Raw genomic sequence first — 72,089 nt, 5'->3', positions numbered from 1 at the left:
ATTTCCTTAGGAATAAAGGCTATGCAGTTCTTTGTTTGGATGAGTCTACCAGCAACTGGTGCTGGATGTGCTCTCAAAATCTGTAAATCAGCCCTTCAAATTTTAGAAAGAGCTCTTGGTTGACTGAATGTTCCACAATTTTATTTTATGCTCTTTTCTGATGCCTCATCCCCCACTATTCCATTTTCCAATCTTTTTTCTTTCAGTTTATTTTGAGTTGGCTTTTTGCCTTCCATTCTCCTCAGTGCTCACTCAGCACTCCATAAACTACATTTACAAAGTGATGGAGACACCATCTGGGAAGCAGCCAATGTAGCTCAGCCGAGCAGCAGAAGGGATGTCGCATTTGTGTGGACACTCTCCTACATCATTAAAACAGTGACAGTAAAAAAAAAAAATCATACTCCCACTAAGTCACATCAAACTCCCAAAATATGCCAGAATGTTTTGGAACCATCAATTTCTATCCTTTTATTTGTTTACCACTCACTTAATTGATTATACCATTTTTGGTGCTTAGGGAAAGGAGATTTAGCATTACAATTTGATAATATTTATTAATTTACTGCATTTTACCCCACTCTATTTCAACCCCATAGGGGACTCAGATAATATCAGCATCATATGGAAAAGAATGGGATTCTGAAAGGAACTTCCTTCTCCTGTAATTCTGGGAGAAATTAGAAGATCAGTCCTGTTGAATCAAGAACCCAGCTTCATTTATTGAAAGAAATTTATTTCTGTTGCCCATCCTGACAAACGAGAATGTGACCAGAATGGAAACCCTGAGTCATGAGCTTGTGCATTCTAATGTAGTTTGCCAAGGTTATAGTCATTGCTGCACAGTGCTTGAGCTGGGAAATTCCATGAAGCTAACAAATTTGACAGATATATTGACTTCTAGACATCGGTTTGTCATATACAATTTCTTGTAAGGTAAACAACCTTTACACAGTCATTGCTGTATAACTGATTTCCCCATTTACTTTCCGTCATAGGAACAAAGTATACCATATAATCTGACAGCTGTTAGGAAGAATTTCCCATACACCATGATATAAAAATAGAATAGTTGCAAAGATACCAGTATTTTGGGTTTGCAGAGAGATAAAGCCATGCTAGTTTCTCTGTCAACTGATATTTACAATATATATCTGGGTGTGCTTGTCTACAATAGGCAAAATGAACAGCAGCTGCTTCCAGAATCCTTTGCTGAACATATGTGTAGAGCCATACAGATCAGCCTGCCTCACCAACTACCCCAGAATAATTTCAAAAAGCACGGGTCTATATTTTGGGCACCAACATGAAAGTACAGTAGAGTCTCGCTTATCCAACGTAAACAGGTCGGCAGAATGTTGGATAAGCAAATATGTTGGATAATAAGGAGAAATTAAGAAAAAGCCTATTAAAAATAAATTAGGTTATGATTTTACAAATTAAGCACCAAAACATCATGTTATACAACAAATTTTAAAGAAAAAGTAGTTCAATACACAGTAATGCTATGTAGTAATTACTGTATTTACGAATTTAGCACCAAAATATCACGATGTATTGAAAACATTGACTACAAAAATGCGTTGGATAATCCAGAATGTTGGATAAGCGAGTGTTGGATAAGTGAGACTCTACTGTAGTAAGAAAGGTGGAGGCTGGTAAAAGAGGAGGTTATTCCTGAATCCAATTTAGAAGAAATTTTCAAGCAATTCTAAATGTTTAATTTCTGTAAGTTTAATTGTCCGGGTGTTTTCATTTCATGTTATTAGAAAATTCTGTACTTGAACTGTACTTTTTTGTGTGGTATAGGAAGCTTTCCATATTCTTTCCATGTCCTTTCTGCCTCTGGCACCACATTTTCTGTTAAAGAAGTAATGCCATGACTATATCTACTTCATCAGCTTTGGTCACCTTGGTGGATGACGTATTAGACATGGGGAGTGTATCCTTGTTGATTCCCCTGGATCTTTCATTGGTCATGGTATTCTTCTGTATCACCTTTCTGGGATGGGGCTTGGAGGTACTGTTCTTCAATGGCTCAAATCCTTCCTGGAAGGACAATCTCAGAAGGTGGTGCTGGGGGACTTCTGTTCGACTCCTTGGCCATTGACCTATGGGGTCCCCCAGGGCTCTGTGCTGCCCCCATGCAGTTCAGCATATAGATGAAACCACTGGGAGAGGTCATCTGGAGTTTTGGAGTGTGTTGCCATCTATGCACAGATGACACCCAACTCTATCACTCCTTTTCACCTAATTCCAAGGAAATCGATATGCTAAATTTGGTGCCTGGCAGCTGTAATAGACTGGATGAGGGCAAACAAATTGAAGCTTAATTCAGACAAGACAGAGGTGCTCCTAGTCAGTCAGGAGACAGATCTGGGAATAGGGTGTCAGCATGTGTTAGATGGGATTACTCTCCCCCTGAAAACACAGGTTCGCAGTTTGAGAGTACTCCTGGATTTGGCTCTGAACCAAATGACCAGGAGTGCTGTTGCACAGTTAAAGCTAGTGTGCCAACTGTGCCCATTCCTGGAGAAGTCTGATCTGGTCATGGTGAAAAATGCCTTGGTTACATCCTGGCTGGATTACTGTAATGTGCTTTACATGGGGTTGCCTTTGAAAAGTGCAGGATATAAAAAAGATGATGATGATGATGATGATGATGATTATTATTATTATTATATTGTATGACACAGCAAACAAGAGAGATATGCTGGATTTTGTATCACAAAATCACAAGTCGAACACTCCCCAAGCATTTAGGACTGTGTGATGTATTTTTGGATGATGTGCACAGATCCCAGTAGGGTAGCCTTTTGCAGTTGGCAGATCGTAATTTTGTCAATGTCTATTGTTTCCAAATGCCAGCTGAGATCTTTTGGCACGGCACCCAGTGTTCCGATTACCACCGGGACCACCTGTACTGGTTTCTGCCAGTTGTCTTATTATTATTATTATTATTATTATTATTATTATTATTATTATTATTATTATTATCTGAGATATACCTAGTGAAGAATATTGTTCAATTGAGCAGCAGTAAAAAGTAGCATTCTTTACAAAGTATGCACAGTAGAGAAATCAGTAGTTAAAGGATTAAGATAGCAGAGTGTGAAGACGGACAAAGTAGGTCCATTTCTGGTCAGAAGTTTGATGTAACTTTCTTGTGGGTTGTCCTAACTGATAAATGACAAGTGACCAACACATTTGTGCATCACCATGTTAACTCTGCTACTTCTGCCTGTTGCATACTGGGACTGTTTGTGAGTTTTTGTACAAAATGTAAACAAAGGAGAAAAAGCTGTTTTTTGCCAAACTGATAAACAGAGACTGGCCTGATTAATTACCGTGTGCTTTTAAACAGAAGTATACTGTGCCGTGGAGCTGCTGTAAAACTTCACAAACATTTTAGAGATAGTTATTTTGGTATCGTATTAATGTTATCCAATGGGATTCGCACCCTGCTCCCCCTAGTGACACCGCTGGTCCCTATCAAATCATGACAGTTGGAGCATGTCCATTTAAGATGTAGTAAAGGGGGATATGATACAGTTAAAAGTCATACAATGTGTGGACCCTGGGACATTTGGGACACAAAAGTAAATCAAAGCATTACATGTTTTTCCCATTGTTAGATCAAAGGCAGATCTAGCCTTTGAGATCTAGCGTGTATCTGTCATGAGTGCGCTACAAGCCCCTTTGCAGGCATTATTTAGTGAGTCTCTCAAGAAGCCTCTGTACAGACATCTGGGGACAAATCCAGGTGCTTTAAATAGTAAAGTGTACCAATTATAGCCATTTTCAATGGTTTTACCTCAGCTGGAGGTGAAAACCTCTGAGAGTGAGTCCCAGTCCATATGCTCCTTCTAATTCAGGATTCCACTGAGGCTGCTGAATCCAGTATTTTATATCCAAATGTATCCAGTGGCAATTGTGTTAAGATAAAGGAGAGATTAGCTAGATCAGCTTCTTCTGATACCAAGATTGAGGTAGATGGGTTTTTCTGGTTGGGGTAGCTGATCTACATTGATTGGAAATATATCTCAATTAAAATACCATATCTACTAGAGTACAAACTGACCTGAATATAATCCGAGGTGCCTACTTTTACCACAAAAAACTGGGAAAACTTATTAACTCAATAACTTATAAGACGAGGGTGGGAAATGCAGCAGCTGATAAAAAAAATAAAAAATAGATAGCATTAAAATTACATTAATTGAGGCATCAGTAGGTTAAATGTTTTTGAATATTTACATAAAACTGTAATTTAAGATAATACAGTAGAGTCTCACTTATCCAACATAAACGGGCCGGCAGAATGTTGGATAAGCGAATATGTTGGATAATAAGGAGGGATTAAGGAAAAGCCTATTAAACATCAAATTCGGTTATGATTTTACAAATTAAGCACCAAAACATGTTATACAACAAATTTGACAGAAAAAGTAGTTCAATACGCAGTAATGCTATGTAGTAATTACTGCATTTACAAATTTAGCACCAAAATATCACGATGTATTGAAAACATTGACTACAAAAATGCGTTGGATAATCCAGAATGTTGGATAAGCAAGTATTGGATAAGTGAGACTCTACTGTAATAAGATTTTAATACCTATAGACTCGAGTATAAGCCAACCTGAATATAAGCCAGCCAGGACCCTCACTCAAGTATAAGTCAAAGGGGGCTTTTTCAGCCCTAAAAAAGGGCTGAAAAACTCAGCTTATACTCGAATATATGCAGTATGTCAAAGATGGAGGCCCATCTTATGACTTCAATAATGAGAAGTGTTTATGGCCTGCTCCAGCCGTTTTGCCATGGCTGTGGCTATTCCTGGACCTGCAACAATACTTCATACCCTAATAAATTGTGGATTTTAGTGTTTCCATACTCTCTACATGGGAGTTACCTTGAAGGCTGTCAACAGCTGGCACCAATGTGTCATTTGATTGTTTGTTAACTAAACAAGACAGTTTACTAAATAAAAACTAGTACAAATGAAATTCCATATCATTGAGACATACAGATGTTAAAGAATCTGTATCATTCAACTCTAAATAAAATTTGAAAAATTAAAAAATACCCACAAAAAATAACAACAAATACACAAAATATAGCACCTGACCTTTCCCATTTGCAGTTGGTTTCAAAAGTCGAGTTGCTAGCAGAACAACAAAGGTTTTGTCTTCATCTAGATGGACACTACAGTCAGTGTAATCTGCAAACAAAATAATTCCAGACAATGGGAGCAGCCAGTAAAAGGCAATCAATCTCCATTATTCCCACCTGTGGTGGAATAGAAAGAAGGACCTCCCTTGAAAATCTCAAGATGCAGACATTGATCTCAGATGCAGTTCATTTGGCATGCTCTCCTATATTTAATGAATAAAAGCAAGGACACATGTGACCAAACAAGATAGCCTGGATTTGAGTTGTAGATAACTTTATAGATTATAACCAGCACTTTGAATTATACCTGGAAAGTAGCCAGTGGAGTTGTTTCAATGAGGGAATTGTGTATAGACATGAACAGTGAAACATGAGCATATCACACCAGTTTTGAATCTTTTGTATTGAATGCCAGTATGCTACAAATCAAATTCAGAGTGTAAAAGTATTAATGTACAAAGTCTAAATGGCCCTGGATGCAAATGCTGACATCCCAAAGACAAACTAATCTAGGGTTTAAGATTGCCCTCTGAGACTTTTGTTTATAGCACACATGGCAAAACTTTCTCCAACTCTTGACATACAATTATGCTGGGCTTCATGTGAAAATATATTTAAGCTATCTTTTACTAGTTCAATGTCTATTTCTGATAATCATTTTTTTTATTTTATTACTCATTTTGAATTGTGATTGCAATGCTACCTGCATGCAGTATGGCGTTTATGAAGCTGTTAGCTGTCCTAACATTTTGTAAAGAATTATTGGATATATATCCAGTCATTACTTTACATATTCTCCAGCTGTCTTGATTTGGCAAGGACAGTCCTGATAAATTCTCTGTCATCTCACTTTTTCAGCTGCTTTCAGCTGTCTCAGGTTCTTTCTCATCCTTCCATCTCCTCCTTTTTTTATCAGTTTACATTTATTGATGCCAGTTGAGGTGAATGTGTAAAAAGGGTTTTTAAGTGGTAAAAGTATTTTACATTCAATTAACTCAGCTGAAGGAGACGAGAAGATGAATTTTGCTCTTCCTATAAGCCAGGGGTCCCCAAACTAAGGCCCGGGGGCCGGATGCGGCCCTCCAAGGTCATTTACCTGGCCCCCACCCTCAGTTTTATAATATAATATTTTATATCATTTTAAATAATGTAATATATTGTATATACATATAATATTGATAATAATATTATAATGTTATATGATATAATACTAATAATACCATATAATAATATTAATTATATGATGTATATTACATATAATATTACAGTATAGTGGTATAGTTCAATATAGTAATATATAATGCTAATATTTTGCTATGCTAATAATATAATATATTGTATGTACATACAGCTGCTCTGAGTCCCCTTCGGGGTGAGAAGGGCGGGATATAAATGTAATAAATAAATGTAGTAAATGAATAAATAAATAATTTTAGACAATCCTAATTAACTTGACCATCTCATTGGCCAGAAGCAGGCCCACACTTCCCATTGAAATCCTGATAGGTTTATGTTGGTTACAATTATTTTCATTTTTAAATATTGTATTGTATTGTTCTTTCATTGTTGTTGTTGTTTTGCACTACAAATAAGACATGTGCAGTGTGCATAGGAATTTGTTCGGGTTTTTTTTTCTCCAAATGATAATTCGGCCCCTCCACAGTCTGAAGGATTGTGGACCGGCCCTCTGCTTTAAAAGTTTGAGGACCCCTGCTATAAGCAAAAGAAAATTGTTCACCATCTCCTAGTTTGTGTGAAATTCCTTTCCATCTTGTTTCCATAACATTTTGTTATTACTTGGTCACATATTTTTCAATAGGCATTTGTGAAATGTTGGATGGTATGATTCAGGAATATAGTTAACAATATCACCAATCTGATTTGGATATAAATCTCTGACTCTTATCATATTCTCTCAACTTTTAGCCATACTGGCATTGTTCAATGGCAGCAGCAGTGATCAACCATGATTTGTAATTAGACCGCATTGGATCAAACAAATGCAAAGATAAGGGCAATAGCAACATGTGGATATTGGATAACAAATTTTATTTGGCAGCAACCTTCGTGGCGTATAGCTCACTTCATCAGAAAGTGCAGTCCACAAAAGCTTATGCCAAGTATAGTTTTTAACTCTTCACGTGCAACAAAAGATTTTATCGATTTTGTTGCAACAGTGTAAACACAGTTAATGTCCACTTTGCAAACTGATTGCGATAAATAATGTAACCTCTCCTTACAAATGAATTGAGAAAATCATTTTTCTGGAAAGGAGCTTGGGTTGTTAAAATACCTTTATTTCTCTCTCTTTTAAATGTAACTATAAAATCTGTTCATCCTCCTTTTTCAAAATTGCCTACATTATGGACAAAAATACACGAGCCTTCTTTTTCCAGAGAATAGATAAGGTGTATAATGTGGTTATTAACCTTGCTGCTAAAATAATAAATCAGAACAAATGAATATATTAACCTTACAACCAAGAAAGCCACCACAGAACAGATAATTTCAAACTGATGAACCCGATTTCAAAGCAATATAATTAACGATGGCAGCATGTAACACAAAAAAGTTACAAACCATATAATGAGCTTTCAAGTTTATTAACCATTTTGAGCCAGAAACAAATCTTTAAAAAAAAACCTCAGCAAATGTTGAATATTTCATTGGGTCTTATAGTGTGGGGTTGCCATCATTTGAATGACTGGAGCTTGGAGTTGTTTGTGTTCTGGGAGAGGCATCTAGCAACAATCCTTTGAAACTCTATGCCCCATCCTTTAAAGTAGTAAGAGTTTTATTCATGGGTGGTTCGTGGTTGCAGAGATATAGCAATTTCAAATTGAGTCCATATTTTTTAAACCCTCTGTATAGTAGTATGAGTATTTGACTATCAACCTCGTCGTGGCAAATCCAGTAACCCTCATTGTGTGTGGATATCTAATATGCACATACGGTATGGGGAAACAGCAGGACAGTGGTAAAGCAGATGCTGGCATAGCTTCTGTAGTGGTTTTTGGATGGAAGGAGTCTCTGTTCTGAACAGTTCATACTTTGGTTACCTATTCAGGGTCCCTAAAGTACAGACTTAGAAGTAAATTCTTTTGAGTTAGGGCTTACTGTCAGGTAAGCAGATATAGAATAACAGCCTAAAATGAAGAACTTGGCAAGACATGTCATGGAAATCACCCCAGGCAAAACTTTTAAGTGCCAGAGGAACTGACTTCAGATTCTAATCTTCAGGATCTTTTAAGAAACACTTTTAGCCAGGAGGGTATTGCTTGTTTTTGGCACCCTAAATCCTGTTAGCACACAAGCAAGAAATGAAAAGTTGGAAACAACTCTTGTAGGGGTGAGTTCACAGCTCTTTGGCATAGCTTCTTTCCCGCCATGAAATAAATAGCAAGTCACTTCCATTTATTAGTGACAATTTAGAAATCAGTTCTGAATAAATGCAACAGTTCCATTTGACTATACAATGGCAAATTTCAGTATTAGAATGTGTGTGTGTGTAGATGTAGACAGAAATTATATGTATGTATGTATGCATGTATGTATGTATGTATGTATGTATGTATGTACAGGCTGTCCCCAAGTTACAAACATGGTAGGTTTTGTAGGTTTGTTGTTAAGTTGAATGTACAGTAGAGTCTCACTTATCCAAGACCCGCTTATCCAAGCTTCTAGATTATCCAAGCCATTTTTGTAGTCAATGTTTTCAATATATCATGATATTTTGGTGCTAAATTCGTAAATACAGTAATTACAACATAACATTACTGCATATTGAACTACTTTTTCTGTCAAATTTGTTGTATGATGTTTTGGTGCTTAATTTGTAAAATCATAACCTAATTTGATGTTTAAAAGGCTTTTCCTTAATCCCTCATTATCCCACATATTCGCTTATCCAAGCTTCTGCTGGCCCGTTTAGCTTGGATAAGTGAGACTCTACTGTATATGTAAGTCAGAACATGTATATTTTGTGTGTGTGTGTGTGTGTGTGTATCCCTGTAGTGTTTCTTTTGCTGTCTGTACCCCTATTTAGAAGATTTCACCTCACTGTCTGTCCCTATGATAATTACATTTTGGCTCCTTCCACACAGCTGTATAAAATCCACGTTGAACTGGATTATATGGCAGTGTGGACTCAGACAATCCAGTTCAAAGCAGATATTGTGGAATATCTGCCTTGATATTCTGGGTTATATGGCTGTGTGGAAGGGCCCTTTTGAAAAAAAACTGGCTTGCTGTGGAAACAAGAATTGGTGACAAAGCTTCAGTTGGGACACCTTTTCACCATGATAACTATATCAGGGGTGATTTTCCCTTCTGAGAGATAGATTTCTCTCACTTCCTGTTGTCCCACCCCTGTTCCTAACTATGAGTGATTTGTAAGTCAGATGTTTGTAAAGCGGGGACTGCCTGTATTATATAGTACCAGTGGTGTAGAATTTTGTGTGATGAATTAGGATCCTGGAGATCAGGATTTGAATCCTCATTCAGCCATGGAAATCTTCCTCCTCAGAGGAAGGCAAAGACAAAACCCCTGCTGAACAAATCTTGCCAAGAAGTCCCCATGATAGATTCATCTTAAGGTCTAAAGCACAGTAGCATTATAAAAGAGCATCCTGTAGAGCAGTGGTTTCCAACCTTTTTTTGGCCAGGGACCACTTGACCAGGGAACACTCTCCAAATTAGTACCAAAAGGGTTACGAATCAGTTTTGGTCAACTTTAGATTCAATTTGGGGTGTTGATTCAGAAAATTGCATTGGATAGACCACATTAGCTCTCGTTTCTGATACAGAACATATGCCATCCAGTAGTCACCATCTGCTCACCCACAGAAAACCATATTTAATAAGCCTCAACACTATAAGAGGGTTTCACGAGACCAGTCACTTTTGTTGCAACAGTGTAGTAACAGTGAGGCTGTGGACCATATTTCTGTTCTTGAGGACCACTGGTGGTGGTCCATGGACCACAAGTTGGGAACCACTACTGTAGAGCGATAGTCATTTTACAAAGTAAAATGCTTAGAAGGCTATTCTTCATATTATTACCAATGAAGGTTTCATGTCCAGCTATAATGAAAATATCATCTTAAAAAATTCTCACTAAATTGGATGATCAAAAAATCAACGTGGCCAACATTTTTCTGTATATGGACAACATAGACCTTACTTTGAAAGAAAGGTGGGATATTAATTCAATAAATGAACAAACAAACAATCAGGCATGGATTGACCAGGACAATCCTGGAGGAATTATATGAATCCAACTGTACTTCACTGAAGATGTATTCACAATTCTACTAAATTCTAGAGAGCTCAAAATATTATGATTGATGGGAACTGCCTGCCAAGTTCACACTACATCATTACAGCACCATGACTTCACTTTAATGCCATGGCAACATCCTCTTGAATCCTATAGTTTGCAGTTTGGTGAGGCACTATAGCAATCTGAGAATTCTTCATTATTTTCTCTAATTTGCAAACCCCAGCATTTTATACAATATTGCTATATCAATTAAAGTGGCATCATCGCAGTATAACTGCTTAGTGAGAGAGATCCTAAAATGGCAGCATTCCCCATGGTATGCTGAGCTTGTTTCCATAGTGATGCTGAATAATATTAAAGACAGGCTTTTCATTTTAACTCCAGCCTACAGGAGAAGATATGTGAAGGGCACATGTTTGCCTTTGAGAAGTTAATCTAAATACATGGCACATATAACACAAAGAAATCCTCACAAAATATTGAGCAGGAAGTCTGTATGTATTCTCTGCAGTGTCTGATATGTCTGTTGTCTTGTATGTAATCAGTATCAGCTAAGCCAATTCAGTCATTTCTGCCATATGCTATTAATAAGTCGGCAATAAAGATGACAAATCAGGAAACAGAAGAGTCCACAAAACAGAAACAGAATGCCAGGTGCCATCTTCATAATCCTGTGATTTAATAATGTTCCTTGCATCACCAAGCAACACAATATAAATAAAAGGCAAACTGAAAAACATTAACCCTCATGAGAAAACGGTAGTTTCAAGGTTATTATTAGAACATGACAACAATAGCAGTGAATAAAATTACATTGGGTACAGTAATGGCTGATAGTGAAACTGAATGTTAATGCCATTGACTATTGAGTATTGATTTGTTCTGTGCTGGCATATCTAAAAGAGCATTAGGTAGACATCTAAGGGCCACTAAGAGATTATACCCTCTGGCTTTGGAAAACTTAGTTTGGCCTCAAAAATTGGGTTGAAGTGCTTGGTCTCCTTTTCCTTGCCAGAAAGAACACCTCTCTCACCATAAAGATCAGTATGAGCAACTGACCATTGCCGTTGCATGTATTGATATTATAATGGGGCACCAACACGACCAGAAAGGAGGGGAAAAGTCAACCCCTTCCTTCTTGATGGTCACATTGTGCCCCATTCTGACACCAAGAGATACAACTGCAGTAGCCAGGCATTTGCACACAGCTCCATGGCTGGCAGGGAACACCAACATAGGAGCAAGCCATCCCGTTTCTCTGCACAACTGCTCAGACTGCTGCAAAACTTTGGGACACTCCAAAGTTTTCTGTAAACTGCAGAATATCTCCAAACTTTGCCTGAAGTTGGATCAAAGAAAATTTAGGATATTCATCAGAAATTGCCATATGTAATGTTTATAACTATTAGTTGGGATTAGTTTAGATCAGAGCTTTCCAAGCTGTGTGTAATGACATGTTAGTATGTTGGTGTCAGTGTGTAGATGTGTCATGCGAATTTAATGAGAAACTGAATTATCATGTCACAAAATTTTGCATGTTTAAAAAGTGTGCCATCAACATGAAATGTTTGAAAAGCTCTGATTTAGATGCTAGTTGGTCTGAATGGAAGAAACTATCAAATAGGGAGTGACAGGCATTCAATTATTGGTTGCATCTTACCTCCGGTGTCCCTGTGGACTGGGAAGTCATACATAAAGACCTTAAATAACAAAATAAAAATAAATGTGAAGTTCTTTTTGTGGAGAGAGTTATTGGAACTATCTATAAGGTGCCTTAAGAATCATTTGCATGAAAAAGTGGGAGAGTGAATGAATGACTGACTTCTTTTACAACTTGGTACTGCATCTGAAGAAGTGGGTTTATATTAACAGAAGTTCATGCTAAAACTAAAACAAAAAAAGTTCTAAAAGTGCTGCAATATTTCATTTTATTATTTTTCTTTTTCCACTCCCTTCTTCCCGTATAGCAGTGGTTCTCAACATGTGGGTGCCCAGGTGTTTTGGTCTACAGCTCCCAGACATGATAGCGATGTATATATATGTGAGGGGAAGTCATAGGGAGGAGGAAGCAAGCTTGTGTTTTCTGCTGCTCTGGAGACTAGGACATGGAACAAAGGCTTCAAACTACAGGAAAGGAGATTCCACCTGAACATTAGGAAGAAATTCCTCACTGTCAGAGCTGTTCAGCAGTGGAACTCTCTGCCCCGGAGTGTGGTTGAGGCTCCTTCTTTGGAGGCTTTTAAGCAGAGGCTGGATGGCCATCTGTCGGGGGTGCTTTGAATGCAATTTTCCTGGTTCTTGGCAGGAGGTTGGACTGGATGGCCTGTGAGGTCTCTTCCAACTCTATGATTCTATGATTCTATGATGCTATCCCAGTTTACCAGCTGATAGGATTTCTGGAAGTTGAAGGCCAAAACATCTGGGGAACCACAGGTTGAGAACTACTGCCTTATAGCCTTACCATGAGTATGTGAGAAGAGACTGGGGGAAGGGGGGAGGTAAATCAATGCAATCCTTTACATCTACTCATGAATTAATCCCACTTCTAGCAAATTAATCCATATAGATTATAGCCTGAGGGGAACGGCTTTTATCATCAAAACCTGTGCACCGTTCTAGTTGTCACAGGCCAACATGTTCCTTGACAGAGCTCTCTCTTGAGACAAAGCAATTGGGTGCAGAGGTCTTCCTTTCAGATGGTTTTATAACTTTATTTGAGGCGCTTTGTCTTAGAAAAGCGAAAAATAGTCACAGAAAGATTCTTCCTTTTAAAAAAGCAATTGTACCACAGTTTATTGTGATTCTTCACTTGAGGGACCTGCTGGTCTGAGATGATAAGTCATTAAACAATTCTACACAGGTATTGGGGAGGGGGGGGGGATTAATTACTCAGTTTCAAACAACATATCCAGAAATGTCACTCAGCATCCTAGGATAATTTTAAAAAACACGGAAAGCTATTGGCAAAAATGAGGATGGCAAACTAACTCTGAAATCAGATTTTCAAAGCCTCGTATATTGCATATAAACATCACATTTGCAAAATGAAGACCAAGGGTACTATAGAATTAATGCAGTTTGACACTGCTTTCACTGCCAAACTACTATACCACACTGGATCTCCTTCTGATACAGAAATCATCCAAAGAGTTATTAATAAACAAACAATATTTAGCAATGGGTTTGCCTTGCAATGGTATGTGCTACATGTATAAGACACTGTAGAATGGCTATTAGGACCTCATCACACTAAAGCATGGATCCACTTTAAATCCAGTTTCTGCTTCCTGTAGAAATCTGGGGTTTGTAGTTTAGGGAGGGGTCTTTAAACTGCTCAGCCAGACAGGCCCTGCACCTCCCTAAACTACAAACCTCAGAATTCTGCAGGAGGCAGAAACCAGGTTTGAAGTGGAGCCATGCTCTGGTGTGATGAGGCTATAAGACTGCTAGGCTAGACTGGATGAACTTGGGCCATCTACACTCCTGACTTATCTAACAGGGCTTGGAATAAAGTGGGGACGAAAGGAGTCATTCATGGTGCTTTGACTTTATTGGAGGAAAGAGGAGATACTAAAGTAACAAATATACAAAGATATATGTATAAAAATGTACAAAGAACCCCCTCCCCCCACATTTGAAAGGGATACAAATGTTCCCAGAGTTTGCATGGATATATAAAACCACAGATATTAGCAAATCCTATTTTTTTAAAGGAGAAAAGGGTGTCACTTGTACAGCAGACTGTAAGTGAATGAGTAAATAGGTGAAAATTGTGTATAATTCTGGAATTAATTACAGAACAATTCCCATACTGTATCTGAGGAACTGATACAATTGCTTCCAATTCTGCAATATTCTCTAGGAATCATTAATAGTTTCACTCACATGAGGATAAGAATTCATGTGCCTTTCCAATCCCAGTTTCAGTGTGGAGTCAATATATCCACTGGTGGGGATGATGGGATTGGTACTCTAACAGCATGGGTTGGTGGACACACATTTCCCATCTCCGTTACAGGAAATTCAAGAAATAGTTCCTTTATTTCTGATTTGTCAGAATTTAACTTGACACAACACATTAGTCCCTTCACATTCATCTAAATTAACAACAACAACAACAACAGTCCTAGACACTTGGGAAGTGTTCGATTTGTGATTTTATGATACAAAATCCAGCATATCTATTTTGTTTGCTGTGTCATATAATAATAATAATAATAATAATAATAATAATAATAATAATAATAATAATAATAATTTGACTTCAAACCAGTGCAAGTGGTCCCGGTGGTGATTGGCACATTGGGTGCTGTGCCAAAAGATCTCAGCCAGCATTTGGAAACAATAGACATTGTCAAAATTACGATCTGCCAACTGCAAAAGGCCACCCTGCTGGGATCTGCACGCATCATCCGAAAATACATCACACAGTCCTAGACACTTGGGAAGTGTTCGACTTGTGATTTTGTGATACGAAATCCAGCATATCTATCTTGTTTGCTGTGTCATAAAATAAAATGATAATGTCAGCCCAGTGTAGAATTTACATAATGGTTTTTTTTTTGGTAAAGCTCATGCATACATAAAAAAGGTTTACATCCTGGAATTTTGTCCCTATTTTTGTTATACCATAAGAATAATATTTGGTGCATAAATGTACATCAGGTAAGTGGACGTACAAGGTTCTTTTTCTACCAACTCAAAATTTTTGAAATACTACACCAAATCAACAGAGCTATGTGGACTTGGAGATGGCAAAGTACACAGCTTCCTTGCACTGAACAAACACAGCATGAAGGTACAATTCCTCTGGCTTTCTGTTTCCTCACAAGCTAATGAACTTGCATTTCTGCACAGAGATACTTCTACATTGTTTAATTTTTCCTGGTTAAAACTAAATCCAAACCAGCAGTTATTTCCAATTACCTGTTGATATTTGGTCATGTCCTGGCAGCCAGTTAGTTGGCATCTGTACCCAGCTACCCGATCTTGAATCTAAGGAGTCATGGTTTCTGGAATAATGCCCCATGGTATGTCAGTTGACAGTCAGTTTGGTGGGGTTTTTCAGTGCCCAGAACTGGGCTTTTCTCATTCGTAATGGATTACCACCTCCACACTTGTTAATCTCTTTCTGACAGAGAGAAAGTAGCATTAGAACTTCACGTCTAGAGAATTTATGCTCCCCCATAGAACTGGGCTATAGAAACTTGGGTTTAATTTTAAACATTTTGGCTAGTTCACATGAATTTCTTCAAGTACTAGCATGAAAATATAATTAATGTAGAGTTGCCTGAATTACAACATGGTCTTAGCATGGCTTTTGCTAACATTTTAAAAAAGTGGACAGTGGGCTTGCTACATTTTTGATACAAACATTAGTCTAACCGTTGCATGGTCATGGGCAACTACCTACCTCCTACCACAGACCTAAGAACGACAAACGCTCATTGTTGGGGATAACAAAAGGCCAGATGAGAAACAGGGTTGGCCACCATGCATGGGTCCTGGATCAGGAATCGGATGGCCCCTTGCTGACTGATACCATTTTACCATGCCAGGGAGTGTAGCTGTTTCCAACCGGCACAATACTGGGACACTGTTACCGCTGCACCCTTCAAAACCAGCTGAAGACGCACTGGCAGAGAATTGGCTGACGTAGTCTTAAATAGACTGCTGGCGGATAGGGACGATGGCTGGCCCAGCCAATCAGGGGGTGGAGAAGGACAAGCCTTTGACTGGCTGGCTGGCCATGCGGCCAGAAGCAAGTCCATGCAGGGAGCTCCTGGGAAGAAGAACTTTAATAATGTATTAGTACACAATTCATTCCAAACTCTCCTGTGATATGCAGTTTGGTGAGATACTTAGGATTTTCTGCTAGGGAGCTCTCATGTACACACCCTTCAACTCCAACAATAGAAAAGTTGCAGAGACTTTTAATGCCTTTCCAAAATATAAAGCACGGAATTTTGTAGGGTAAAGCCATGACAATTAAAAGGGTGTCAAGTTGATACAGCTGTGTAGTGTAAATAACCCTTAATTATTTTCTCAACTCCACATCATATCATGACCTCTAAGGAGAAAAGAATTATACTGTCACAATTAGCATGTTACTGAGCTATAACAGTGTTAAGTCCAAACCCAGTTTTCTCATTATTCCAGAGATTAGAATTCTATTTCAACTATGCAAGGACCAGAATCTCCCTCTCCCAAATCTCAGTGTGGTGGCTCCTTCAAGATAGCCATTTTCATTATGATGGAGAGAAGAGGGAGCAACTGAAGATACATCCAACTATTTTACTTTACCTTGATAACATAATCCACAGAGACTTCCTGAAGACCCTTGAGAGATCCATGAGGGCTCCTGTCACAGGGCATCAAGCTAAAGGAAAATGGCTGATGCTTCTTTCCATTCTCCCCCAATATGGAAATGGTCATCTGGGATGGAGCAGAATACTGCTTCACAAAGAAATACTCCAGGCAATGCTCAGCTATAGGTCAGGGATATGTCTCCTTTTGCAGGATTCTGACCCATGTTTGTATTTCAGCGAAGGGATAGTCTATATCTTTCTTAGGAAACAGAATTACAAATAGATACTGATCAGTCAGTACTTTTGTTCTCATTTTTTTCTTGTTTAGTACTACATTTAGGGGCATTTCTATAATGCAGTTTTTTAATATAAGAAACCGTACCTGTAAAAAAAAAAGTTTTTGGATGCAGTAAGTAAATAACTCACTGAATTTAGAACTAATCTGGAACAAGACCTTGGAAAAAATTCCCTCTTTGGAATATGATTCCCAGTCCCCTAGCTGCAAATTGGCTTAGAGATTCTAGGACTTGTAATCCAAAAACCCCATTTATCTGAAGTCTGGTTGGAATTATATTCAGGCTGATTCTTGACTAGAAACAGTTTCTTGGAAACTGTATCTCCTACACTGTTCTAACTAGGATTTCTTTTTGCAAAACCCCAGAGTTTTAGAAATATTTCAGAGGACTCTTAAACAGTTCTGGTTGGTCTTCAGTGTATTGACATCAGTGGAAATATGAATGTTTGCATCACAGCTAGTAATGTAGCACAAAAGATATTTATATAGCTTTTCTGCTGCATGGATTTTTTTTCAGCATATGAAACCTAAAATACCATAATGGAACACTTTTATAGACGGAAACACCACTATTGTTACACATTAGCCTAGTCTGTGCTTATATTACAATTATCAAATGCAGAAAATTATCAGGAACTCTAGAGAAGCCCTAACTGGGACTTCATTGCAGAAGTTAACAGGAATGCATATTCCCATGATAGATGGATTTGTGGTTTTGCTGACCTAATTTCCCCATAGTTAGGCTGCTTTGGAACACCAGCAACTCTCTCAGCCGACAAATATTTATTTCAGGTCAACAACTGGATGCCAGTTCTCCAACTTGCTGTGGCAAACTGCAGGCACCAATTTTTCACTGATCAGAAATAATGTGTTCAGAAATAATCTCTGTTATTTCAAAAGGGATTGTCATATTTGACTTTAACAGTAAAAAAAAAACAGAGTCCCACAGCATTTTAAAGGTTGACACTGTTTTTATGGCATACGCTTTTGCAGGTTACAGATCACTTCGCCAGATACATAAAATATTGGCCAGATTAAACCATTGGTATTGGTATTATCACTCCAGCATATGGAGAAAAAATTCTCCTACTTAAAGAGCTTCTGTGTATGTAAAGACAAAGATCAACTAGTTCGGGTTCTTGTTTCCCACTAGGAGTCCAAATTAGTTCCTTTAGAAAACCCAGACAAGCAGGCTTTAAAGATCCACTCCACAGGCTTTAAAGGTCCACTCCAGAGGTTGTCTCCCAGCAGCATATACTGTATACAGTGATATGCTCTACTGCTAGTAGTTCTATAATATCACTGGCCCTCATAGGGGGCCATCCAGTTGGAATTTCCTGATTTTGGAAAGTCAGGTTCTGAATCTGGATCCTTTATGTAGCTATAATAGTGCTATCCACACACACACACACTACAAAGACCAAGGGCATTCCAGGTTTCAAAGAAGTATACAAGTAACATCAATTTGGAAAAGATCCCTGAAAGCTGGATTCTCCACTTGAACAGCCTTCTGACACCTGAACTTTTTCAGTGACCAGTGAATGCTGTCTGGACAGTGAATGCAAAAAAGTACTATGAGTTTGTCTAATGTCTAAGCTACTGGCCATCACTATAGGTGGCATGAGATGCCACCAGTGAATCTATGTGTTGTGTGAAGCATTACTGTCTTTGTTACTTTCCTTTAGGAGCATAGTGTTTTAGCTATACATGTGTGTATGTGTGTAGCAGTGACACTGGTCTGTGTTATTCCCTTCAAATAATGTGTTTACACAGCCAAAATAAAGTGGACTCACCTCTCAGTTGCTGTGGAGTGTCCAGACAAGCCAGGCTGGATTTGCAGCAGAAGCACTGCACCCAGCCATTAATATGTGCAAGAGGAAATGCGATTTGCTCCTAAGACCCCAGGAAGTTTCACAGTAATCCTGGAACTCTGGAGGTGAGGACAGTTGAATCAGGCTGTATCTGGCTCATCCATTGTCCATACCTCCAATGGACCCACCATTCAGTTGCTGACCACAAACAGTTCCTCTCAGATATTTGCTCGCAACATCATTTCCGATTATGTCAGAGAGGTTACCCAGCTGTGTGGCCAGAAATAAGATGTTACCTGCTTTTTAAAAAGTGTCAAAAGCATTGCATATATAAATATACATAAAACGGATAAAATAAAGGGAGCACAAGCAGCTAAATAATTTTAGACCAAAAACAGGCAACAGTAAGTGCATTGTCTGTAGCTTTAAACAGTTCTTCCTCTGTTCGTGAGTCAGGGCATTGTGGGCAAGCATACAGAATGCTGAGTTGTTTGTTCTGTTCCACAATCGCACAAGGTGGAGGATTCTTGCAGACTAGTTAGTGCCATTTTGCCAGGTTGTCTTTTGATCTTCCAACTCCACTTCTGAGTCTGTTCAGGAACTCCCAAGTTGCCCATTCTTGGTTTGCCTATGGAGAAATGCCCTCATAGGGGGCCATCCAGTTGGAATTTCCTGATTTTGCTGCCCACGTGGATATTCTTGCTGTTGCTGGGGAAACATTTAGAAAAGTGGTGGTTCTCATGAAACTTTTCCTTCATTTAAGTCTACTGGGAGGAGGCTGATAGCCATACAGTGGGTGGCTTTCACAGTGTTCAACCTTATTTCTCTCGCAATTGGCAGCAACTTCCCATTGCACATGGGGCGGGGGGGGGGGGGACAATGCCAGCTAGTTTATAAAGTCTATCAGCAGGTGTAGGTTTAAGACATCCTGTGGTTATTCTACATATCAGTGCTATATTCACCTGCTTAATGTGGGCAAATTTATGCCAGACAGGGCAGGCATACTCAGCAGTTGAGTAAGACAAGACCAGGGCTGATGTTCTTATTAATTTTGAATCTGCATCTCATGCTGCCAGTAAGCCTTTGGGAGGGAATTTATTGTAGCCCCAATGAATCCTCACCAAAGGCCCCCATGGATTCTCCTGGGCTAAATCAGAGCAGCCCCAGAGCAGTTTACCTTAGATTATTCAGCTATGTGTAGACACAGCCTACATTTCCAATTGTTTGGTTGCAGGTCTCAGACACACTGAGAAATACAATTTGTTTCAGTACTGTTGTTTCTAAAGACAGCGGTGTTAATAAAATTAGAGGTGGACCTCAAATCATGTGTACACCGTTTCTGTATCAGATTACTGGGTTAATCCCTAAAGCAAGATTGACCTGTCAGGTGTTGGATTAGAAACTCCATTATCTCTAAACAGCGGCTATGCTAGGGATTGATAGTCCACATTTCTGTAAAATTGCAGGTTTACCACCCCTGCTCTAAAATGAGTCATTTGCTATAATAAGATGATTCTGATCACAGAAATAGGATTCCAGGGCTAATTTCTTTGCTTGACATTTCATAGCTTTGACAATTTACACCCCCAGCTTTTAAAAAAAAATCCTTCAAAACATAACTGTCAATCCACATAGTCAGAAAAATCTGCTTCAGATGGATTACTATCAAAATCAGGTCTCCCTGAAAATATGAGAAATTGGCGAGTCAAAATGAAAATCAGAAGAAATCTGAAGGCTTTTGATTTAAAGAGATAAAAGGGCTTTCCATAACCCCAAGTTCAAATTTACAAGATATTTGACATACAATACACAAACCCCTCCGGTCTGCAGTGCTTCTAGAGTCCAAGCATGGTTAAAGTTTGCACGTAGAAGAAAATCAGTACTAAAATGAACACAGTAATAAGAATAAAATAGTTGTTAGATTTGGATAGCTCCACTTTTCAAAATGACTGGTGACATTTTCAGAAAATGCCAGAAGATTCCTAACAGGCATGCCATAATTAGCTGAACTTCATAAACCCAAAAATAGGTTGTGCTTTATAGCTCCAGACAGCCAAGATAAAGTGACTCCAAGGAGTATTTTCAAAGCCCTCATCCATAAAAGCAAGAAAACATCTGAAGGGGTGGGAGATATGTGGGATTGGTTTCAGCTGACTCTTATGCACAGCAATTCATCACAAAGTTGAAACTTTGCTCAAAAAAGTATGAAGTGGATTCACTATTGGAGCAACTTGAGCAACTGCAAGTCACTTATGGTGTGAGAGAATTGGCCGTCTGCAAGGACGTTGCCCAGGGGAGGCCAGATGTTTGATGTTTTATCATCTTGTGGGAGGCTTCTCTCATGTCCCCGCATGGGGAGCTCACTGGATTCGAACCAGCAACCTTCAAGTCAGCAATCCTGCCGGCACAAGGGTTTAATCTATTGTACAACAATAGAAAGTTATGGAGACTAGGACTCAGAGCAATGGGTTCAAATGATAGAAAAAGAGATTCAACCTGAACATTAGGAAGAATTTCCTGACCATGTTGCACAATGGAACTCTGCCTCCGAGTGTGGTGGAAGTTCCTTTCTGGCAAAGAAAGCTAAAGGTCTTGTAAAACTGCAACTCTCATGATTCCATAGCATTGAGCCAAGATAGCTAAAGTGGTGTTGAACTACATTAATTCTACAGTGTAGATGCAGCCTGGGGTTCAAATCCCTGGACAATACCTGCCCCGAAAATCCTGTGGTAGGGTCACCATAGGTTGGAAACAACTTGGAGATACAGAACAATAGCAACTAGAGGACCATTGTTTGCTTATTGCTTTTCACCTTGCCAGGAGTCTAAAATGAAGGCATTGCAGATTAAGACAGTACATTATAATACTTTCTTATACTACCCAGGAGCCCTATTCAGTGTTCTCAACAATTTTACCTTCTGAATATTCAGTTACTGTTATGTCCAGGTTTTAAATGTTGTTGATATGTTTTATGTTTGTTTATATTGTTACAATGTTTTGATTTATGGATCTGTGTTTTTAACCTATGTTGTTGGGCTTGTCCCCAGGTGAGCCGCCCTGAATCCTTTTGGGGAGATGGAGGCGAGATACAAAAATAAAGTTTTTATTATTATATTATTATTACTTTCTAACTTAAAATAAGATGCATTGCAATAGAGTGGGAACTGGGAACTAGTAAGCAGGAACTAGGTCATGCTTCAGCAAAGCCAGCTGAAAACATAAAGATTGCCTAAAGGTACGTATGAGACTTGATTCCCTTAGGATATTCAGCATTATGAGTTTAAAATATGCTCTTCAGGTTGAGGAACTGAATGCCATGCTTTATTCAGCAATACTTTGTTGAATTGATTTTTATTTAGTAGTTATATAATACATACAAGAAGCACAAGACTTTTTCTTTAAAATGATATGTTATTCTGTTCTGTGTTGCTATTGAGAACTTATCTGACATGGAAGGTTTGTGATTGAGTTGTAAAATGTTTGTCCAAACAACGTCTGAAAGCCGAGAACTTTTATGAAGGCACATTCAACTTTACAAGGCAGTAAATCAGTAAACAAGATTTGGTGATTCCTTAAAACCTTCTAGAAAAAAAATCAAATTTTTGATGTGCGTTCTTGGTTTTCTTGTGCTGTGAAACAATCCTGCATCCATTTTATGCCCATAAAATTACTCTGGTTCTTGTGGCAATTAATTTGCATGGCATCAATTTAATCAGGCATATCTAAAATGTCTCAGGTTGTAAAACTGCTGAGTATGGCATAGGCTCAAAGGAGACGGGGTCACAGAAGGATACGATTGGCTTTGCGTGATGTTGTGATACTGAGCAGATTTTCAGTCATGAATGGACTGGAGACATTGGTTGCTTACTGTTTATATCTATGACTCATTGTCTCAGCCTTGGGAACTGCACTTTTCAGCACTGGAAATTCAAGCCCTTCTGCCCTAAACAAACAAACCCAGAAATAAGAGACAATTTCATCCCTAGAAAGGAAACCACAAACATCTATACTGGGAATGGGGATATGGTGCCCCTCCCCACAAAATGTTGATGAACACAACTCTAGGCACTGAATCTCCTAACTAAGGCAGATGGCAGTTGTAATCCCAGAACATTTAGAAGGTCGCAAATTGCTGGCCTCTTATCTAAAACCAAACAAAAATACTGCTTAGTCTGGTGGTCTATTAAATTTGTTGCCAGAACATTTCAATAGCTGTCTTTAACCAAAGGTTCTTAAGAAAGCTAGCAAAATTAAAATCAGATAACACTAAAAGTAGTGCAGTACACAGAGCCGGCCCTAAGTAATTTTCAAGTGTAGGCGAACAGAATTTTGGACACCCCCCCCCCCAAACCAATCACTGAAAAATAAAAGCGTTGGATAAGCGAAAATGTTGGATAATAAGGAGGGATTAAGGAAAAGCCCATTAAACATCAAATTACATTAAGATTTTACAAATTAAGCACCAAAACATCATGTTTTACAACCAATCAACAGAAAAAGCAGTCTCGACTGCGCCCCTGTATGTTTTGCGCCCCTATAACTGAAGGGATAAGTTCCCAGGCTTTGTGTGGATAAGTGGAACTGCTGATAATAGGAAATCTATTATTTTCAATGGAACAAACTATAGAAGTACCAAGAAGAGGATGCAGCTTATACCGATGCCCTTAAGCAAATAAATGAATAAGTGAAACGATTGGTAAATGATATTGCATGCACAGTAGTCTTTACTACAGTATTTATTTTAAATGGATTGGGTTAAATCAGCTCCTCCCCTTGCTTTGTAGTTTGTAAGTAATTTTGTGACTTTGTATGGAATACAATATGTTAATCCTCTATTACATTTCAACCTGTAGGCTTTTTCAATCTTCCATTCATTTTAGATGATAAAGAATTTCAGAGAGTCTACTGGATCATAAATTATGCAATCCTATGGACATTTATTCAACAAGTCATCACTGTTCAATAAATCTTCATGAGCATGCAATTGAAGCTGAAAGTTAAATTTCAGCAGTAACAGAAATATAGGCAAGTATAAAAATAAAGGTCCAATGAACGATACCGTGATTTTGACATCTCCCAGTTCACTAACCAGAGTCAAATGTGTCTGTTTAATTCAAATATACAAAATTTATTTTTAAAATAAGAATAACAATAAGAAAAATCATAATACCAGTTTGAAATTGTGCTTCAAGGGGGAAAGAATAACACATGAGATATAAATTCACCTTTTGTAGACAAAACCCACTGTGGAATCCCTTACACAGAAACAAAATACTGACAGTTAAGCTAAAATTTCTATGTAACATCAAATTACTATAGTATTAGTGGAAAATTAACAACTGGAACAAAGTATATTATGACCACAAATTTTTGCAATGAACAGACATGGCTTCACGTATAAATATTTCACTGATTCACTTAGAGCCTCCTGTACAAGCTTTGTGATATCTCATTGTTATCCACTGTTTTTCATGTATCCATGCAAAGTCTGGAAATGTGTCTCTCACAGATAAGGGCGTCATCTTGCATTCAAAAATAAGTATAGGGTTTGGACAGCTTTTGTTGCAATGTTGGTACGAATATTTTATTATTCAAAATTCTCTTCTACAGGAGAAAATAATTGCTTAAGAGTCCTTCAGTTATCTAAAAGACTGATCAACACACATTTTGGTGCCTCAAATGTTAGACCTGTTTCTGCATATATTTGGCCTGCTGATTTCAAAAAATGGCACCAATTTCCCCCCATTAGCTCTAGGGTTTGAGATATGGAGATACAGAAAGTCACCATCTGCTCATCCATAGAAAATCATGGTAACCAAATATAAGAAACTACAGCTCATGTGGTCTATCCAATACAATTTTCTGTATCAGTGGCCCAAATCACCCCAGGAACAGGCCTAAAAATAAAGGCACTCAGAATTTTTGTTGTTGTCATTGGGCTGTTAAATCAGTGTATAATGAATTTCAGTAAAGTCCGTCTGTTTTATTGACTCTGCAGTGTAGTGCAAGATACATACACACACATGTTATTTAAACTTATTTTCTATAATGGTTTTAATCTAGAACTATAACCAGTAGCAGAATGTGGTGTTTATAAACGGTATATAACTTGTTTTATGAGGGTTAAGTAACAACATGGGAGTAGAATAGTCTATCACCACTTGCTCTGTTATTTCTCTCCACATGATTGGGAACCTGGTTTTTTTCAGGATTCCTGATCTAGCAGACAGAATTCATGTGTAGAGCCATTCCTCTTATGAATATTATTGTCCATGTGAGAAAGAGCAATCCAAGAGGGAGCAGAGCTCTTTCCCCCTTACCTTCATGTTTACTTAACTATGGCCCCTTCTGCATTGCCATGTAATCCAGATTATCAAAGCACATAATCCACATTATCTGTTTTGATATGGAGTCTACATTGCAATATAATCAAGTTCAAAGCAGATAATTTGGATTTCAGTTGGCAGTGTAGAAGGGGCCTTAGTAACATCACAACTCAATAAGGCATATGATGGTTTAATATATATTATGTACACTGCATGTGAGACTGGGGTGGGCATATTGCAGGCCATAGGTGTTTCCCCAGGGTCATATGTGTGGCTCCCAGTGCCCCTAAGAGCTCAAATGGACCCGAAATACCATAGGGGGAATATTCACAGCATTGGTTAAAAAAAATGCAAAATTTTGCAAACAAGGTTTTTTTTGCATCAAGATGAATCATAATGCCAACCCCCCCCCCCCAAACAAAAACATGGTGAGAATGCCTCTGTGTCCCTAGAGCAGTGGTTCTCAACCTGTGGGTCCCCAGGTGTGTTGGCCTACAACTCCCAGAAACGCCAGCTGTTAGGATTTCTGGGATTTGAAAGCCAAAACATCTGGGGACTCACAGGTTATGAACCACTGTCCTAGCTTTCCACAGTTGCTCATCCTGGTTTAACTCAATTCTACATGAATGGATAGTATTTGGTGGAATTCTTGTGAAAGACATACATTTCCAGGAGACAAATAATGATACATTTCCTTCCCTTGCAAACTCAGAATTCTTCATTGTGTTTTTATCATTTTGGTCAAGCAAACTGAAACAATGCAGATAAGTTATTCTTCAGCAAGCAAGGCAAAAAAAAAAAAAGGTTGCATTTAACGAAAGTGCAATATATTTTAGGATAATGGCTGGAGAGACTAAGCCAATCATCCAACCGTATCTAGATTAAAGCAGTAATGTTACGGACATTTTCCTGGGAATAAGGCCCACTAGACACTTAGTTTAGATTGGATAGTAATAATGATATACCCCAAATGAGACAAGCAAAGTCTTTTCTTACTCCAAGAGTTTGTTTGGCCAAATGTATTTAACTGCATTGAAAGAGAAAGTAGAATTGGTACAAAAAGTAATAATGGCAAAAACATTTTAGCTTTATACAATCCCACACTACAAGCCTCTCTGAGCTGGCACCCAAAATATGCCAAGATCAAGTATAATTTCCATAATTCTTAGCATATCCACTAGCCATATTGTTTGGGAATGCTGGGTGTTACAATCAGCATACCTGATACATTGTAAGTGTACATAACACTTGCAATGGTCCAGGAAAAATTTCCACTTTGGAAGTACAGTAGAGTCTCAGTTATCCAACTTCCACTCATTTGATACTCCGTATTGATATCAGATAACGGAGACTCTACCGTATATAAATCTACTGGACAATATCTTTTGTAGTCTCCATATAAAAGGAATTAAGCAGAAATAGACAGTGGCAAGCATTCTTGAACGTTTAACCTGCATTAGCTCTGTTTTGGATGACAGTTTCCCAAAATTCTCAGTCATTTTGAAAGTACTAAAGCAGCCACTGGGTGGTTGTGATGGGATTCTGGTTAGTTAGGAATAAAGGACAGTGGAAAAACTTATTTCACTGGGGGACAGTGAGAGACAAATGCCACAATGTGATCACAAAGTGAGAGATTTTTATGTGGCTCTAAATATGAAATAAGCTAGTTGTCCTGCAGCCAAATAGGAAGTGCATATACCCAATTTCTTCAATTATAAGACACCATTAATTGTAAATGTGTATTAATTTCAGAACCACCACCAACAAAAATCTTTATTTATATTTATAAAAAAGCACCAGAGATTCTAAAATGCACCCCACTTTTAGAGATGCATACATGGTGAATAAATGCATTTTAAAACTGAAGTAAGTAAAATTTCATAGACCTTGAAGAGGTCAGATGTTGGGAAAGTAATTTTAGGTGGGATAAAACTGTCAATGGACATGCTCACTGAGAGATTTTTGGGAACTGTAGTGCACAAGGTTACTTTTCTAAGCTCTGGGAAATAACTGTTTTCCCTCGGCTTCAGACCCAGCTTCTTTTGTTGCCAATAGCAACACTGCACCATGGATAAATGTAGGCCAACAATAGATACATTGGTAAAGACATTAGTAAAACAGCCTGTTTCTATCAGAATTGAAATATTCAGAAAATTCTACAAGCATAAAATGAAAAAATACATGTAATAAAGAAATTGAATTTTTGAACAATATGTACATATATGAAGGAGTGACACCAGCAGCTATATACAACAATTTCTAGGGAAAATTATCTTTTTAAAAAAAGTCTTATCTTTGCTGTCCAAGCTGTATTCTTAAAACATTATTTTACATCCCATCACAAGTAGCTTGAATTACAGCTGTTGTATATTAACAAGTACTGAGAAATTCAAGAATAAAAACAGGTGAAGCTGGCTGTATTTGAATGGCTCAAAGTTTTTAAAAAACAACACCAAGTTGTGTCTTTCGATAAAAGACACTCAATGGTTTGTAATAGAGATGCTCTCATTACATGTCTTTGCATTTTAGGGCGATGAGTTCTAGTAGGATGCTTTTACAAATTAGAAGACAACATTTATTCTTCATCCGTTTTAGAGAAAGCATTTGCCTGGAGAACTTCCATGCAGTTAACCAGAATCAGAGCTCCTGTGAGTTCTCGCCAGTGTTTGGTCACAGGGTTTTTCATTTTATCTAATGCAGATTGCAGGTCTTGCAGCATATCTCTGTAGCTGTCTCCATAGTGAGCTCCCCAAGTGTACAGGAAATCATACGCTGGTTTCCACATCATCTGCAGTGGAATAAATATCAGGCATGCTATATTTAGACACAACAAGCTAACAGCAAATGGAAAACTTTGGGTGTAACATTGTTAGAAACAATAAAATCACACTCCAAGTATTGTCAAATACCAATGCACCCAGACACAGATCAGTTTTCATACCTAATGAAATTAGAAACGATAAGAACAATCTTATTTAGGAGAATAATATCAGCATAAGAAGCATTGTTAACCTGAAACTAAAATATTTATAACTATGGGCTAAAGAGAAGTGCATCCAATTTAGTACAACAGATCCAGCCACCCACACTCCAGATACTTGAATATAACAGAATTTGTTGATAAGCTAATTCTATAGGTTCTACCATATATCTAACTTTACAGGGGACAATCTTCTATTTGAAGATCTACCAAAGGGCAAGCTAGAATTTGAAGGGCCTGGGAACAAATAAATCCTGGATCCCTCCTAAAGGTCAAAATGAGGCTATCATATTATGGGCACATCATGAGATGTCATTATTCCACCAACCGCACTTGTGACGGAGGTGGGACCATGAGAAGGTAATGTGGTCTTTCACTTTTCCTATTGCCTTCTACTCTGCTGAGTGTTATTTTTATTAAAAAAATTCACACCAGAAACGACTTGCAGTTTCTCAAGTCACTCATGACATGAAAAAATATATAAAAATAACACTCAGCAGAGTGGAAGGCAATAGGAAAAGTGGAAGACCACATTACCTTCTCACTGGCCCAACTCCGTCACAAGCACCATTGGTGGGGTCAAGGGAGAAGGCCTTCTTGGTAGTGGCCCCCCAGATCTGGAATGCCATCCCCAGGGAAATTAGACAAGCCTCCACACTTTCAATATTTCAAAAGGAATGGAAAACCTGGTTTTACAAACAGGCCTTTGATAACGGTTAAACATAATAATGCCAATGGCCGGATAATCTAATTGGACTATACGTTTTAAACTGGACTTTGGTCTCACTAACCTGAGCAATGGTGGTGATGTTTCAATTGTTTTATACCATATAATTCTGGTTTTAAAGAATGATGTCTGTTTTTTAATTTAATATGTTTTGTTTATTTTCACTTTTATGGATTGTTTAGTTACTTGTGTTGATTCTATTTAAATTGGTTAGTGCTTTATTGTTTTATTATCATTGTTTTATTTTTATTATTGTTGTGTAATTACATTGTTGTAAACTGCCCCAAGCCCCTTGAGGAGATGGGGCAGGGTATAAATAAGGTTGTTGTTGTTGTTATTGTTGTTATTACTATTACAGATGGACAGATTCAATCAACAAAAAGGTTGTCTTGAAGGTCTCTCATTTATAGGAGCACTCCTAAGTTGTTTGTATTGGATGTCTCCATTATAGAGTCACCACTAAGGTTGTAAACCTTCTTGATTCCAAATATGATATATGATCAATTTATTGTAAAACTAAGTTTTAATGAACTTCTACAAAGTGTGATGCTCCTCATGGATGATATACCGTACAAGACGTTTAACAGCAATGGTGAAAAGCCACAAGCATTTCCAGATATTTTCTTTTTATAACAGAACTTACAAAACAACCATCAATCAGAAAGCGAGAACTGGCTAAATGAACCATTCTTCTGACTCATAAAAGGCAATATCTTAATGAGGCATAAAGGAGACTTGAGGGGACTATCTTCTTCAACAAATTATATGAAACTCCTAAATCTTATTAGTCCCACATTTTTAGCAATGTGAATTCTCATCATTAAGATTTATGTTGAGAGAAAAGTAAGAGAGCATCTACACCAGTGGTTCTCAGCCCATGGGTCCCCAGATGTTTTGGCCTTCAACTCCCAGAAATCCTAACAGCTGGTAAATTGGCTGGGATTTCTGGGAGTGGTAGGCCAACACACCTGGGGACCCACAGGTTGAGAACCGCTGGTCTACGCTGTAAAATTCAGTTTGATGACACTCTACCTACCATGGCTCGATGCTATGGTATCCTGGAAGTTGTAGTTTGGTGAGGCAATAGCACTCTTAGGCAGATAAGATTAAAGACCTTAAAAAACTACAATTCTCATTATTCCATAAAATGGAGCCATGGCAGTTATAATAGTATCAACCGCATTAATTCTACAGTGTAAAGGTAAAGGTTTCTCCTGACGTTAAGTCCAGTCGTGACCAATTCTGGGGGTTGGGGCTCATCTCCATTTCTAAGCCAAAGAGCCGGCGTTGTCCATAGACATCTCCAAGGTCATGTGGCTGGCATAACTGCATGGAGCGCCGTTACCTTCCCGCCGGAGCGGTACCTATTGATCTACTCACATTGGCATGTTTTCGAACTGCTAGGTTGGCAGGAGCAGGCCCCATTAACATTTCCATATAATGCAACCTGCATTATATGGTCAGTGTAGACACATATAATGCAGTTCAGTGCACTATTATATGAGTCTTACACTGATCATAAAATGCAGTTTCAACCTGTACTACATTGCAGTGAAGATAGGCCTATGACAAAACTTGTAGAAATTAGTATAGAATTGAGCGATAGAAGGATGTGAGTGAGACTCTAAATTCAGAGATTGTCTATTCTGTAATGGTCTTTCAGGTGTTGAAATGCGGGTTAGCAGATAATGGGAATGCCATAGGACAGTGTCTTTCTTAGGTCTGCCTTATCTAAATGAAATGAAAAATTAAACTAATTGCATTTCAATATATGTATGTGAAATTTCTGCAGCTAGAAAAGTGGCACAGACAGCACTGTTTAAAAATGAATATTTAGAGCAGCATTTTTAAAGACATTCCATCTGTTAAAAAATATATCAAAGGCACCACTTGTAAAGTTCACACAAAATTGCCAGTGGAAAAAGAAGAGCATTGACAGCAACAAAGGCTGTAGGCTACCATCAGGGATGAAGGTGACTCTCACAGAGAGGCAGCTGCTGTAAAAATAACCTTGAACTTGCAGATCTTGGACTTCCTGGATCAAATGTGCTCAATTAAGCTTGATTTGCAAATACAAGTGGGCTTCCTAAACCCGAGTTTTGCAAACTCAGCCCGTGCTGTGGAAGTCAAGCTGTGTTTGTGGCATCTTGTTCCTTCCCATCTGTTTTACAACTAGAGCTAGAGGCAGAGTGGAATGAGACACACTCTTCTCACCACGGCATTTAACAGCAGTCAGAAGCTTTTTGCAAAAGGGCAGGAAGTAATTCAAGAGGAGCCGTCTCTGTACAAACAGACAAACTGAATAAGCAAATACTGTTTTTAAAAGACTCAAGAGTTCTACTGACAAACATTAACTGAAGGTTAACTTATTGACATTTTTAGAAGTCTGGTGACATTAGAAAAAAAAAGCCTGAATAGAAATGAAACTGAATGATAGAAATGAATAGATTAAATGGGTGAAATCAAAACACAGATCTCTATTCATACATGCGAAAACAAAAAAATAAAAATAAACTCATATTCTAGAACCAAGAAGGGACCATGGTAATAAACAGTCAGAGTTTTTGCTTGAAGGAAAGAGCTATCCATATGATAAGTGAGGTATTATTTTACAGGTTTAGACCTTTGTTGTTAGTTTATGCTCCTGATTCAAATGACAAATTCATTGTGCTTTCCGGTTTCATAAGATCTTGCCTACCGTAACCTTCATTAGAGATGCCACTCAGCATGTTTCTTCTTTCTGATGTTAGCTGGCTGGCATCTCAAGGAGCAGGACTCTGAGGCTGCAATGGTTCACTTAGGATCTTTTCTATCTATGCTATTTACTCAGCAAGTCCTCTATGGCTGGTTTGCAGAAGAGAGTTAAAGTAATTCCTGTTTGTGCAGGCTTTAAATAGAACTCAATATCTCTTGAGGGTCAGATCTTTCTTTTCTGATTTCAGCCAATTTACTACACTCTTGTATATAACAAGGACTTTATCATCCATTGGAAAACCAACTGGTTTTTGTGTCTACATGAGATTCTGGAACCAAACCCCAGTGGATACCAATCATTGTAGGAGTCCCCGGTGATGCAATGGGTTAAACCCTTGTGCCAGCAGGACTGCTGACCAACAGGTCAGCGGTCCAAATCCGGGGAGAGCGGGTGAGCTCTCTCTGTCAGCTCCAGCTCTCTATGTGGGGACATGAGAGAAGTCTCCCACAGTATGGTAAAACATCCAGGAATCCCCTGGACAACGTCTCTGTAGACCTCTCACACCAGAAGCAACTTGCAGTTTCTCAAATCGCTCCTGACACACACAAAAAACCAGTCATTGTGGCATCAGGGCATATCTTCTGCTCTTCATCTGGATAGAAGCAAAAAAGCCAGATCAAATGTCCCTTTATGAAATAAGGAATATTCCCCTTATTTCACCTTAATCTGGGAACAGCCCCTTTAGTTAAGATCTCTGTCTTAATTTGTGTTTTCTGTGAACAATTGTGGTTGGTACCTTAATGCATAACGCTTAATGGCATTACTAGGGCCTAGGTCTCAGGTTTTGGTCTGGAAACCTCAGGGCCTGAAACAAACCTGTAAGGGCATCCCTAAAGTAGGCTCCTTACAATGTGGGTGTACAAAATAATTATAAGTATTCTAAATGCCTACACACAGACAAATGTTTGCAAGTAAACTTGCCACTTGCAGATTGATACAATATGTGCATGGAGAAGAGAAGAGACAATATCTCACATGGCTTCAGTTGTGCTGGTCTGGCCAGACCTGAGCCTTGAAAGGTCTTGTCTTGGGGTAAATTTCCCAGAACTCTGCAGTCATCATAGTCAGTGACTTAGAGATTCGGGGAGTGGCTATGCAATGGAATCTCCCCAGTTGCCCAATGGTATTACTCAGGCTGAAGTATTGGTTTTAAAAACTCTAAGCATTCCTTGAAAAAAAGCCAAGCTACAAATAAGAAACAAAGTGGGGAAACGCACACACTGTACCCTCAAATCCTCAGCTGTAAGCTTTGAAAGGCAATGGACAAAAAAGAACAATTCAGCTCTTGCAAATATTTCATTTAATTTTTCTTGATGTCAGCTTAATATCACGAGACCAACCAATACATGCATTCCTAGGCTATTGGTGACAAATGACTCCAAATTTAAAAAAATCCCTATAGTCCAAAAGAAGAGCCTGGAAACACTGCAAAATCCAGTTTCTTTTGTGACAAACAGCCACGTATACAGAATACAAGGTTCCACCTCAGTGCAATTTTTCCTGCAGGATTTTGAATCTGTCTTATTTAAAGACAGATTTAACATTCGGCCAATATTTAATTGCCAGTCGAGTGACATGTCAGAGAAATGCCTCATTTATCTGAGTACCTAAAGGGCATTCTCAAGTCTAGTGAAAGGAACACGGTGATTGTTAAATTTTCCTTTGGCCAAAGAATGGTTTTAAAATTGAATTTGGAAATAAATCTCTTTTCTGGGCTCCACTCCTATATTTAACCAAGAGTAAGTAACACTTCCTTTGGATTGGATATGTAACGTTGCACTTTTCCTTATTTACTACACATAAATTGTGCACCTTTCACAGTTTAACACTCTCAGTAATTATCAGCGGCATAACTATTGCTACTGTTATTCTGAAAAAAACCAACCCATATACCTGCTCCTCACAATGTCTAAATTGCTTTTATGTGTGTGTCAGGAACGACTTGAGAAATTGCAATTTGCTACTGATGTGAGTGAATTGGCCGGTTGCAAGGACATTGCCTAGGGGACACCCAGATGTTTGATCTTTTACCATCCTTTGGGAGGCTTTTCTCATGTCTCTGCATGGGGAAGCTGGAGCTGACAGACAGAAGCTCACCCCACTCTCCAGATTCAAACCACTGACCTTTCGGTCAGCAATCCTGCCAGCACAAGGGTTTAACCCATTGTGCCATTGGGGGCTCCCATTTAAATTGTTCATCTGAATGTGAATAACTAAGATGATTTACAGAGAAACAGAACAGAGAGGGACAGTCAATAGGATTCCCTCCCACAAGTTTAGACTCATTGGGGTTTGCCTTCTCGTCTTCATCTTGGAAAGAAGTCACGAGTGGAGTGCCGCAGGGTTCCGTCCTGGGCCCGGTTCTGTTTAACATCTTTATTAACAACTTAGACGAGGCGTTAGAAGGCACGATCATCAAGTTTGCAGATGACACCAAACTGGGAGGGATAGCCAACACTCCAGAAGACAGGAGCAGAATTCAAAATGATCTTGACAGACTAGAGAGATGGGCCGAAACTAACAAAATGAAGTTCAACAGGGATAAATGCAAGATACTTCATTTCGGCAGAAAAAATGGAATGCAAAGATACAGAATGGGGGACGCCTGGCTAGACAGCAGTACGTGTGAAAAAGACCTTGGAGTCCTTGTGGACAACAAGTTAAACATGAGCCAGCAATGTGATGTGGCTGCTAAGAAAGCCAATGGGATTTTGGCCTGCATCAATAGGGGTATATTGTCTAGATCCAGGGAAGTCATGCTCCCCCTCTATTTTGCCTTGGTCAGACCACACCTGGAATATTGTGTCCAATTCTGGGCACCGCAGTTGAAGGGAGAAGTTGACAAGCTGGAATGTGTCTAGAGGAGGGCAACTAAAACGATCAAAGGTCTGGAGAACAAGCCCTATGAGGAGAGGCTTAAAGAACTGGGCATGTTTAGCCTGCAGAAGAGAAGGCTAAGAGGAGACATGATAGCCATGTACAAATATGTGAGGGGAAGTCATAGGGAGGAGGGTGCAAGCTTGTTTTCTGCTGCCCTGCAGACTAGGACGCGGAACAATGGCTTCAAACTACAGGAAAGGAGATTCCACCTGAACATCAGGAAGAACTTCCTCACTGTGAGAGCTGTTTGACAGTGGAACTCTCTGCCCCGGACTGTGGTGGAGGCTCCTTCTTTGGAGGCTTTTAAGCAGAGGCTGGATGGCCATCTGTCGGGGGTGCTTTGAATGCGATTTCCTGCTTCTTGGCAGGGGGTTGGACTGGATGGCCCATGAGGTCTCTTCCAACTCTACTATTCTTTGATTCTATGATTCTATGATTCTCAGGGATGGGGGGGGGGTGAGATTATCATGATCCACCCCAGGAACCTCATCGGATCTCAATGAATTTCTGATGATTCTTGAGGAGTTTCTGGTTGCCTTTGTTGATGATCCTGTTGAAGCCATGATGATCTCCAGAATAGGGAGATACGAAATGTGGTGGCCAAAGTGGAGTGAATCCAAGTGTGCACCTTATTTTACAAGATTGTTGGCAGTGTGATGAAATCACTAGGATCATCAATAGCAGAAACCCTGGGGTGAGTCTGTCTGAACAAGGGCCAGAGTCCCCTGAAAAAACTACTGGAAAGAGATCACTGTGTAATCCAGCACACCTGTCCCAAGTAGTCTTTTATGCTCTGTCCCACAACAGCAGCATGTAGCCCACTTGGCAGTTTACTGTAAAGATTTTTCAGAACACATAAAAGTCACCCAAATCTGCTCTGATCTGGATGCTGTGTTTCATACACATGTAGGAATGAAACATTGGCTTCTGTATTGGGTACATTTCAGTTTCTGCCGCCTGAAAAAATGGACAGGATTGCAGGCAAGTTGGGAATTAACTATGTACTAGATCTTTGACCATCCTGGAATATTTCCTCATGCTGATGGTAAAAGGATGGTGAATACCTTTTTTATAGTATTTCATCTTAACTAAAAGAGGCTGTGGGGAACCTGTTATAGAAGCTGTTACAGAAAAACCTCCCCTGAATGCCACTATGGAAGAGAATTATAAACCAATTTTAAATATCCTTTCTTGGACAATGTTCTAGGACATCTGTTAGACTTCCCATCTTCAGGATTATTCAAAATACTAGGCCCTTCCTAGGTCCTCCAGCACACCTTTATGATATGCTTCCACTAGAAGTGTTTGTTCAACATGACTTGCCATTACCTGCAGTTTTGCATATCCATGCATAAGTCCTGTGAAGTATCCCTTGCAAATATTGAGATTGTACTTTACATCTATAATTTGAATGATAAGTATGAAGTCATACAAGTTTGACTTGATTTGTTGCCACAGTTCTTTGTCTTAGCAATTGCATAGTAGCTGTCCTTTATGTAAAGTTGATGATCTGCTACAATATTTGTTTTTTAATCAGATTCACCCAATTTATTAAAATAAATCCTTACCCAAATAGAAAGGTCCCAGCTCCACAAAAAGCTGACCAATTTGCTAACATAATTAGATATGTCTGTAACTATAAAGACTGGCCCATTATTTGTTATTAGCATTCAAAGGCAATGATTTGTGATTTGTTGTTGTTCTGCTCTGAGTCCTTATTGGAGATAGAGCGGTATATAAATAAACTTTTGTTGTTGTTGTCATGTTAATTTGGTAACCCCATGTTATGAATGGATTATTTTTATTGCTAATTGTCTGTTCCAGTCTGTATTTGTTTTATAGTAACTGTTTTATGAGGTTTGATGTTTTATGATGATATATTATTTTATACAAATAGAATTGCTTGTTAATAGACCCCTCAATATGAGTACATATTTCCAACACTGGTTGTTATTTTTATTGCCTTGTTAACTTCGACTTACGGCAGCCCTAGGAATGAAAAACCTCCAAGTCAACCTTTCTTCAACAGTTCCGCACAGACCAATGGCTTCCCTAATTTGAATCTATCCATCTGGAATGTGGTCTTCTTCTTTTCTTACTGCTCTGCACTTTACTAAGTGTTACTGTCTTTTTTAGTGAGTCCTCTCTTCTTATGATATGGCCAAAGTATGACAGCCTCAGATTAGTCATCCTGGCTTCTAGGGAGAGTTCAAACCTGATTTGTTCTAGGACCTATTTCTATCTCTTTTTAGTAGTCCTCAGCATCCACCAAACTCTTCTCCAACACTACATCTCAAATGCGTTTATTTTTCATTAACTTTCTTTCACTGTCCAGCTTAGAACATAATTGACTATTTAGAGGTCCACAGAGCAATGGGGAAGCAGCATACATGGACGGTGGATTAAGAAACCGCAAACCAATGCGAAGGACCCAATAAACTGCAGGACTCTTAGAAGCAGGAACTAGGAAAAATGTAGTTTGTTGAACATAAGAGTTATATTAAAGAGGAGGAGCTTGACACTTTGGACACAAGAAGAAGATGATGTTCTTAGGGCTGGCCAACAACCTTCAATCAATAGCTTGATGGCCATGTGCAATTATCTTGATCAAGTACGGGTAGTTATTACTTAAACATGTGCATATTCATGCATATTACTAACAAACGGCCCCTGAACTCAAGATATACTGGAGAGATGAATTGGAAACACAACAAATAGTAAGACAGAAAGCTCTAGTCTATTTTATATATTTTAAGACAACTGGAAAGTTCATGATGTGTGCACACTTTACCTACTTTCGCAGATTTTATATTATTTCAAAAACCTGCCTTATCGTTACACCAGAAACAAGAGCAAGATCAAACAAATGTGTGCATATGACTCCTTCTTTCAAGTGATTGATCTGTCTGACTTGAGTCTAAAAACGTATTGCAACTTTTGTAGAAAAATAGCATATGATGAAGACATCAGTTAAACCTCACCTCTGGGGGAACATCTCCATTTCTTCCCCGGTGGGGAGCTTCATAAGCTTCAATCTGTTGCTTTGTGAGTCGAGCTAACTTTTCAGCCAGGTCCCTCCAGCCTTTTCCGAGCTTCACAGCTGAAGTAAAAATGACTGTATCCTGGGTAATGCGTGCTACCAATCCTTGGCAATTTAGTTTCAGAAGAGCCTGCAACCACAAATTCAGTGCTTATCTTCTCAAGCAAATAATTACCAAGTACTTGTGTAACAAATAGGAGTATTAACAGTAAAGAGAACTCTTCTATTTCTTTTAGTATATGGAAAAAATGTATACATTCCCTGACACAGTTAAAACAGGTTACTTTTTTGGATTACAATTCCCAGTATTCCCCAGTTGCCGCAGTTCAAAAAAGTAACTATTCTAAGCTTTGATTGGAATGGCAATGAGTTTTCAGAAGTAACTATGTTCTTTTAGGCTAAGGTGAACTGAGTCTTAGTGTAATTTTATTCTTATAAGTATTAAAATGATGACGAACACCATGCATAGTAGTGTGTGTGTGTGTGAAAGAGAGAGAGAGAGAGAGAGAGAGAATTATAAGGGAAAAAGCAGACTTTGGGTAGGCTGCGGGTTCCATTTAATAACTAATTATGCAATTTGTAAGATACAATGGAGAAAGAAAGCTAGGCTGCATATTCAAATAGTAGCATAAATTACCAAGGAAAAGAGAATCAACCAATAAAATTAATTATTTTTAGTAGATTTGTTTAGCATCTAGATTACAAACTATGAATCACTCTCACATACATACAAATCCAGGCACATTCAGTTGTGAGTGCAGTTCTTCACTTGTGGTAGTGCTGACAACAGGAAGAGCAGATTGGTAGTGTGAAGGAGGAAGAATACACATAGTGAGTCAATGATGCTGATTATTAAGAAAATTATTATTTACCAAGTTGATAACCTACCACAGTGTGCACACAACCACTTCGTAAACTGAGTTGTCATTTCTCCTCTCCCCACCTTCCCATGCTATGCACAAGAGGTTCTGAAACCAAACCCCAATGGATATCAAGGACCCACTACACAGCAAAATCAAAGCTGAGAAAAATTAATTTATAGGACTACAATTCCCAGGATCCCCTTAAGCAGCAGGCGCAGTAACCATGCTACCTGAGGAATCATGGGAGGTGCAAGTCACTTTTCTAACTGAGCATATCTACTATCACTATACACTGAATCAAAGCAGTCAGATCTTCTGACCACTCAATAAGAGATGTATATCTTTGCCACCATGGAGTTTAGCTCCTTTTGTGACAATTAAAACATGCAGGATCCAACCATCAATGAATTTCTATATTTCAGGAATATTTAAAACTGTAAGTTCACAAATCTCAAGGATTTTTCCAATATAATGAATATTCACAATTTTTGCAACCTTGCAAGCATGTCCATATAATATGCTGTTAGACAGATAGACTCAAACAGTGGTCCTCCCAACTCCCAGAATTCCTGATCACTGAACAAGTTGGCTAGAGTTTCTGGAAGCTGGAGGCCCCAACAGCTGGAAGGCAGCCATTTGAGGATGGCTGCTCTAAGAAAACATTATTTACACTACATTACCAACATTTAGGTGAAGTAGATAATTTCATTCTAAAGAAATATAAACATGTATTTTTGGACCTATGGTCAGCTTGTATATGCCTAACTCCTATCTTACATTTTTCTTTGCCCTCTTTTTTCATCCAGTGAAATATAACATATTTATGTCATCTCCAGCCCACACAAAGATTGCTGTAGAAGTGGTCCACACAACTCCCATTACAGGGTATATCATATTACGTCCATTTTGTATACTGTATATACTCGAGTATAAGCCAAGTTTTTCAGCCCTTTTTTTAAGACTGAAAAAGCCCCCCTCGGCTTATACACAGGTGAGGGTCCTGGTTGGCTTATATTTGGGTCAGCTTATACTCGAGAATACATTTATTATTTCACTCTGATCTTATTATTATTATTGCATTTATTATATTACTCTATTTATTATTACCTGTATTATTTTCCTGTATTTATTATTATTATTATTATTATTACATATATTATTTTACTCTATTATTATTAAAAGGATACATAAGCACATTTACATTGAAGAAGACGAGAATAATGATTTGATCAGAGTTGGACAGTCTTATCTTACATTTGAGCTTTATGTAAATATTCAAAAACATTTAACTTACTGAGGCCTCAATGTAATTTTATTGGTATCTATTTTTATTTCTGAAATTTACCACTCTCGGCTTATACTGGAGTCAATGTTTTCCCAGTTTTTTTGTAGTAAAATTAGGTGCCTCAGCTTATATTCGGGTCGGCTTATACTTGAGTATATACGGTACATCCATATTTTTAAGATGCTACCATTCTTACTCAGAAAGATGCATTTCTTGAAAAAGCAGCACAAACGATATTGTTAGCTATTCCAAAAAAAATCTATTTGGATAATGAAGCTGGAAAGAAAGCCTGAGGGGAAGAAAAGCTGAAAATGGGAGATAGGATTTTGACCTGCTCCAAATTACAACTGCAGAGAAGTAATGAGAAGTCCTTAAGCGATAATGAGTGAGAAAACACACATTTGCTGTTTTTAAGGCTTTTGTCATTCTGGGCATGAGACTAATGAGCAGGGCAACACCACAATAGGAATGAGATTGTGGAGGTTTATTTTCCAAATCGACAGATATGACATCTTTCACTCTGTTCTTTACACTTTCAAGTTAATACCAAAGTGACATTATTTATTTATTTGACAGTTGTGTAAGATCCTGTTTTCAAAAACAAGCCTTGCAACAAATCATCCTGACTTGTGTACCAGCATAACCGTATCAAACTATGGGAACTGTGACAGGATAAATAGATATATATCCTGGTTTAATTGAACTGGATTTAATTTTGCAAGACTAATGCTACCATGGTGTAGTGATATGGACTCTAGGACTCCGAGAGACCAATGGGCAAACCTGGGAAAGTCACCGCCTCTGAGCCTCAGGGGAAACGCAATGGCAAAATCCTCTGACCTAATCTTTATTTATTTATTTATTTATTTATTTAATTGATTTATATACTGCTCTTCTCTCTCAGGGGGATCAAATCTTGCCAAAGAAAACAAGTGAAAGGTTTGCCTTAAGGTTGGCATAAGTCAGAAGTTACTCGAAGGCACACAGTAATCATCAAGGCGGCTTAAAACAGCTTTACATAAAAAGCAAGAAATAGTTATGTATACATGTCACTTTCACAATATTTTGGAAGGAGGGTGTCTGCTGAATTCTCATAAGGTATTTCTTATAAATTCCTCATTGGCTCCTTCCTCTCATGCTTTTCTACCTTTTGGTTTAATCTTTGGGGGAGATACAATTCCTGCCATTTCTCCAGTGTATCGTGTTGCATTGCTACCCCTTCCTTCTCCTTTTCCATACAGGGAGATGGGACATAGATGTTGTGTTCCCAAGTGTGGCTGTGACTGCACAGTCTGTGGAAAGAGGGAAACTTTGCAAGTGGGAAATAGTGGCAGGAAGGGGGAATGGATGGCAAATAGAGTCATTGTGCAACATGACTGCAAGTTGGCACTAGAAACCTGGAGCACTGTGGAAGATCCATAGAGAAGAGCCTCCTATCCTCTACTGTCCTCTTCATCTCCATCTCCCTCTCCCCAATCCTATTCCATTCATCTCCTCCTGCCAAAGTGAATGGACTTGGTGGTGAGTGAGGGAACATGTGCATCACCAAGCCCTAGAGCAGTGGTTCTCAACTTGTGGTCCCCAGATATTTATGGCCTTCAACTGGTAAACTGGCTGGGATTCCTAGGAGTTGTAGGCCAAAAACATCTGGGGACCCCAGGTTGAGAACCAATGCCCTAGAGCAGTGGTTCCCAACCTTTGGGGCTCCAGGTGTTTTGGACCAACTCCATAAAACCCAGTCATCTTACCAGCTGTTAGGATTTGTGTGAGCTGAAGTCCAAAACATCTGGAGGCCGAAAGGTTGGGAACTACTGCACTGGAGATATTCACATTTCCCCCACTTTTGGTAGGACCTTCAATCCTAACATTCATGAAAGTTGAGGGCCAGCTATATTTGTTCCACAGGCATCTTGCAGTTCAGTTTATTGTGCTCTGCTAATGCTTCCAGCCCTTGGTCTATTTTAGTATGGTTTATTAAATGTTTTATTTTTATTTGTTCACCATAGACAGCGGAAAGTAGAAATTCTATAAAATCAATCATTTCAGTTTCTGAGTTACACTGATCTGGCAATTCAGTATTTCTTTCTAGAATTTCCATCTAATGTCCATATAAATAGAAGAAAGCCTCTAAAATAAACCAATGACAATTACTAGCTCATTTACATTTTTACTTGCCTGCCTGCCTGCTCCTTTCTGTATTAGTCACTAGCCTGAGAAGGGAAAAAAAGAGCCAAAAGTTGTAACACTGTTTTATTACAGGGTGACAATTCCAGATTCATCCCAACTGGGTGTTTGTATGCCTGTTCTAATGGAATGAATGAAATGTAATCCAGGGGCTTGAATGAAACTGCACACCATAGAGATGTATTGAGAAATAAAGACAGGAGCAAGATGAGCACAACCTACAAACTATCTACAGACCCACAAAGAAAATCCAACAAATGCTACGGTCAGCGAAAGACAAGAGGGATCCTCTCTCCTCTGCAGGAGTCTACCGGATACCATGCAGCTGTGGACAAGTCTACATAGGGACCACCAAACGCAGCGCACAAACACGAGTCAAAGAACATGAAAGGCACTGCAGACTAATTCAACCAGAGAAATCAGCCATAGCAGAGCACTTGATGAACCAACCTGGACACAGTATATTATTTGAGAACACAGAAATGCTGGACCACTCCAACAACTATCATGTCAGACTACACAGAGAAGCCATTGAAATCCACAAACATGTGGACAACTTCAACAAAAAGAAGGAAACCATGAAAATGAACAAAATCTGGCTACCAGTATTAAAAAACTCTAAAATCAAAACAGTAGATGGGAACCAACACTCTGAAGGCAGAGGAGCCCCAAGGATGGCCATTGACTGAACAAAGGATCCCCCCAGGCAAGAGACAAAAACCTTTCCAATGCTAATTAGGGTGATTAACTGAAACATTAATGCTGGCTTCCCAGTGACAAAGGACTCTTGCCACACCCTGGACTCTACACAGATATATATTCTTTCCTTTCCTTACTTAGTTTATCCATACCTCACAACCTCTGAGGATGCCTGCCATAGATGTGGGCAAAACGTCAGGAGAGAATACTTCTGGAACATGGCCACACAGCCCAAAAGACATACAACAACCCCAGAACTCTCTGTAGTTGCTATAATTTCCACAAAAATGTAATGAAGTGGGCCAAATCAATGTGTCATCACTTTTCAAGCATTTTTGACAATGAGAAGGTTACAGACAGGAGATGGGTTTGAGAATAGAGTAAATCTTTCCCCACTCTTGTTTCTAATGGTCTGGAAGACAAGGGACAGCACTTAAGGAGAGGGACATATTTGATTAAAACTTTTAAAAAAGGCTATTAAACATCTCTAACTGATTTAAGGAGAGGAATTAAGGAGAGGTGTCAAAACAGTCACTCATTTTATAGAGGATAAATACCCTGACTTCAGGGAATAGTGGAGATGGGAAGCAGGTCAGCAGAGACTGTGAACTGTGGAAAGAGAATAGAAGATAGCGGAAGGATTGACATCATCTAACCTAGATTCCCCATGTGAGGTCAAGGTGCACATTGATCAATCAAAAGAAGAGGGGTCAAAGTACAATTTGGGAACAGTAGAAATAGAGTCCCTATTTTTTCTCATGTTTAAAAAGCAGATGAAAACCAGATTCTTGGACTTGATGTGTGACAACAGAACCCTTGAAAAGAGACAATGCAAACCAACTGAGTAGCTGTGTATGAACCATGTAGAACCTGTGGCTTCCAAATAGTCTCAGACTACAACATCCACCACCATATTAGCCTATGGCAAGGAGAGATGGAAATGGATTTCAGATTATTTGGGAAACACATGTTCTCCAACCCTTCAGTCCTGTACTGGAATGTTGAGACTTAGTCCCAAAGGTCTGGAGGCATTAGTTCTCAGCCTTTTATTTAGGGCTTTAGGAGGGTATGGAGGTGATGCTGAATGAAGAAAAATGAATTTGTTAGAATTGGACTAAATGTAATTGTTGGTTCCAACTACAGTAGATGGTAAATTAACTTATATGTTAATTCCAGTGCTTGCGGTGGATCTGTAATAGTTGGGATTTAGGCAATTATATTTTTGAGAATGCTTTTTGGATTCTTCTGCAAGAGGGCATAACTCTTCCCTTGCTAAGCTATCTTTCCCAGGCTTTGTATATTTGACAGAAAAGTAGAAGGCCCTAAATCAGCAGTGCTCCCTGACTATCCAAAACATACTTTTATTCCCCATCCCACATTTGCACATAATTATAAAATACTGAACATTTCCACATGCAGCTTTGATCAAGCAAATCTATACAAGTCAATATGGGAAAAACCATATGAGGATGGCAGAGTTTTTAAAAAGTTTCCACTGCAGCTGTTCTCTTCATGGCTTACAAGGCAGGCTTTCTACTTTGTAACAGCTCTGTTGGCCTTGAGTTGCAGTGAGAGGACCATAATAATGACAAACTATCTCAAATTATTACTGCCAAATTTCATTGCATATGAACTGGTATAGCCCATCCAAGCAATACTTACAACAGAGAGCTCATAAAGGAAACGCCTCGTACTTCTGTTCGCATGGCAAACTTCTTTTAGCTTCTTCACAACATAAGCAACTTTTTCCGATTCTTTCTCAGCTTGTAATTCACTGAAATCATCCAGGGACATGTCTGAAAATCGAAGGGCATTAGCCAAAGCTTTCCAGTCATACATTCTCTCTGATACAGTGGATAGGATTGCTGAATAGATATATGTCAGTTTTCTAAAAGGCAAGGCAATTTGTTCAGCAAGGTCGTCGGTTGTAATTGTGCTATCCTCAATATCCATGGCTTGATCCTTGGGTATCACTTTGATATTCTTGCAGTGTACAAGTCCCACCTTTCTTCTAAGAACTCCTACATACCACTCTTTTATTTTAGCTTGTCCAATGGCTTTTACCTTATCTTCGCCAAGAAGCGCTATTGTGTCCCCTTTAAAATACTCCAGCAAATAGTTAATTTTACTTTGACGTAACACAGTCTTCAAAGCTATGCCATAGCTCTTAACATTTAAACCCTGATCTTGAAATGTTGGGTATTTTATGGTTGGTACGGACAACAACGGTGAAGATTTGACCTCCTTGTGTTTTCCCAATTGGTTTGGCTGGTTGAACATTCCTCTTAATGGCTTTGGAGCCGGTTCAGGAGTTGTAATGTAGAACTGGCACACCAAGTTGTTGTTTGGCATTTTAACCTGGACACGGAAGACAAAAAGATGTATTTTTCTTGTGTTGATTATGGAAAATGGAAAGTGCTTTTGAATCACCTGGCCACCACCTTTCAATGTGTCTTCTTTCACCTCTTTCCTTTGATCTTCTTCCTTCACTTCAAAATCAGGGTCACAGGAAGCCACAAAAATGTTCAGGTCTTGTGGCTTCTCAAGTTCAAATATGTGCTTCCCCCATAGTTGGAAAACAACTGGGGGCATACTCTTCCCACCTTTTTTAATGCCACAGACTGTGAGCTTCTCTGGAATATAGCTGTGGCCAAAGAGAGCAAAAACAACAGTAAAAGATGGATGGATGTGTTTGGGTCCATATATTCCCACTGAAAGTTTTCTGTGAATATATTCCCAAGCGCTTGCAGGAGCATTCACTGCATTCACTTGGGCTACAGCAATAACGTACATCAAGTGACTCAGATCTGTCAGCTTCACTTGGATGGTATCTTTATAAATGTAACAGCTGTGTATTTTTTCAAATGGTCCTTCTTTCCTAGAACTGCACAGACACACAATTTCCATCATAACTTGACTAAAAGGATCCTTCTTTATTTCAGCTGCAATTTTCATTTCTAGCAAAATGGCTTCTGTGGTATTGAGGTTACTTAATGTCAGTTCAATCAAAGGGCTCACAGTGGTTGAAAAGTCATGGTTAAGGGATGATGGAGAGTCAAGGATAGCCTGTAATCCAACCTCTTGGAATTCACCAAAAGGTACATGACCTTCCGGGAAATGAACAGCAATATCCGAGTCAGGAAGCTGCACTGAACCACCCTCATGATTCACTTTGCACACAATATGGGTTTCCACAGATTGCGTTTGTGCCCATCCGGGACTCTGATTGATCACATTCAAATCCAAGCAAGACCGGGCCAGCTGCCTTTGATTCAGCCACGCTGTCTTATAAGCTTCACGATCACTCTGAAGTGATTCATTCTCTGGAGGTAGAATGTGGTTGGTTGGTGCTGTGCTGGGAAGTTCAAAAGTCGTGGTGTTTACGATATCCAAAAGATCTGAAACACTCCGAGATTTTGTAGACCTCCTCGATGCTTTACGATGAAAAAGATAATCAATATTTAATTCATCCCCAGATGAAGCGGCGGAATGCCTGGCATTTGAATCTCTACGAAATAAATAAGGATCTTCTTTCAAAATTGATATACGCCTGTCACTTTTTTCTTTGTTGCTTGATTGAGCTACATCATCTAAAAATGGGTTTGATGCTGACAGTTCATTCCAAAATGGATTTGTCTTGAATCCACTGGGAGCACCTTGCTTAAATTTTTCAGACCAATGGAACTTCAAGTCGAATTCATTTTCCTTTTCATCTATTTTTTAAAAAAGAAGAGTGTTAAGTAATCTTACAGTGAATATGCCAAGATACTACTGTTCCCGTTGCATTAATTTAAAGACACCACATACAATATGCATTCACAATGCAATCATACATGATTGCTTACTGCCTAAATTCGCATTAATTTACACCTTATGTGTATGTATAAGACTGTAGTCATACTTTCGTTTTGTCCCCATTACCTTGCTCATTTTTAAATGTACATCTTCAGCTTTTATGTGGGAATCTGTGCCTGACAATGAAACAGGAAATTAAGCAGAAACAAATGGCTGAGATGAGACTAGCATAACCCTCATTTTTCCCCATTCATATTCTATAAACTGTTAAAACCTGAAAAAGGATAAGGTAGTCATTGTGCAGGATTTATTTTGGGAAGAATTTGTGACTTTTCCAAAACAAAACTGTGTACTACCAATTGGCCAGATTCAGCCTGCAGTCTTACGTCAGGGGAATAAACCCATATTGAACACAGCGGAACTTGCTTCAGGGAGAAATCTGCAATTACTTTGCAACCCTGTACTTAGTCACTGGGGAGTTAAGTGCCACTGAACTCAAAGGGACTGATTTCTCAATAACTACATATGAAAATCACTGTTAAATTAAATAGATTAAGATACAAGGCAAACAAAACCATGCTTCTATTTTCCACTCTGTCCTCTGAAATACCCTTGAGGACATTCAAATAACACCTGATATGAACAGCATTTGTCCCCATTTGAGCATAATCCAAAGATCATATCTTAGCTGCCTCTTCTCCTGTCATTTGCACTGTTTATTTTTAACAGCTTGCAAAGATTTTCCTGCAGTTATTACCATAAGTTTATATATGGAACTTCATGTTCATCTGATATACTGGTTTGGATCCAGATTTAGTGGTGAGCAATTCAAATGATACAAGCAGACTTTCTCACTATCTCCCTGAAAACATTACACAGAGTCAGGAGAGTCTGCTGAATGGGATAAAGTGGGTGCTGTGGGGTGGGTTGTTCCTAAAATGGAGTCATTTCGCCTTTTAGGAGTGGAGCTCTTCTGCTAGCACAGTGGTTCTCAACCTGTGGGTCCCCAGAAGTTTTGGCCTTCAGCTCCCAGTAATTTTAACAGCTAGTAAACTGGTTGGGATTTCTGGGAGTTGTAGGTCAAAAACACCTGGGGATCTCAGATTGAGAACCACTGTATGCACTGAGAGAAATGCAATTTGCTTGTAACTTCACAAACCCTTTGCCATGTTATACCCCTTCTGATACAAACACAAACAATGATTAAATTTGTGCTTGAGAAAAATTATACTACTGACAACATACCTGTCCAATCTTTCCTTGCAGGATTTCCATTGTCCACGTCAATCAGAGAACCCTCCGATCTACTCCATGAAACCTCCTTCATGTAATAGCAAGCAGACATTTCCGCTTTCCTAACAAAGTTAAGACATGTTGGTTTACAAGATGAGAAATGTTTAGAACTACAAATCATCATCCAAAACTGGGCAATGTAGAAATAAATATTTAGAGCAAAGATGGGGAACATTTGGCTTCTCTGATATTCACAAGGTAGAATTCCCATCACACCTCACCATTTGGCATACTGGGTAGAATGGATGGGAATTAGAGTCCAATAACATCTGCAGGCACACAATTTCTGCAGTCCAAAGAACTCCTTATAAATACAACATGCCTAACAAAGGAGATTTTCATGACTTAAGGCAAATGGTCTGTTCAAAGAAGTCACTGTCAGTCACTGTCGCAATTTATGTGGTGTTTGCCCCTATGCCACCATCAATTTATATCTTTATTCAGGGAAGAAGCAGTCATGGTCATGACACTCTGCTCCAAAAGCCCTGTCCTCAGAAATCCTTACAAGAATCTGTGAGATCTGTTGCCACAAAGGGGGGAAGAGTAGGATTTGATTTGACATTTTGTTTTAATGGCTTGTACGTATCTATAGAACAAATATTAAGAAACATGAGAAGAAAACATACTATCAAGAAGAAAGTATATAGTGACCCTTAAAGAAACTTTAAGAGATAAATATTGGAGATGAAGGATAGAAGAAATATTTACATTTTACTGGGAAGTAAGTCCCATTGAACTATAGACATACTTCTGAGCACACATATTCATGTTCACCTTGCATGATTCAGAAGAAATTACGAAATAGCTTAGTCAACAAGAAAATAGTGTTTCAGTGCAACTGGGGAACTATTTATGATCAAGAGTATATTTTGTTATCCTGTCAAACAATTTTTTCATCACCCTCCTTCAAAGCTGAGAATGTGACTTGTCCAAGGTCACCTGCTTGGCCTCAATTCAAGCCCTGGTCTCCCAGAGACCTAATTCATCACTCCGCCCTTACACTTCCTGACTCTCAATAAGTGCTGTCTATATATTTTCTAAAGCAACCAACTTATACAGTATGATTGCTATCTTTTCACTAACCTACATTCCCCCCAAAATTGGGCCTTCCATCCCAGTAATCTTTGTGCAATTTTATGGTATGTTTCCAGCCCAAATTGAGTCAAAATATAGGTTTCGATATTATCCATGCTCTCCAAAGGAGTCTTAAAACAGATCTCCTGTAGATATGGGGTGGCACTGTTCAATCAAGACGTACATACTATATATCTACCTTCAGCTGCATAATTTGTCATGAACAGAATACAATGTGCTATTTAGGAATATCAGGTCAAGCTTACCGCAGATGTTGCAATAACCATATATTGTAACAATATATTACAGGTTGTCCATCTCCTATTCAAAATTCGAAAATTTGAAAAATTCCAAAATTGCCATAAGGGAGGCAGGTGCCGTGACACGATTACTTTCTCATCGTTCAGTGTACACAATCTTTGTTTCATGCACAAAATTATTTAATATATTGTTTATAAAATTATCTTCAGGTTATGTGTCTAAAGCAGTAGTTCTCAACTACTAGCACTTATAAGACAGCTAGCATTTATAAGACAGAGAACCCTATGGTTGTTGGTAGAAAAGCCAAGAGCACTTTAGTGCAGTAGTTCTCAACCTGGGGTCCCCAGATGTTTTGGCCTACAACTCCCAGAAATCCCAGCCAATTTACCAGCTGTTAGGATTTCTGGGAGTTGAAGGCCAAAACATCTGGGGACCACAGGTTGAGAATCACTGTTATAAAGAGTCTATGAAACATAACTGTCTCATGATTTACATATATGCAAATACTGGTATTCCAAAATCCAAAAACATCTAATATCCACGACACTTTGGGTCTCGAGCATTTCAGAAAAGAAATGCTTAATCTGTATTTCCCAATCAATGATGCACAGTAAGGTTTACAAGCTTAACCACCAAATGCCTTTTGATATTGTCACACCATGAAGCAACCAGGTTACAATGCTTCATTTACCATAAAAGGACTGCTACAAGAGACCATCAAGTCCATATAAACTGTCCACATTGATCTATTTTGCTGCTTAAGCTCCATGAATTCTAATAAAAATATTTCAAATAGACATGGAACAGAAGAAGCAGATCCTAGCTTCAACACAGCACCTTCTGGAATATGATCTTGTTCTCTCCTCCAATGCATATGCTTCAAATAGAGCATGGAAGGAAACCAGGGTGAATAATTAGAGTGTCCAGCATGGCAAAAACTGTTCAGCATGGCAAACAATCTGCAGAAATAACAGGAAAGCGAGAAAAGTATAGAGGACAAAAATACCAGTGATTTATTGCTAGGCTAAGGATATGGTGTTGAGTAGAAAGGGCTTTACAATCTGTTCCTGAATTCACAGGCAAAAGGAAAGAGACCAAGAGAAAACCCATCCACACAATCAATTAAATTCTAGCAAGTTTGGAGCTTCGTTACATGGAAAACAGCATTCAGATGTTATCCATGAACAGTAGTATTATTTAGTGGTATTCTATCGAGCTGCTGTGATTCAGAGTCACAGAAACATTAAAAAAAATACCTACGGAGACAAAATAAGTGGGACAGCACAGCAGAAAGCAGACAAACAGCTGCTAAATGATGCGCGTTCTACAGCCATCAAAATAAAAATGCCTGAGCAGAGTAACAAAAAGGGTGCATTTTGTAGAGTGGGAGTATAATGACAGCATAGATATAAAGATTTAATCTTTTGCATACAGCTAGCGCATAAACAAACAGAACAAACCATCCTCGTCTTGCCCCACACAAATTCACTCTCAGAATTTTTCAATATTTTTCTACCTATAATTGAAATATTAAATTAGGTAAATAAACTCCAGATTCTCCAGTGGGAGGAAGACTGTTAGAGAAACAGCTCATAAATATCCCAAAGGCATCACTGAGACAGGCCTATCATTTATTACTCTTATTAGTCATGGAGCTAAGAAGTACACTCTCGATCATGACCGTTTCATACATTGGCTTTTCCCATCTTATAAACACAGAGATTAATCTCCTAGTCAGAAAAGGTGTTTAATGTAAATTCTATTATAGTCTACTGAAGGGAAATACGCATTTTATAATCAGACAATAAGGATGGCACAAACTGCTGAATTAGATGTTTTTAAAAAACAGTGCACCCCACACATAAGTCACAGGTACAAACAACCTGAGTTTCTTAACACATTTCAAATCCAAATTTTGAATTTTCTAATCTGAATTTTAATATCCTTGGAAACATCATATTTAGGGTTCGTCTAGAAATAATGCAGTTTGACACCACTTTAGCTATCATCACTCAAAACCAGGGAATCATGGAGGCTGTAGTTTCACAAGGTCTTTAGCCTTCTCTGCCAAAAGGTGCCATTATCTCACAAATGACAAGTCCAAGAATTCCATAGCATTGAGCTATGATAGTTAAACTGGTGTCAAACTACATTAATTCTACAGTATGGATGTGCCTTTAGACTCTCGAACCTGAAATCCATCCCAAACTAAAATAGCCAATCAGATCCAGGTTGAAATTTTTCTTGATGTATATAGTAAATACAGAATATTCCTCTTAAGTTCCCACATATAAAATCTGGTTTACTTTTTCAACTTAATAGAAGGATTGGCAAGTTGTGGCCTTTCAGCTGACCCAGACTGCAATTCCCATCAGTCCTATAATATATTGTATGTATATATACTTGTAAACCGCCCTGAGTCCCCTTCGGGGTGAGAAGGGCGGTATATAAATGTCGCAAATAAATAAATAAATAAATAAATAGGAGGCATAGCAAATAGGTAGGTAGGACTGGAAATGCAGTCAACAATCTCAACAGCACCACGCATTGCTCACCCCTGATTTAAGAGGAAAAAGACCAATGTGCAGAACAAATACCATTATCATTCCAGTGATTCCTAACCAGATGTTTTGGCCTTCAACTCCCAAAAGCTCTAACAGCTGGTAAACTAGCTGGGATTTCTGGGAGTTGTAGGCCAAAACACCTGGGGACCCACAGGTTGAGAACCACTGCTGTATTCGCAGTGATTGCACCTTCTGTAAGTCAATGACAGAGAGGTTGATTTGCATGAAGGTCTCAGATTCAATCTGTTACATTTCTGGAGCTGGAAGAATGCCAGGCTGAGACTTCAGGAAACCCCTTACCAGTTAGTGCAGCTCAAGGGTGGGCAAAATCCTGCCCAGTCTTCTAGATTGTTGTTACAACTCTAGCCAGCACGCCATATTGCCAAAACTATTGCTAACATTTTAGCACTATTGTATTTCACATCCCTTTCTCACAACATGGCCACAAAAATAATAAACTAAGAGTGGGAGCCAAGGAAGAAACCCACACCAAGATGTCTGACCAACAGGTACTCAAAGGAACAATGCAACATACTTCTAACACATTTCTTCAATTACCTTCAGAATAGGCATGCTGCACAAGAGTCTTTAAGTCTTTTCAACTTATGGCAACCATAAGGCAATCCTGTGATGGAGTTCTCTGGAGCTGTATGACTTGACCAAGTCCACCCAGTGAGTTTCCATGACCAAGCTGGTATCTAACCCTAGTCTTCAGAATCATAGTTCAATTTTCAAGCTACTACAACATGCTGGCTCTCAATGTTTATTATACTATCTGCATTTCAATAGTAAATTCACTGTTAGGATAATAATAATAATAATAATAATAATAATAATAATAATAATAATAATAATAATAACAACTTTATTTTTATATCCTGCCCCATCTCTCCGAAGGGACTCGGAGCGGCTCACATGGGGCCATGCCCGACGTCAATACAACAATCATAAAACAGTAATGATTCTGTATCTTTCTGTCCTGAGATTTGCTTAAATTGATGGTGACTTTCAGAGGATCTCATAAAGATAGCAACCACAAGAAGTTTCAAGATGGCTGTACAAGTATATTTCGTTAAAAGCAAAAGCCTCTATGTTTTTTGTCTATGTATACACTCCCTATTTCTTGACAGCACAACAACGTTCTTCTCTTCTCCATTAAAATGACAAAGCAGCCAGCTCACTTAGCTAATGCCTTTATGGGAGGCCAAGGCACAAGCCTTGTAAGAGTCTTAAATCTGCTTTAGATGACACAAACCTTTAACACTATTCAAGTATTTGAGTGTTGCACTTCTTAAAGCAACTTCTAGAATAAGATACTTTGACATTTTAAAGCATTTATCTCCGGAAGCAAGCTTGAGCTTAATTTATGTTCTAGTCACTTTGAGACTTTAAAAATAGATAGCAGCTCTTTAAATGCTCGTTTGTGCTATCCGGGTTTAAGAATCATATGATCCGCCTTTATGTTTTCCATATATTTTTCTAATTTGGGAAGGTATGATTTATATAAACACCTGGTCTTGATGAAAGAAGTAACTCAAATGATTTACAGCAAATACATGAAACAACAATAACTTAGAAACATTCCTTTTTCTGAAAGAGAAGTCTTAGAGTTTCCATTTTGATGGGTACCATTGGGATGACAAAGTTGCTGTCAAATGTGGGGAAGAGAAAAAAAATCTCATGGTGGGAGATATTCAGGATCTAAAGCACGCATCCAATGGCAGCCCAAAGAGCCTCTGACTATCTGTCCCTCTGTGACATTATTAAAACAGTTCAGCTAGTTACTGCCAAAGGCTTCAGCATCACTGCTACAAAATTCCTCAAGGCATTATAGAATAAAATCAGAAAACTGACACAAATGGAGGCTGCTACCCAAAAAATACTAGAACATGCCTAAAAGGGGGGATGTCTAAGAATAGAAAACACAATTGCCATATAAATGTAGCATTGAAAACAGAACCTCATGGTCTAGAAAGAAGCTTTAAAAAGGTACATTTTTGGACAGTAACTTACAGAGGTCTCCAGCCACTGGCTCTGCTAGCTGGGAGATTTGGAGAAACAATACTCAAAAAAGTTATTTTTTTTCTGCTCAGATCTGTAGTCTATTTAGAGCTATCTAGCACAACAAAATATCAAGGACTGTATTTTGCTGTTGTTTAGAAACTACTAGTTTGCTTCCAGCAGAAATGATGGAGGCTAATAGTGGGGTGAGGGTAGGGTGAAGCCGGAGATGAAATCTGATCAGCAACTGCACAAAATTGCAGGATACTGAGAAACAAAAGGCTCATTTAATATAGCCTAATGATTCCTGATAACAGAGAAGAGAAGAGAATGCCATTTTATAAAATGCTGTACTGCCTGTGAGATCTGCACGGGGTTGAACATGCAACACAAATATTGTTCTGGAAAGATAATGGCATTGTTTTCAATGTAGCAAAGGCAACATCTCATGAGATTGAAAAAGACGGCTTAGCTTTTATAGCTGACAAATTAGAGGGATGAATACTAAACACAGGCTCAAAATACAGAAGTCTTGTACCAAGAAGAAACTGGTAACCCTGAGATAAGCACAGAAGAATAAGATGCTAGAATTCTGAGAAGGTGAATGGACTGTAAAATACTCCCCATTATTAAACATATCTCTGGGAAAGCTTAAAAACAAATACTTAAGCACAATGAGAAAAAATGTTCTACTTCAATTTTATTTTTGCTGCTCTAACATTGTTGTAGAATGCAGCCTACCAGATATTTTTGGATTGCAACTCTCAGCACCACTGACAATGTCTCAGCCTGCGTAGACTTTATGGTCCAGTATCTGAAGAGCCACGCATTGTCCACCCTTTGTTACATTGGTAGCTGTTGGTATTTTTGTGTTGAGATTAGAATTTTTCACACTAGCAGCTTCAAATGCTACTACGTACAGTAGTCATGGGAGATATGTTCCAAGACACTCAAACCATATGGATACATGAAACCATGGATAATAGCGAATCCAGTATTTTTACTATACCTGCGCTGGAAGTATGACATAGAATCATACTAGAGAATCTGGAGACATTTCTGGGGAATGTTTTCTAGAGGCTGAGTATTTTTCTGGAGTGCTTTAGTTTTGTATTCCTATATGGCAGGGGGTTGGATTAGATGGCCTTTTCTCCCTTCCAATTCTAAAGATTTAAGAAAAGATGATCTGCTTCTTTAAAATGGGACCTGAGCCTCCATGGATTTTGATATTCTCAGAGGAATCCTGAATCTAAACCCCAGTGTATACCAAGGGCCCACTGTAAGTCGTCAGTCCATACTTGCAGTTTTGATTTTTGCTGATTTAATTATTCATGCATTTGATTAAAATTATCCCCTCTAGAAATTTCTAGGTCTATCAGTGTGACTCTGTGGGCAACTTCCTCTAGGCACACTGAAGGATCTATTCTAGAGATTTCTAGAGAGACCACCTCTCTGGAAATTTCTAGGTTCTTCAATGTGATTCTACAGTTAGTTTTCAGTGGAAGTTGACCATAGAGTTGTGCTGGACGACATGTCTCAGGTAAAAAATATAGCAATTATTTTATTTGTAGTTCATCCTTTTCATGGGGATTCTGTGTTCCTAACCTCAGTGAATATAGAGGGATAACTGTATAGCTAAATGAGAAACTCAACCTGATGGATTTTTTTTTTTGCAATGAGGCCCCTATTCTGCAACAGTTTAAAGTACAAGGAACTTAACACACATACCTAGTCACGCTCCAGCCATCTTTGTGATCTGTTTTGTCTATGAGTCATTTCAGGGTGTTTAGGAAATACCATCTTGCTGCAGTTCACTGGTTGTTTTCGATTTTGGAAGCCATTCTTGTTTTTCATTGGAACTAAAATCATGGCCTCTTAATAAATTGAATAAGTGTGCTGAAGCTTGCTATCTTAAATGCCAGCAAACCATAATGTCTCAAAGCCTTTATAGAGTGAATTTATCTTCACAAAAATGGACAAGTCAGCATGAGCTGGCTTTGCTTTTATGTGCTCAGCTTCTTTACTGTTAGACCTCCCAATTAAAGATTGTATAGAATCTTTTAAGTATTTATGTGTGCTAAAATAAGCCAGTTTATCTCAAAAATGATGCTTCATTGCTTCATTACCACGTCTCTTTTCCCATTGTGTATTGATACAGACTAATGTATGTATCTCTTTGTAAAAGGCGGAGAACGTAAAAGGCTAGAGAAACATCCTGTGTGTAAAAGATTCATAAAACTCTATAAAGCCTCCCACTTTAAGGAGGTGATTCTTGTTACTGGAGACCATCTTCTCCACTTGCTAAAATTAAGATTTCACCACTTGGCTTAAAATAGGTTAAGCTACTTAAGCCCACTCACATGGGCAAATTTGGATGAAACCAGTTAGACACGAAAGGCTCCAATAAGTAGCCATGTTTTTACTTGCTACCCGAATGCGCCAGTGTCTGTGCCAACTGGCCCGTTAATGCAATGATTCCCAATGTGAACCACAGTTTTGGTCATGGAATCCTTCAGAAGACATTTGTTTTACTATATAACCCTAACTCTATTCCTGGATTTTACTAAGAACTGTGAACTCACAAAGTTCCTCCTTCTTTCATCTACTTCTATTGCCAGAGTGTTTTGTATAACGTACTAAGTTTGGAAATAAAGAGAAGTTATTTTAAATATAGCCAGAAATGTGAGATTGCCCTGAACTGAACTGAATGGAATAGTGGTAGGCTAGCATTTATAAGACAGAGAATCCTATGGTTGTTGGTAGAAAACCAAGAGCACTCTAGTTCTCAACCTGTGAGTCCCCAAGTGCTTTGTCCTACAACTCCCAGAAATCACATCCAGTTTACCACCTGTAAGGATTTTTGGGAGTTGAAGGCCAAAACATCTGGGGACCCACATGTTGAGAACCACTGCTCTAGTGTGTGTGCTGCAACTTCCTCAGAAATTCTGTATACTTTCCCTGGAGAGTTTGTTTGGTTGGAGATGCCACACTATAATAAAAACAATTTCCATTGCTGGGTAGGCATTTGGAGATAACCTTCTCTCCCCTTTCCTTCACATTAGAGACAGTGAAATAGTTAGCCTCATGTAGTTTTATTTTTTTAATCTGTCTTAAATTTAAAAATTATGAGTTTTTGTGAACCTTAGGATTCTGTAGAACAGTTTGCAAACCACTGCTCTAAAGGAAAGCTATTCCATAACTAGGATGCCACCACAGACACTCTGGCAGAAGGTCACCACTTCTATTATGCAAAATGGGGAGTGTTCCTTGGATGGCAGAATGCCACAAGGGGAAAATCTGCACCAATGCCAGGAATGCTCCCACTTTGCTTGACATCTTCCCCATGGCATACTTTCCTATTATATGTGACTATAACCCTGCTTTCTTGCCTCCCTTACTTGGGTCCCTTCTCTTACTATCAGCGATAGCAGTGGGTTTATAGCTGCCGTGTTTGTTTGCAACAATTTTTGAACTGGCAACTTTCAAGACATTGAGGGATGAGTGGTGGTGGCTGGGTGCCTTTAAATCACTTGACCCCCATGAATTTCATGGGGTTTTTTTAAGCAAAGAAGACTCAGAGATGGTTTTGTCAGTTCCTTTCTCTGAAATATAATCTACAACGCCTAGTGTTTATAAGGGATCTCTTATCCAATTACTAGAGCCCCTGGTGGCACAGCAGATTAAACCCTTGTGCTAGCAGGACTGTTGACTTGAAGGTTGGGTTGCTGACCTGAAGGTTGCCAGTTCGAATCCAACCTGGAGAGAGTACAGATGAGCTCCCTCTATCAGCTCCAGCTCCATGCGGGGACATGAGAGAAACCTTCCACAAGGATGATAAAAACATCAAAAAACATCTGGGCATCCCCTGGGCAACATCCTTGCAGACAGTCAATTCTCTCACACCAGAAGCGACTTGAAGTTTCTCAAGTCGCTACTGACACACACACAAAAATCCAATTGTTAACTAAGGCTGATCCTGCTTAGCTTCCTAGTTCCAATTTGATCTGATGCCATTAAGGTACTTAGGTCTGCCACCACAAAAACATACTGGACGCCCACATATTATGCTATGACGTTTATCCCCTGTAAAGTATCCTACTTTCTTTGACAGTATGCGAAACAAAGACAGCAACTATTCATAGCCCATTATGGATATGAATATAATTTGGGGTTGGTATGGGGGGTTTTGGGGGGGGGGGGGAGCTACAATAAGGGGAATGAAGCATTGCAGTTACCAGAAGATGGTACCCAGTGAAAACAGGGTTTTCTTCAAGCTGGAGTCCAATTGTGCTAAAGGACATAGAGATTTCTAGAGCAAAAACTTCTCTAGGAACTTCAAAGTTCTCTAGTGTGATTCTGTGTTCAGCCTCTGCTGGAAGATCTAAAAATTTGCAGAGGAGTGTTTTCTCAAATTAAAAAATAGCAATTTTCTTTATTCACAGTTCTTTACTTCCATGGGGGGGGGGGGGGGGGCGTGCCCTAACCCCAGAAAATGTGGAGGAATAACTGTGTTTGCTGGTCTTTTTAAGATAAAAAGGAAAAAAAATCTATTATCTTTCTCAAAATGAAACATGCATACCTCATGCAGTTCAGAACTGGTTATGTATCTGCACTACATATATCTCTGGTTTGTCTTTAGAAAACGAAGGAATTATCTTTATGCAGCACTTTGGCTTTAATTAACTTTGTCATAATAATGACAAAATGAGGAGTAATGTTCACTAGGTGAGAACCACGTCTAATTTGATCATAATTGCTGTCATAGATTGCATGTTCAGTTCATACTTGTACCATCTGGTTTACAGAGAGTGAAAAACTGGCAGACAATTTGCCTGGGAGCAAATTTTAATTATATTGCATCACTGTGAAACTCTGAAGAGTACGGTTTTGCAATGAACATACCGCATAACCTTCTGATGAAGAAAGAACTGACCACACTGAACTGGAAAAATACACATCAGAGGTTTGTGGCTTAAGTTTGTTCATTCTTAAAAAGCAAAAACTATGTTACTTTTAATTCCCAAGATTTTCCTTAACAAAAGATGATGAGAAATACTTCTGGGAAGCATCACAAAGGGAAATGCTGGCCATTCATAACTGTTCTGTAATTTTGCCACATAACACACCAGGTCTGATTTGACCTTTATTCTCCTTAGAGGACAACTTGGCTTTAGTACTGAAAAGAAACTATCAAACAGTTTCTCAAGCAGCAAAAATACTTTTATTAATCAGTCTGAATAGTAATACTAAAGAACTGTCATAGACTTTCAAAGAATTCACATCACCTTATATACATGAAATGTATTGTATTTTGATAAAACAAATCCAAATGTTTTAGAAGTGAACTCATTCAATGGCTCTACTCTAGTAAGGGCTGTCCAAAGGATGCAGCCCTGAATATCTTCTAGAACACACTGAAGGAGATTAGGTGATTTATTTCCAGAAAAGGTTTGGGTTAAGAAGTAAGATTGAAAATGCACTATTACTGAGAAGTTTGATAGGACGACAAAGGTCTAGGGATAATTAAGCATTGCATAGACGATAATTTGATTTTCTACGGGTGAAATGCAAACTAACACACATTGGAAAGAAACCAACTCAAATGTCATACAGACACTGAACAGCTAGGAATTAAGCCAAAGCTCTGAAAATTCAAACATATTAATGGCCAATTTAATGAGATGTCTACTGAGCGCACCACACAGTCACAGACATAAAGTGCAAAATGGCTTTTAAATGTAGAGGTTTTTGTGTCTATTACCATTTATACATTGATAATATAATCCCATTTGAGCTCTTTGATTTGCTTATTAAGAAAGAATACTTTACAACTATCAGGAAGAAATAAAAGCATTAAAGGAAAAAGCAGCAAGCTTTCCAGACTACTAATCAGAAACAGTGTAAGAATGATGAATGAACACACAGATATTTGTATTAGAAGGCACACAAACCACAGCAAGAACTATGAAACTTAGATGATTTTTTTCACCCACTTCTTTTCCCAACAGTTTTCTTGAAGAGGCTTAATGGCATCTTTCTTTCTTTTTTTTTAAAGAGGATTTGCTTAAATAAGTAATAGGACCACCACATCAATTATACTTTTGGACACATTGGCACTGCATACATTTAGTTAATTTTGTTGGAAATGACATCAAACCATCGAACACATAACAAAAACAAACTTTTTGAAATTGTTTCATTTCAAGCACACTAAATAAAACATTCCTTAACTGCTGGATTAATATGTGTTGGAAATAACAGCCTTCATCAAGCCTTTTCTAGCAATCAGTTTGTCTATGATCTCATTGCTTACTGTTTCCTGTATGTATGCTCTGGTGTGCAGCATCCTTCAATTTGTAGTTTTCTGAGATCACATGCGTTTTCCCCTCTCCTTTTGACTATGTGACCTGTTGACAGGGCCGGCCCCACTATGGAGGCACCTGACGCCGCCGCCTCGGGCGCAGGCCCGGGGGGGCGCCGTCAGGCTGGGCGGGAGGCGGGGCACCGCCCTGACGGTGCCCCGCCTCCCGCCCAGTGCGCCCTGGCCCGTCTGGCCTGTTCTAGCTGGCCAGAATGCAGCGGAGGTCCCTGCAGGCCGCAATCGCGGCCTACAGGGACCTCCGCTGCAGTCTGGCCTGCTAGGAAAGGCCAGACGGGCGAGCGGGAGTAGCGGAGGCGGGGCCAGGGCACGCTGGGCAGGGGGGCGGGGCCAGAGCTGGCTCCGCCTCCGCTACTCCCGCTCGCCCGTCTGGCCTTTCCTAGCAGGCCAGAAAGCAGCGGAGGTCCCTCCAGGCCGCAATCGCGGCCTGGAGGGACCTCCGCTGCTTTCTGGCCTGCTAGGAAAGGCCAGACAGGCGAGCGGGAGTAGCGGAGGCGGAGCCAGCTCTGACGCCGCTCCCCCCCCGCCCAGCGTGCCTTGGCCCCGCCTCCCACGCAACGTGGGAGGCGGGGCCAAGGCACGCTGGGCGGGGGGGGAGCGGCGTCAGAGCTGGCTCCGCCTCCGCTACTCCCGCTCGCCTGTCTGGCCTTTCCTAGCAGGCCAGACGGGCGAGCGGGAGTAGCGGAGGCGGAGCCAGCTCTGACGCCGCTCCCCCCCCGCCCAGCGTGCCTTGGCCCCGCCTCCCACGCAACGTGGGAGGCGGGGCCAAGGCACGCTGGGCGGGGGGGGGAGCGGCGTCAGAGCTGGCTCCGCCTCCGCTACTCCCGCTCGCCTGTCTGGCCTTTCCTAGCAGGCCAGACGGGCGAGCGGGAGTAGCGGAGGCGGAGCCAGCTCTGACGCCGCTCCCCCCCGCCCAGCGTGCCTTGGCCCCGCCTCCCACGTTGCGTGGGAGGCGGGGCCAAGGCACGCTGGGCGGGGGGGGGAGCGGCGTCAGAGCTGGCTCCGCCTCCGCTACTCCCGCTCGCCCGTCTGGCCTGCTAGGAAAGGCCAGACAGGCGAGCGGGAGTAGCGGAGGCGGAGCCAGCTCTGACGCCGCTCCCCCCCCGCCCAGCGTGCCTTGGCCCCGCCTCCCACGCAACGTGGGAGGCGGGGCCAAGGCACGCTGGGCGGGGGGGGGAGCGGCGTCAGAGCTGGCTCCGCCTCCGCTACTCCCGCTCGCCCGTCTGGCCTGCTAGGAAAGGCCAGACAGGCGAGCGGGAGTAGCGGAGGCGGGACCTCCGCTGCTTTCTGGCCTGCTAGGAAAGGCCAGACGGGCGAGCGGGAGTAGCGGAGGCGGAGCCAGCTCTGACGCCGCTCCCCCCGCCCAGCGTGCCCTGGCCCCGCCTCCCACGCTGCGTGGGAGGCGGGGCCAGGGCACGCTGGGCGGGGGGGGCGGGGCCAACTGTGGCCCCGCCCCCCTCACTAATCGCCCTGGCCCCGCCTCCCACGCAGCGTGGGAGGCGGGGCCAGGGCGCGGGAGGCGGGGCCGGTGGCGGGGGCGCTTTTCAGCACCCCCGCTTCCCATTAAAAAATCTCTCCGGCCGGCCCTGCCTGTTGATAGCTGTTTTGTTACAAGAGAGATTTTTTTTCTATTTTTATGTGTGTCAGGAGTGACTTGAGAAACTTCAAGTCACTTCTGGTGTGAAAGAATTGGCTGTCTGCAAGGACATAGCTCAGAGGATGCCCAGATGTTTTTTTTTATGTTTTTACCATCCTTGTGGGAAGCTTCTCTCATGTCCCTGCATGGAGCTGGAGCTGATAGAGGGAGTTCTTGCACGCTCTCCCCAGATTGGATTCGAACCGGCAGCCTTCAAGTCAGCAACACAACCTTCAAGTCATCATTCCTGCCAGCACAAGAGTTTAACCCACTGCACCACCAGGGGCTCTTACAAGAGAGATGTCCTGGCTGACTGGCACAGGGAACCATCCCAAAGATATCTGGAACCGGACTAATAAGTTTTTGTATCTGTGTATGCTGAACACATGAAAGTTGTGAGTAAACCAAAAATGTCATTTCAATCACAGTCTGTTTCATTTTTGTCTCTTGAGTGCATGATATGAAACAAGTTGTTTTATGGGAGATTACTTTTGGGGCATTGGATAAAAACACTTCTAAAGTTCTGCTGTTTTTATGCACTGGCAAATCTCTGTTTTCTGCACAGATCAGAGATTGCAGGTTATTCAGTCTAACAACTGAAACCATTGCCCCTAGCTTAATTATATTTGGTTATATACTACAAAAGGAGATTCTGCTCTAAGGGGTTTTTTGGCTCTTCTCTAAAAGATTATGTTCTCGAATAAATTTAACTGGAAGCCTCAATCTATTTTGAAATAATTATAAAGTAAACTTGAAGGCCGATGATCGTGTATTGTTGTGAGCCTTGGAAGTCATTTCTGACTTGCAATGGCCATATAATGGAATTTTCTTTAAAATATTTGTTCAGTCACTTTCCATGGCTGACTGGGATTTGAAACCAATCTTCGAGTGCAACATTCAAACCACTACATCATGCTGATTCTCCATTTAGACCAGAGGTGTCCGACCTGTTGGCTTTCCTGGGCCACAATGGAAAATAATTGTCTTGAGCCACACACATTAAATACACTCACATTAAATACACTCACATTAACGATAGCTGATGGGGGGGGGGGGGGACATGCATAATTAGTTATATCTGTCACTTCATAATGCATCGCCCAGTTTGAAAAAAATCATCGAGCAGCTCTTCTGGCTAAATTGTTTGCCATTATAATGTGAATTACAGATAATTGATATTTGTGGACATAATGTAAGGTACTCTGATTATTCCATTCCATTCTGTTGTCATCTCCAAAGTTCATGCTTGAGAACCATGTGATTGAGTTACAAAAACAAAAAGCACCCAAAGACACCTCATAATGTTTTAAGTACCGTATATACTCGAGTATAAGCTGACCCGAATATAAGCCGAGGCACCTAATTTTACCATTAAAAAACTGGGAAAACATTGACTCAAGTATAAGCCGAGAGTGGTAAATTTCAAAAATAAAATAGATACCAATAAAATTGTATTAATTGAGGCATCAGTAGGTTAAATGTTTTTGAATATTTACATAAAGCTCAAATTTAAGATAAGACTGTCCAACTCTAATTAAATCTTTATTCTCATCTTCTTCAATGTAAATGTGCTTATATATCCTTTTAATAATAATAAAGTAAAATAATACATGTAATAATAATAATAAAAAATACAGGAAAATAATAAATGTAATAATAAATAGAGTAAAATACTAAATGTAATAATAATAATAATAATAATAATAATAATAATAATAATAAGATCAAAGTGAAATAATAAACATATTAATAATAAAAATAGAGTAAAATAAATGTAATAGTAACAACAATAATAGAGAAAAATAATAAATGTAATAATACCAACAATAATAGAGAAAAATAATAAATGTACCATATATTCTCGAGTATAAGCTGACCCAAATATAAGCCAACCAGGACCCTCACCCGAGTATAAGCCGAGGGGGGCTTTTTCAGTCTTTTAAAAAGGGCTGAAAAACTAGGCTTATACTCGAGTATATACAATAAGTTGACAGTTTTGTGTTGGGCCACATTCAAAGGCATCCTAAGCCATGTGCAGGTTGGACAAGCCTGATTTGTACTAAGGCTAGATTACAGTCCATACTCCAACTCTCAAACAGTTTAGTGTACAGGGGTATATACCACAGGACAAAATAGCCAGAAGGAAAACTATACATAGCTAATCACGACTAGAAGCCTCCAGTTACATAATCCCAATCTGATACATTTACATGTTGTTCAAGAAGACTGTGATCTTAAAATAGATCACTAGTAATGATTCACAACAGGTGAAGCATTTCTCAAATATGGCCAAAGAGACACAGATGGAGACTATAGGTATCCCTTAGGTAAGCCAATACATTCTCCCGCACAGTGCTTCTCTTGTACATGTCATTTCAGATTTCACCATTCAAAGTATCAGCACCACATCTCGAATCATCAACTGCATCTTTCATCTGCCTTTCCAGTAGTTAAGATCAAGTTAATGAATTGCTAATTTATTTATTCATCTCCCCCAGCCCCAAGCACACACATCTATATATATAAAAGAGTGATGGCATCAGGGCAGTGGACAAAACAACAAAACTACAGGCCCCCCAACCTCGAAATTTGACAACACAACCCATCATCCACGCCTCTAGGTTGATACAACAAAAAGAAAAGAAAAATAAAGTCCTAATTAGAGGGAGAGCAATAATTGTTTTTATCCAATTGCTGCCAGTTTAGAGGGCTAATCTCTGCCCACTTCGTTGCCTAGCAACCAAGGGACAGCCAGGTTTCAGTTAGGGGACAGGCACAGTTAGGCCTCACTTAGGCTTCTTCCACAGATTATCTAATTTGCACTGGATTATATGGCAGTGTAGACTCAAGGTCCTTCCACACAGCTATATAACCCATTTATAATCTTATATTATCTGCTTTGCACTGGATTATCTTGACTCCACACTGCCATATAATCCACTTCAGTGTGCATTTTATACAACTGTGAAGAAGGGGCCTCATATAATCCAGTTCTGAGCAGATAATATAAGATTAGAAATATACAGTAGAGTCTCACTTATCCAACGTAAACAGGCCGGCAGGATAAGTAAATATATTGGATAATAAGAAGGGATTCAGGAAAAGCTGATTAAACATCAAATTAGGTAATCGTTATACAAATTAAGCACCAAAACATCATATTATACAACAAATTTGACAGAAAAGGTAGTTCCATGCGCAGTAATGCTATGTAGTAATTACAGTAGAGTCTCGCTTATCCAACGTTCTGGATTATCCAACGCATTTTTGTAGTCAATGTTTTCAATATATCGTGATATTTTGGTGCTAAATTCATAAATACAGTAATTACTACATAGCATTACTGCGTATTGAACTACTTTTTCTGCCAAATTTGTTGTCTAATATGATGTTTTGGTGTTTCATTTGTAAAATCATAACCTAATTTGATATTTAATAGGCTTTTCCTTAACGCCTCCTTATTATCCAACATATTCGGTTATCCAACATTTTGCCAGCCCACTTATGTTGGATAAGTGAGACTCTACTGTACTGTATTTACAAATTTACCAGTAAAATATCACAATGAATTTGAAACACTGACTACAAAAACATTGATTATGAAAAGGCAGACTGTGTTGGATAATCCAGAACATTGTATAAGCGAATGTTGGATAAGTGAGATTCTACTTTGATATGAAATAATTTCTAGGATAGAATAATGCAGAACAATATAATCTCTAAAACCAGGACAGTAATAAAGAAATAAAGAAAGTAAATAAAGCAAGGAAATTGGAAATTCCACAAAGGAAACAATCAGGGCCAGCTAACACCTCCCAAGAAAGGATTCTTCCAGAAAGGAAGCTGAGAAGGCAGTGAAGCACTATGTATTACCAAAGTCCTTATTATTACTATCATTACTATCCTTACTACTACTATTATTATTATTATTATTATTATTATTATTATTATTATTGTGTTGCGGTCAACCGTGAAAATGAATACAATCTGGCTCCAAGTATTCAAAAACACTAAAATCAGAATATAAAAAAATTAATGTGGTATAATAAAACAGAACAATACAATCTCTAAAATCAGAACACTAAATAAAGAACAACACTCTGAAAATAGGGGAATTCCACACAGGAAACAATCAGGGCCAGCTAACACCTCCCAACAAAGTATTCCCATCATCAAAGTCTGGCCAATCCTCTGTTTTCTCAGGGCCACAGACAGTAGAAGCATATAAAATATCGCAAACAACACCACTCTGAAAACAAGGTAATTCCAGACAGGAAACAATCAGGGCCAGCTAACACCTCCCAACAAACAAATCACTCAGGGAGGAAACAGTCAGGCTTTAAAGCTGCAAGGCCATTACATCCTAATCATTTTTCCTAATTGCAGCATTCATACTTGCCTCCAACAGACAAAAAAAAAAACAATCAGAAATATTGCATATTCACAACCTTTAGGAAATAATGTCCCCTGATGGCACAGCATGTTAAAGCGCTGAGCTGCTGAACTTCTGGACCGAAAGGCCGCAGGTTTGAATTGGGGGAACTGACAGAGCCCTCACTGTTAGCCCCAGCTTCTGCCAACCCAGAAGTTCAAAAACATGTAAATGTGAGTGCATCAATAGGTACTGCTCCGGTGGGAAGGTAACGCCGCTCCATGCAGTCATCCCACATGACCTTGGAGGAGTCTACGGACAACGACGGCTCTTCGGCTTAGAAATGGAGATGAGCACCAACCTCCAGAGTCAGACACGACTGGACTTAATGTCTGGGGAAAACCTTTACCCTTTACCTTAACTACCACCAATTCCTCAATACTTTATTTCCCATACCACCATTCTTCGCCACAGCAACGCGTGGCCGGGCACAGCTAGTCCTTTATAAAAGGTTGACCAAAAGAGTTCACCAGTGATAACAATCTCCTAATAGCTTTAAACTACTGTATTTCTTTAATTCTAAAGTGAACTTTCCCCCATATAACTGTTGCTTTCTAATATATAAATATACTTTTTTCTGTTGATGGTACTGAAATTAGTGTGTATCTTACAATCGATGGAGTCTTACAATCAAAGTCATATGATGTTATGTAAATCCAAAATTACAAATAGTTTGAGGCTACACCATAATTTCTGCATTTCATCCATTCTTAGATGTCTCCCCCCCCCCCCCCCGATATAAATATCTCTAAAAACTGGGTGCATCTTAGAAGCGTGGGTGCTTTTTATGTACATAAATAAAGCCTTTTGGTTGATTTGGTACTGAAATTAGTGTACGTCGTAGTCTTACAATCAATGGCATCTTAAAATTGAAGAATTACAGGAGATGCTCCTTACTCCTTAATTTAGATGAAATTCTCTAATATGCCACACTTGTAAAAAAAATAATGTTGCATATTGATCCATCAGTTAAGGAACGTTTTATTTAGTGTGCTTGGATTGGAAAAAAAAATCAAAAAGTTTGTTTTTGTTATTATGTGCTAGTGTAACAGAAATGGGAAAATGGGTTTCCTTCAAATAAACAATGGTAGCTTTTCAATAGTCTTAAGCACTCAAAGGCAAGTCTCTTCAAGTTAAATGGAATTTACCCCCCAAGTCGGTACGTTTAGAAACAACAGCTTTCATTTCTTAAACCGCACATTGCCTAAAACAGCCTTGTGAGGTATTTATGTTTTGTAATATTTAAAAAAAAAGTCATTGTTGAATGAATCACTCATGTATCTTCATACCAATTCATTAACTCATATTCTCCAAGTGAAACTGCAGGTTTACACTAACATTGTGAAGTAATGCTTAGCAATTAATGTTTCATGTTGTGTACTTCATGCTATATGCCTTAGAAAACATGGGGCCACATGTTTTTTTTGTTTTTGTTTTTGCATCTCTCAAGATCACTCTTGTAAGGAAGTTAAAGGCTTTTGGAGGAAAATACACGACCAGTCACAAAAAATATTAAAGATGAAGTACGACTTAAAGCCGGAGTACAATCTATTAAATATAATGGACTTTGAGTTAGGAAAGAATAAAGATAAACTTTTATTCTATATAACGGCAGCAGCTAGGAATCTCATCGCGCAGAGGTGATGCACAAGAGAAATTCCAACCGTGGACATGTGTTTTATAAAATTAAGAGAATATATGGACATGGATCTGCTGTCCTTTCTGCTACGAGACCAGAATAGGATACACAGAATGGATTGGTCACCACTGAAAGAATATCTGCGGGTAAATAGGCAGAAAGAGTTGGGACAGCATAACTGGATGAGGATGAAGGGAGGCTATTAGAAGGAGAGGATAAACAAAGGAACGAACAAGGATGGTGCTTGCGGCAGCAAGTTAAATATATATATATATATATATATATACACACACACACACACACACACACACACACACACACACACATATAAAGAGATGTATGTAGACAGATAGATAGATAGATAGATAGATAGATAGATAGATAGATAGATAGATAGATAAGGAATAAAGAACAGAAGCAAATTTCCTTGTGGAATGGACCGGAGGTCGTCAAACTTCTAATCTCAAACACAACTGTTATATTCTAGCATGCTTGTAAACGTTGATACTCTCTTCTCTGTCCCCTTTCTGGTTTCCTCCCCCCCCTCTCTCTTTCTTCTTTCTTGTTTCTTTTTTTTTTTTTCCTTATTTCATTCTTTCACCAATCAGTACAATCCTGGAGTTTATGGTTTGGAGAGACAATAGAGCTTTCTGGCTGAAAGATCTAAATACCTCCTTCCTGAACTACAAATCTCAGGATTCCATAAGATGGAATCATGACAATTAAAGCAAAATACAGCATTATAATTTTGTGATGTGAAGGGTCTCAGATGTTGAGCTTGGTTTGGCCTTTGGTGCAGTCATAAAGCTGCAAGAGGGTATCCAAGGGAGATGTAGTGGTTCAACCCACTCATCCAGAATGCACTATCATGACATATAGCAGTGGTTCCCAATCTTTGGGCCTCCAGGTGTTTTGGACTTCAGTTCACACAATTTCTAACAACTGGTAAACTGGATAGAATTTCTGGGAGTTGAAATCCAAAACACCTGGAGGCCCGAAGGTTGGGAACCACTAACATAGAGGATGTATTCGCACTGCATAGTTGTAGCTGTCTGATAGAACTTTAATTGTCATTTTATGGAATCCAGGGATTTTGGCGAAGTATTTCTTAATTCTCTGCAAGTCTAGTCCGGTGCTTCTCAGAATGTCTGATGTGAGGGTTTCCTGTTAACCCTGCTTTGTAGTTGCACCCATCAGTTACAATAGCTTATTTCTTTCATGGAAACTCACAGGGACTAGCAGTTGATGGTTCACAGACTGCCATTGTTGTTTATTTATTCAGTTGTTTCTGACTCTTTGTGACCTCATAGACCAGCCCACGTCAGAGCTCCCTGTCAGCCGTTGCCGCCCCGAGTTCCTTCAAGGTCAAGCCAGTCACTTCAAGGATACCATCCATCCATCTTTCCCTTGGTTGGCCTCTCTTCCTTTTTCCTTCCATTTTCCCCAGCATCATGATCTTCTCCAAGCTTTCCTGTCTCTTCATGATGTGGCCAAAATACTTCATCTTTGCCTCTAATATCCTTCCCTCCAGTGAGCAGCCGGGCATTATTTCCTGGAGGATGGATTGGTTGAATCTTCTTGTGGTCCAAGGCACTCTCAGACTGCCACTAGTTCATATAATTTTAATAGCACTGTTCAAGTACACTCCCCTGAACTAAAACCAAGAGCTCCCTAGAAAGGAACTCTCAGCCCATCCATACATATACATACACAAATCCAAAAATTCCACCAGACAGAGCCAGAACAGTTCAGGGTTCTCCAACTACAACTGCCTAGTGTAATGAGAGCAACAGAGGGCCCTTGCAGACATGATCTGATCCCAAGTTTTCTGCTTTAAACTGGATTATATGAATCTGCACTGCCATATAATCTGGGATAAACTGCAAACCTGGGATCAGATCCTGGGATATAGGGTCTCCAGTCACTAGTATCCAGTGAAAGGTATGGAAATGAATAAAATGCATATTTGAATATTTCCATTTAGAGGTGGATTATTTAAAGAGCAAGATAGAAAATTTAAGACTTGTTGATGAATACTAATCTCAAAGCATGGATAAAGCATATTTACCTCGAAACTATAGGGTTCATAGAGTACTGTATTCAGATGGCATGGCTAAGAGAATGCAACCACAGACAAACAGCACATTATCTAGAGAAACAAAGTACAGTGTTCCCTCACTACTTCATGGTTCACTTATCGCGGATTCACTGTTTTGCGGTTTTTCAATAAACTCTAAAAGATTATCATAAATCATAAAAAATTACAATGCACAGCCTAAGGAAGGGAGGAAGGAGAAGCCAAAGGGAGAGAAAAGGAGCCCAAGCGGCAACGGGAGGAAAAGGAGGTGATTTATCAACACACGATTGGTTGATAAAGATTTAGAATAGTGTATAACTACTAAAATAATGTATAAATATTAAAATTAATATAGTGCCCCTACTTCGCGGATTTTCACTTATTACAGGTGATCCTGGAACCTAATCCCCACGATAAGTGAGGAAACATTGTATCTCATTTTAACTTCCATATCTTTTGAGGTTGTTTATAATTTCATAGCTTTATACTTTTCATCGTCCTTGCCTGCCTCACCACACAATTATTCTCACAAAAAACCTATGAGAAAGGGTTAGGCTCCGAGTTAGGAAAGTAATCCAAAATAATCCAATGAGTGTCATGAGCAAATATTATTATATGTAAAGAGATAGTTGTGTTAATCTCCTATAGCAAAAGAGGTAGGAAGGGAACATTATTTATATTTGTTTTATTTAATTTAGTTTTATCTCCGCTTTCTCCTGATTTAAGGATTCAAGGTGACACTTATAACACTAACTGGTTTTTATTTGTGCACAAGGTTTTGTAGATATAAACCCACTTCTTTGGATGTAGTCCAAAGTGATAATGTATCAAAGATTCACCCTTCCTCTGTTTCATGGACAAATATGGATTTCAATCCAGATCTCTCAACCTCAGTCCTAGATTAATAAATTTAACATTAATATGTTTTTGAACTTGGGTGCTGGAGGAAAATCCTGAGAGTGCCTTGGACTGCAAGAAGATCCAACCAATCCATACTCCATTGGAGGGAAGGATATCAGAGGCAAAGATGAAGTATTTTGGCCACATAATGAGAAGACTGGAAAGCTTGAAGAAGATCGTGATGCTGGGTAAAATGGAAGGAAAAAGGAAGAGAGGCCGACCAAGGGTGAGATAGATGGATGGTATCCTTGAAGAGACTGGCTTGACCTTGAAGGAACTGGGACTGGTCCATGAGGTCACGAAGAGTCGGAGACAACTGAGTGAATGAACACACACAAATATGTTTTGAGCCTTCAACTCCCAGAAATACTAACAGCTGGTAAACTGGCTGGGATTTCTGGGAATTGTAGGTCAAAAACATCTGGCGACCCCAGGTTCAGAACCACTGCTATAGACTAAAATTGTGGTGCAACACTTCTTATCCAAAACTTGTGGTTAAGCTTTCAAAATTTTCAAAAATAATGATATGGGCCATTGCGAAAACTGAGATTTCATTTTTCAAGCAGAAACAAATGCAATTACAGCTTTGATCTTATGACTCTACATGATGCATAGTTTTAGCTCTTCCAAGAATAAACCCGCATCACAGTGAAAGCCAGAAGCTAGATTTTTCAAAAGCCAACCTTGCATCTCAGACCACAATTCACCATTTTAGAAGAGGGATATCCATCCAGATATTTCCACTCCGTCCCCAGCTGCTCTCTCTCACTTTCAAAGTCCTCAAAAGTTTGCAGCATACTTCAAAGGAAGACAACATACCTTTTTCCTCTCCTCAGTCAGGGGTAGACAACTTCCATTAAGCCATTTCTTTCGAGATCTCCCCCTAAGGATGCCTTCTTGGTGGTTCCATGCAGCTTTCCAAAAATGCAGACAAGTTAGCAACCCAATTGGCAGCCCACGCCTTCTGCTTGTGGGTGGCAAGCAATGCCTTGTGGGACGTGGAGTCCTGCTGCGATTTCACAACCCCAGTGGAATCCGCCTCCTACAAGAGACTGAACTACATTACCCACAGGCCCATTCGGCTCACCTGGGCTCCCACCTGAAACCAGGCAAACACGTCTGATCACTGAAGTTTCGCCTTCGGGCGGCAGAGAAGAGGCACGGAAGGGGTGGGTACCGACTTCAGCTTTTGTATTTAGTTTTTTCTGTCCTTTGTTTGTTTTAACAGTGTTGGAATTGAATGAGCATTTCACTATGAACAGATCCAGTCGATTAACGAAGTCGAAGCAGGCTGTGTGTCTGGTGTCTCGCTTTGACTTGATGTCAAAGCTGTTGGTGTGAGGTTAAAATCATAATGAACTGGAATAACTGGAACCTACAGGTGAAAAACCTGCGGGCTGTGAATAGGTGGACAAGGCACTAATGGTTTCA

General features: G+C 39.3%; 1 protein-coding gene across 1 annotated transcript; it reads right to left on the bottom strand.

The window, feature by feature from the left end:
• Positions 1-25,607: 25,607 nt before the first annotated feature.
• Positions 25,608-71,687, bottom strand: macc1 (MET transcriptional regulator MACC1). Its single transcript, XM_003222143.4, has 5 exons — positions 71,478-71,687; positions 47,648-47,757; positions 44,270-46,320; positions 37,518-37,706; positions 25,608-27,982 (listed from the first exon to the last, which is right to left on the bottom strand). The coding sequence occupies exons 2-5, from the start codon at positions 47,745-47,747 to the stop codon at positions 27,770-27,772; spliced, it is 2,553 nt and encodes an 850-aa protein (XP_003222191.1). The 5' UTR covers positions 47,748-47,757; positions 71,478-71,687; the 3' UTR covers positions 25,608-27,769.
• Positions 71,688-72,089: the final 402 nt, after the last annotated feature.

Source organism: Anolis carolinensis, chromosome 6 (genome assembly GCF_035594765.1).
Source record: "Anolis carolinensis isolate JA03-04 chromosome 6, rAnoCar3.1.pri, whole genome shotgun sequence".
NCBI lineage: Eukaryota > Metazoa > Chordata > Lepidosauria > Squamata > Dactyloidae > Anolis > Anolis carolinensis.
This window is presented reverse-complemented; position numbering and strand designations above follow the sequence as displayed.

Bases quoted from the DNA above. Each gene is read 5' to 3' on its own strand.
- macc1 (XM_003222143.4), bottom strand. From the start codon at position 47,747: ATGTCTGCTTGCTATTACATGAAGGAGGTTTCATGGAGTAGATCGGAG. The intron at 37,707-44,269 runs GTAAGTATTGCT...TTGTGGTTGCAG, and splicing joins TCCTTTATGAGCTCTCTGTT to GCTCTTCTGAAACTAAATTG. The intron at 27,983-37,517 runs GTGAGGTTTAAC...ATTCCACTGCAG, and splicing joins ATGGAGATGTTCCCCCAGAG to ATGATGTGGAAACCAGCGTA.